The sequence below is a fragment of the Opisthocomus hoazin genome, chromosome 2, assembly GCF_030867145.1.
Source record: "Opisthocomus hoazin isolate bOpiHoa1 chromosome 2, bOpiHoa1.hap1, whole genome shotgun sequence".
NCBI classification, from domain to species: domain Eukaryota; kingdom Metazoa; phylum Chordata; class Aves; order Opisthocomiformes; family Opisthocomidae; genus Opisthocomus; species Opisthocomus hoazin.
The window spans coordinates 51663872-51735960 of NC_134415.1; positions in this window are offsets into that span (position 1 = coordinate 51663872).

Here is a 72089-nt window from a genome sequence, read left to right on the forward strand (position 1 = left end):
GTAGCTGCACTGCAATGGTGGCAGCCCTGGCATTGCTTTTGAAGCATCACACTGGGTTTTGCCACAGGGATGGGAGATCTGCTTCCAGCAACATAGAAAACAAAATGTAAATCCAGGTTTCAAAATGTACAAAAATGTAGATGCAGAATTCCTGCAGCACTCGCTGACATTGAGGAGGAGACAAAAGTGTGTCAAAAAATCTCATCCAACTTTGCTTGCATGTTAGCCTCTTCTGAAAATGGAGAGAAAAATATGACAAAGAATATTCAACCTTTAAGTAGTCTGACTTGAAATATTTTTTTAAATCTCTTGGGAGGAGTAGGAGAGTTTAAGACTAAAAAGGATTACCGTAGTAGTTGGCTGTTACCTGTATTTTGTAAATGCAGGCTTAATATTTATGTACTCTTACCATGTCCCAGATCTCAAAAATCTCCCTAACTTTATCACAATGTTATTTCTGGATTTGGCCCATACATGAAATCAAAAGTAGAAAAATTCCTCTAGAGAGTGAATGAAAACTCAGGCTGTGGGTGTGGATATATAATAAACTTAGCTATGACTGTGACATTAAATACTCACCAATGAAGCATTTGTGTGGTGGTGGATCTTTGAGCAAGATGTGCAAATGTAAGTGCTAGACTATACTGTTCCCGACAAACTATGACTGTCTGCTCAGCAAATGTTTATTGTCACGACAATAATCTGCAAAATAATTGAGGCTGATTTCCGTATAACTATGGGGGTTTCCGTGTCATCAGCTATATATGCTTGATGCCTAATGCTAACATATGCTAACATATAAATGTCTCATGCTTTGATCCTAAAAGGTTTTAAACCTTTTATTTTCTGTAACTGTTGCAGGGTGACAAAACACACCGTGGCAGCAACGGGAGAGTGTTTGGCACTGGTCTAAGGAGATGAAGAGGGGCTGGAGAAAGGTAAATGACTAGCAACCAGGAAATTCATGGCCCTTTATAGGACTAAGGGTTCATGTCCCTTTCTTTGTGAGGGCTATTAAATTGTAATGCCAAAACCTTTTTCAACAGTGGCCTAAAAGCAACGAATCTTCGAGTTTTGCAGATTATTTAGATAATGGCTTCCTAGTTCATAACTGCTCAAACACCAGCCACGAGGAAAATGCAAAGTTATGCTCATCCAGCTGGATATGTATCTGTGACTGGAGCATCTGATCAAAAAGTTTCTGTTTGAGATTTAGCATCTTGAATTTTAGTTGCTTTCTAAAGTAGTTGCAGGAATAAAGCAGAAGTGATTTCTAATGAGGAACAGCAATTAGTTCCTTGCTCCCTGGCAAACTGAAAAAGACACAAAATCAATCAAAACTCAGTGTAAATTATTCATCTGGATTTACTACGAGTTTAGCAGAAAACCCAACCTGGCAGCAATAAAAGGCTCTTTGTTCTGAGGGGCAGCAGAGCCCAGCTCGGGAGCCCAAAACCCAAATGTGGCTGTAGAAAGCACTGCTGAGCAGCCTCCTCCAGTTTGTGTCTCAGGTCCCTTTGCTCCAGCCACATTCCAGATGGACAGACCTTTGCACTTTTCCAGGCTCTGCAGGGAATACAGCGGTGCATTTAAATGCAGGGAAAAGAGCTAGTGCAGGTAACATCAACATTTCACACTCAGTCTTAAAATCCGAGGTACCGCTTCGATTTAAAAGAATAATGAACCTTTCAGATGCACACATGTTCAAATCTTGGAGCAACATGCTAGTGAGACGGAGATTTCATGGACTCTTTAGAGGTGGTTTTTCAGCTGGTGTAAATTGGCACAGCTCCAATGGAGCCCACAAAAAACCTACCCTTGGCTCTATATAAATATACAGTAATAATCTCTCCCTCTGCTGTTGGGAAGCTTTTATCCTCAAAAACTATGTTCCATGCGGATTATCTTGATCTTTTTTCCCCATTTTAAGATACAGGCTCTGACCTCTATATTTAACTGTAGCATTTTCTATCAGAAAATAAGGCAATACTTTCTAAGGGTAGCTCATGCACCGAACTCAGCTGTCAAAGCTACTCATCCTGCCTTGGGTAATTGGCTGCTCACAAATCTTTATCTAAAGTATAAAGGTAAATAACTATTAAAAACCCTAACCTACACTGAAGCAGTAAATTATCCCACAAATTTCTTTTACTGCTCTGTTTTGCTTGGATTTACTCAACCTATAAATCAGAGCTGAACAAGAAGTTTTCAGAATGATGGCCACAAGGATATTTATGAAGTCTATAGCCATAAATTTCAAAGCTGAAGAGGCTGAACCAGTAACTGTCTGAGCTCTCTCACTTCTGCCATCTTCCTCAGTGTTACATGAAAAGGAATTCTGTTTGAAAACTTGTATAATTGCTTTGGGTTTGTTTATTTAAATGTGTGAGGAGGTTGATGGGTGCCCAGCTTTCTCTGCAGCAATCAGTGGTTAGAGCAACCACTCAAACCACAGGAAGGCAGGATTTGGTTTCCTCTTGATCAGGTGTGATTTGGACTCACGTGCCCAGAAAGGTACTGGGAAGCAGGGATGTTAAAGAAATCCAGGTTTCATGGACCAGGAAGAGCAAAGGAAATGATGGCTGAAAGAAGAATTGTGGGGGAATTTCAAGAAGTAATCCTTGGATCAGAGACTGAAAGTCAGGAGAAGGGAGGAGGCCTTTCTGGACTGAGCCTCATGTCTCCTAATGAACATTTACAAGGATCATCCTATCCCCCAGATTGTTAAACCTAAGGAAAATAAACATTTAGGTTTTAAATAATTTGGCATAGCCAAGTTAGTGGTTCTGACTCTGAAAACTGCTGTTTTACTGTTCCACTCAGTAAGCTTGGTCCTCGCCCATCTGAATCTGATTAAAATCCATGTCCTGGAGACTCGCAAACCAAGTGATAAAATCCTGGGGCAGTAGGGATTGCCTTGTAAAGTTAACTCTGGCTCCTGGGTGCTGTTTCAACCTGCAAGGCAGAGGAAATCTATGAAATTAAGACTTGCTTATCTCTGTCTGGCTTCCTGACCTTAGTGCCATTGGCTAAATGTGTTGGTCTGCTCGTAGAGCTATGCTGCACCAGGAATGTCATGGGTTATGTTATTTATTTGCCTCTGGGTCCAATTCTCAAATCTGAAACAGTCCTATAAATGTGTGACGTGGCTTTTGTCTGAATAAAATGTATTGATTTCTTTATCTGAGTACTGTAGAAATGTACAATAGAACACCACCAAGATTTACAGCATCTAGCTCAATAGCTGGATTGAGGATAGCTGCAGGTAGGAGTAGGTCCTTGTAGGAATATTCCTGCATTTTTTAAGTACAGCATTGTGCCTGTTTTCACTGTTATGAAAGTAGGTCAAGGAGTTTGTTTTCTGGCATTTTCCTCTCTGTATCTATCTATTACATCTTTGCAGTCAAACTCTTCTTTAAAGTACATGCTAATTAAAAATTCAGGTCTTTTGTTCTTATACTACATCAACATTTGGAGAACAGGGTTTTGGGATTAAGTCCTGAATATAGGCTTCAATAACGTCACTTAAAGATGAACTTCAGAAAACTCATATTTTTCCAGACCTGGAGTGCTTTTTTCTTGACAGCTGCTATTCTGTAAATGCTGGGTTTTTGCTTGTGTCTTGCAGTTAGGCAAAACCTTACCATTTATACTAGTAACAGCAGATTCTTAGACAAATTCACCCAATTTAACCAACAAATATTTTGTAATAGCCACAGAGAAAACAAAATAACTGGAATTTCCCATTTATACACTAGGGCTGGATTTTGCCTCCCAGTATTCCACTTTCCTTAGAGGGAGGCTATATTCTAGATTTCCGTGCAGTTATGACACCAACTCTTTCAAACCTGCTTGACAACAGTTTATAGGCTTTCTTGTTGATAACTTGAAATGATCTAGATCATGGTTTATAATCTTGGCCATGGTCTCCAGATTCTTCTGTGATGTAAGAGTGTTTATTTGTTCATGTCTCTCCCATGCCAAAGATATGCAATATAATATGTAGCATTATATTAGTATTAAGCATAAATTATATCAGTTACTATAGCTAAAGCATGAGAAGGAGTAGCCAGTAATTATCTTTCTTGCATTCCCCTGTCCTGAAAGGAGAAAAGCTAAAATCTTTTCTACACATTTTTTCCCTGTCACTGTCAGGTACTTGTGCCTTAGGTTCTCCTTTTTTCCTTTTCTTTGGGTGTTAAATCTCCTTACACATCACAATCTCTACGATCTATTATTTCAATTAGTGGTACTCCCTAATATAGATTGCTCAGAAATTCTTGAGCAATCTGCTGTATAAAGCTGATACCCATCAACACCTGAAATGTGTTGCCCTTCTTTCTTGAGTTATAAATACTTTTTAAAGCCATCTTGCCATTTGTTTTCCCTGTGTGCTGCTTATACTACAGATCTGCTATTTGTTCTCTTCTCCAAGTCACCTCAGCTGGAGCCTTCGCTCTTGCAGCTCAAGTATCAGCAAGCCAGTCATATGCTGTGGTCTCAGTCTCCAGCTCTGTTACAAATTCTTCTGTGAACTTGGTCACATAGCTTTGTCTTTCAGTGTCCTGTCTGTAAGCTGTGAAATGGCATCTGACAAATGAAAGACTCCTTTTTATCATTGTGCTTTTTCCCTTTTCAAAATAGCATGTGTTACCTTTGCTAAATTATAAGCTAGAGTTAATCTGTTTAAAAACAGTAATCATGGCCTAAAATTGCGTCTGACCTTCAAATTCTACCGCAATACAGTGCAGTGGGATGGGTCAAAACTGCTCTTTAGGTAAGTAGAATTTCCTCTAAAAGTAAGTCTCACACTAACTTCTTTGGGTTGTTCTTTTCTTTGTTTTTCATGAATGATAGAACTAAAGCAAATGATATAGGGGCATTCTGTGGATCAGTGTTGTTGCCAAAGCCACCAAGCTGTAGCTTCACTGGACAGTGCTGTACGTCTCAGTTCCCTACCATTCAATTCAGAGTATTTACGGGTGTGCTGAACAGAGCATGGTGTTGTCAGAAAGGAAGGCGAGACATATTCCCATCTGCAAAGTAAGTATAAAATTGTTTCTTCCCGCCTATTCTTTGACAGTACAGCAAATGTTTGAAGCTGGTGGGATTTTTGGTTTTGTTTGTTTTGTTTTGTTTTGTTTTCTTGTGACAGTTTCACTGATCCTAAAAAAAGCTTGTGCCTGTGCAGGACTGTCAGAGAAGGACTCCTGTACTCTGTCCTAATGCAGTCCATCCACAATGGGTTGTTGAAAATCCCTCATTGCCTTATATCCGGTCTAAAACTAATATTATTTCTTTTTTAATTTAGCCCATTTATGGCAGCTGCTGGTGTTTGTGGATGTGCATTAACCTTCTAGCTCCTTCTCTCTTGGATTTAAATTGACTTCCCTTTTTTTGGCACAAGTATTTTTTTTCAGCAAGCCCTATTTACCTGTCGCCCCAGAGCACGTGCTGGAATGGACCGATTTCAGCTCCCTGAATGGGGAAGCAGCCATTTGATGGGCACAGGAAGTGGCAGATTGGCCTGGGAGCTCTCCAGGGAGACTTCAATGTTTACATCAAAGAGAGTCTATCCACTCTCACCTTCCTCAAAGGAATTAATTTAACATTTGCTACGTAGAAGATTTTGAACAACTTTTAAAGGCTGGTGAGAGTGGGGGTGTTGGTTTTTTTTTTTTGTTTCTGTGGAAGTATCAGGAATGCTGTTACATCCTTTTCCCGGTAAACACATACTGAGTGTTGGATGCTGATTTGTGTCACTTGATCCCTCAGCCTCTGCTGAGTTGTTTAAGCGAATGTCCATGTGGACACATCCAGTATAGAGGAGAAAATGTACTCTGGCTCCTCAGATTGAGGTAGAGACTGTCTCACAAGTAACCATGGCAACCAAGCTGTCACAGCGAGCATCAAGATATTTACATACCAAAAAATAAAAAAGCCCAAATACACTACAACATATATTAACACTCCAGCTCATCTGGATACCTGTCCCTTGGGTGTGTTCCTTATGGATGTTGACAGCTGTGACTATCACATGTAGGCAGGAATATTTTTCCCTGCTCTATCTGCTGCGTCAGCAGCAAAAATTGTTCCTGGTGGTAAATGTAATGGCTTACAATTAAAAGGGGATATATGAATTTCAGGTTGGAGAAACACTGAAGACAATTTTGTATTCACCTTAAAACGTTTCATCTATCACACACTTCTAAAAACAGTGTGCTCACATCAATATTTATAACATTCAGCCTTGTGTTTTCACAAAAAAAGCCATTAATACAACATATCAGCTCTGGTGACAAGTTACATTTTATTGCTGTCAACAAACAAAGATGTTCCTTCTTTCTCTGCAAACTCTGCTTTTTTCCTTTTTTTAGTCGACCGTCAGGTTTGAGTTTTGACGGATATGTACAGATGTGCTTTCCAGTATTTTCTAGAAGGCTGCTAGAGAGATGACAGAGTGAGCTCATAAAATCTGAGGGAACACGTTGGTTAATATTTTCCTGTGAGATTAAATAAAGGCTTTGGGCTAAGTTCTTTGCTTGGGATGGAATTAATCTAATTTCTAAAGAGGACCAGGGAACCACTACCCCCATACAGCAGGGGAAAGTCCCTGAAATAAATGGTTAGTTTTGAAAACACCTCAGAATATTGATCACTGCGCCCTTCTTCTGAATTAAATGAATTTGTACTTTTTACTGGTGTAAAGGAGGCAGGGAACAGATGTAATTCATAGTCCTTATTAATCTCCTCTCACCTTATCACATTACGTGGTTTAGGCACTTCGTACTTTCAGTTGTCACTGTCTTGCTCATGTGAGTGTCCTCGATGAGCTTTGCCTCCTGAGAGCAGGTCAGCTCTGCCACAACACCTTGCACCTCTTTTCACCTCTCACCTCTGCAAATTTATGCAAGATCTTACAGGAGTCCTCTGTCAAAAAAACTGGCAGCACCTTATTGACTTCAGAGTTTGGATCCACTGTATGAGCGATGTCACTGCTTATTTTTCATCCCATGCTAATTAGTCTCCTGAGAGGGTTATCGGTGTGTGTAGAAGTAAGAAATTTGATACGAGTGGCTTTATAAAATCAGTTTAAAAAAAGTTACTCATACAGGTTGGAACACCTTCAATCATTTTAGTTAGATGTAAACAGCAGTAGGAAAAATAGAAGTATAAGGGTATCTGTACTAAAAACTGTCAGATCTCCAGCTAATTAATTGAACTTATAGCTGTATAGTGATCATTTGCTAACATTCAATTTTTAAAACCACTCAAAATCAGATAAAATAGCACAGTTCCACAAAACTATCCACTTCAGTCAACTGTGCCTTATTGTTGCAGAATGCACTTTTTCAATCCTTGCTGTCACGGTTTAAAGCAGGGCAGCAATAAACAGAGTGGCAGACGGTCTCTATTAACCCACACCCTCCCACCAGGGGAACGGAAAAGGAGGAAAAGGGAGAGGGACTTAAAAATTGAATATAAAAAGTTTTACTAAGAACACTAATAACACTAATAATATGAATAATAAGAGAAATAATGCAAAATGTACAAAACTGATACTGAGTTTCCCTGAGTTAGGTGCCGGGCGCTGGCACCTCACCAGCAGATGCCAGCCAGCACCAGGCAATCCCAGACTAGCTTTGGCAGTGGACAGGAACTGGACCCAGGAATGCACAGATCGGAATCTGGATCAGGATCGCAGGCAGAACAACAAGCAGGGTCCTCTTCAGAAGCCGGCCATGGACAAAGAGAGCGAGACCCTCATGATCCCCCAGCTTTAAACTGAGTATGACATGCATGGCATGGAATAACTTGTTGGTCAATATTGGATCACCTGTTCTGTCCACCCCTCCCCGCAAGTGCAACGTTTTACAGCTCCTCACTTGCTGGACCCAAGAGATCTGTTGGTGACCTTGGCTGCTATAGTGATAATTATAAACAGGGGCCTTTTTCTGCATTCCTTTCCTACCGTTAGCTCAGAGTAACTATAAACATTAGGGGTTACCAGCTCTGGAGTGGACAGTGTCAGTAAAATATGCAGCCAGCTTCAGAAAAATGCAGTTAGTTAGAAGAACTTGGCTGTAAGGAAGATTCACTAAACGACAATCGGTTCTATTTTAACCAAAACCAGGACTTGGGTAGTTCTCCAGCTGCCAGAATAGTTACAGCATGTCAAATGGCCTGTATGCACCTAGCACTGTTCCTGAGTATGTACTCAGAGGCTCGGTGGGACTGTGGGAAATACATGTCCAGGACAGACTGTACCACCACGTGCAGTTGAGTTTTATTTTTTCTGCCAACAGTGTTTATTTCTGCATGCAAAACAAAGAGATGGTTCATTTGTTTCATCACTTGTGTTGCCAAAATTATCATGCTGTTTCTTTCCGGCTTTGTCTCTTGCGATCCCAAATGGGACAGCAGAATTCAAGCTACGCTGTATAATTTCACTTTTTGGTTGAGCCAATTTTGAACCTGGGAGGAATTGGAAGGGGGGGGTGAGAAATTCGGTTTTTTGCAGATCTGCCTCTGTGTGTGTGTATGCTAGTTTTGGAGGTGTTTGTGTTCCTCATGGACAGGCACGCTTTTTGTCTGGCTGCATGCTGTGCCAGCACGAGACTGGTTTTAAGCTCTTTCTTTATCTGAGTCTTCTCACTATTGATCATTATTTTCAGGTGGAAAATCTATGTTCAGCAGCAGATCCTTTGCTCCCCAGCAGCTTATCAGGAAAAAAATACTTTCCTTGTATCTGTTTTGTCCAGTTCCAGTAAAACCAGGGGGATTGTTGCCATTGGCTCTAGTCAGGTCCAGATGCAGACCTGCACTTTTAAGGACATGGGTAAGTATCTCCATATCTTTCAGCTTTAAAATACAAAGGAGGCCACAAATGCAACCAAGTTCTGTCAGCCCTGGCTCCCATGGCCTTTCATTTTGTGTCCTCTATCTTGCTGTACTTAAGCTTTTGAGTATATTTGGAGTACCTTTCAGATTTGTTGTCCTGGGAATATTTCTGAGCCTCTGTTGAATTTTTGAGGTGATTACACACCCATTTCTCTAAAAGAAGAATGTGTCTTCTTGACAGATTCTATTTAATTGTTCTTTATTAAGATCAGCTTCAGCCACAAGATAACCCTCAAAGAGGCTATGATGCATTTTCACCAAGACACATCATGTGGCTTGGAAGGAACCTGCTATAAAGTTCAGTCAGGTAAAACTCTCAAAGTTTGGAAGAACCAGCCTACAGTTCAGTTTCAACCAACATCATGAGATGCATGACAGGATGTGTGTCAAAATTCATCAGAAGGTTCAGGTTTGCTCAGATCCAAGGTATTTGTTTGGACATACCTCAAGTTTTTCAGGTAGATCAGATATCCAAGATTTTCTAGACTTCAATTTTTCCAAAGAAAGGTGGGGGGAGGCGCAGGGGAGGATTTCATATATTCAAAACACCGCAAGCAGCAGCTAAGATAAATGCAAGATGGTCTCCTTCTTGTGGTAAAACAGCTAATGCTTTTCATTTTCTATTAATTTAATTTCGTCCATCATTTTGTCATGTACATTTCTTGTATCATTTGGAAAGCAAATGGAGAATAGAAAACACACCCAGAGATCAACAAAACTATTCTGACAGCTACACTGATGGGAAAAATAATCACTCTCAGATGTGTTAGCTCATTTGACTACCTCATTCGAAGGTCATCGCTTTGAATCTCTCTCCAAATTATGCATACAGCTATGACCAAACTAAGAAACAAAAAAAGAGTCAGGAATAAGATGTAAATCTGGAATACTTTTCATAATACTCACCAAACCCCAAGATTCAGAAGCTGTCAATACATAAACTACGGAGTAGTTGTAATTTGCGTAGCCAGGGGACCCAGTCAAAACCACGAGCTGTCATTCAGGCTAGCGCAGACTGAAGGCACCTCAGCAGTTCAGCCACTCTGGCACAATGACTTTAAATAGAGAGTTGCTGACGTCCCTGAAATGCAGTTGAAATCCCAGCTTTACTGAGATCTACAATAAAAACTCCCACTGAATTTAAAGGAACTGCAATTTTGTAGCCAGTGCCCAAACAACAAGGGGAATTTCTTTCAAAATTTTTACTTGCATATTTTCAATTTTACAGAAAGAGCAGAGTTGAGGAATGTTGTATTTATGCACTTGAACTAGATCCACCATTGAATATTTTGGCTATCAGTGCGAAAAAAGGCAATTTGAAATAACCTGCCGACAACATAATTTTGAAGACTTTTTGATGTCTTGCTTTAAAAATGAGGGTGGCTCAAGGTCTGGTCCAGGTAGCAAATCCATTTCCATGTCCTGAATGGCAATGCCATCATGGTAATTAGACCATGAAGGACAACACTAATTTTAAGGTATATGTGGGTGGAGAAAAATAAGCAGATTGCAATAATCAACATGTAGCATCATAAATGAATCCAGTTTCTTTGGCAACTTCCAGTGTGTGGTCTGTGTTTCACTGAGCATTTTGCTTGTAAGCAAGTGGACAGTAGGTACTTGCTAGAGATTAAAATACTTTTGAGTGAGACCAGAGAGAAACTTTTGATCAAAACTCTTTTATGTGTATTTTTTTGTTCCTCCCGTTGAACTCTTTCTGTGTCATTGTTTTCACTGGCATGAGGTGGGTATAGCACAATTTATGCTATGGATGCCTTTGCTGCTGCTATTAAAGTAAATCATAACCATTTTATATGATCACAAGGCGCTGCTCACTGTGCCTTTGCCAGCAGCTGTGTTTCACACTCAGACTCTTCCTTCTTTGGGGAAAATGGAAGGACTGATGGCAGAGCAACAGTGCTGGTGGGTGGGACATGCAGAAAGGGAAGTCCAGCCCCAAATGCTCATGCTGCAGCGCCTACAGCCAGAATACATCATTGACTTGCTTTGTTTTCCTAGTGACCATTTTTTTTCCATTGGGAAACTCCTGTATATAGAATCACAGAATCACAGAATCACAGAATGGTAGGGGTTGGAAGGGACCTCTGTGGGTTATCTAGTCCAACCCTCCTGCTGAAGCAGGGTCACCTACAGCAAGCTGCACAGGACCTTGTCCAGGCGGGTCTTGAATATCTCCAGAGAAGGAGACTCCACAGCCTCCCTGGGCAGCCTGTTCCAGTGCTCCGTCACCCTCAGAGGGAAGAAGTTCTTCATGTTCAGACGGAACTTCCTGTGCTTCAATTTGTGCCCATTGCCCCTTGTCCTGTCGCTGGGCACTACTGAAAAGAGTCTGGCCCCATCCTCCTGATACCCACCCTTGAGACATTTGTAAGCATATATTAGGTCCCCTCGCAGCCTTCTCTTCTTCAGGCTGAACAAGCCCAACTCCCTCAGCCTCTCCTCGTAGGAGAGATGTTCCAGGCCCCTCACCATCCTCGTAGCCCTCCGCTGGACTCTCTCCAGTAGCTCCTCATCTTTCTTGAACTGGGGAGCCCAGAACTGGACACAGTACTCCAGATGAGGCCTCACTAGTGCAGTGTAGAGGGGAAGGAGAACCTCCCTTGACCTGCTGGCCACACTCTTCTTGATGCACCCCAGGATCCCATAGGCTTTCTTGGCAACCAGGGCACACTGCTGGCTCATGGTTAACCTGTTGTCCACCAGGACACCCAGGTGCCTCTCCGCAGAGCTACTCTGCAGCAGGTCCACCCCAAGCCTGTATTGATGCATGGGGTTGTTCCTCCCCAGGTGCAGGACCCTGCATTTGCCTTTGTTGAACCTCATCAGGTTCCTCTCTGCCCAACTCTCCAGCCTGTCCAGGTCTCGCTGAATGGCAGCACAGCCTTCCGGTGTATCCACCACACCTCCCAGTTTGGTGTCATCAGCAAACTTGCTGAGGGTACATTCTAACTCTTCATCCAGGTCGATGATGAAGAAGCTAAACAAGACTGGGCCCAGTACTGACCCCTGGGGGACACCACTAGTTACAGGCCTCCAACTAGACTCAGCGCTACTGATGACAACCCTCTGAGTTCTACCATTCAGCCAGTTCTCAATCCACCTCATCGACCACTCATCCAGCCCATACTTCCTGAGCTTCCCTAGAAGGATATTATGGGAGACTGTGTCGAAAGCCTTGCTGAAGTCTAGGTAGACAACATCCACGGCTCTCCCTTCATCTACCCAGCCACTCATGCCATCGTAGAAAGCTATCAGATTGGTCAGGCATGATTTCCCCTTGGTGAATCCATGCTGACTACTCCTGATAACCTTCTTTTCCTCCACTTGCTTGTTGATGACCTCCAGGATAAGCTGCTCCATCACCTTTCCCAGGATGGAGGTGAGGCTGACCGGCCTGTAGTTCCCTGGGTCCTCCTTCTTGCCCTTTTTGAAGACTGGAATGACATTGGCCCTTCTCCAGTCCTCGGGCACCTCTCCTGTCCTCCAGGACCTCTCAAAGATGATGGAGAGTGGCTCAGCAATGACATCCGCCAGCTCCCTGAGCACTCGTGGGTGCATTCCATGGGGGCCCATGGATTTGTGGACGTCCAGATTGCTAAAGTGATCCCTCACACAGTCCTCCTCGACCAAGGGAAAGTCGTCCTCTCTGTAGGCTTCTTCTCTTACCTCCGGGGCCTGGGATTCCTGAGGGCCAGTCTTAGCACGGAAGACTGAAGCAAAGAAGGCATTCAGTAGCTCTGCCTTCTCCTCATCCTCCATCACCAGGACACCCGCCTCATTCAGCAGCGGCCCCACATTGTCCCTAGCCTTCCTTTTGCCGCTGATGTAGTTGAAGAAGTCCTTCTTGTTGTTTTTGACATCCCTTGCCAGCTTCAATTCCAGGTGGGCTTTGGCCTTCCTTGTTGCATCCCTGCACGCTCTGACCACATTCCTGTACTCTTCCCAAGTGGCCTGCCCCTCTTTCCACATGCCATGGACCTTTCTCTTCCACCTGATCTCCGTCAGAAGCTCCTTGTTTAACCATGCAGGCCTCCTGCCTCCTTTGCTTGATTTCTTTCTCAGGGGGATGCACTGCTGCTGAGCATGGAGGAAGTGATGTTTAAAGAGCGACCAGCACTCTCAGACCCCCCCTGCCTTCGAGAGCCCTGACCCACGGGATTCCTCCCAGTAGCTCCTTGAAGAGGCCAAATTTAGCCTTCCTGAGGTCCAAGGTTTTGATCCTGCTTATCGCCCTGCTTCCTCCACGCAGGATCCTGAACTCGACCATTTCATGGTCACTGCAGCTGAGTCTACCTCCAACCTTCACATCCTCCACCAGTCCCTCTTCATTTGTTAATACAAGGTCCAGCAGAGCGCCTTTCCTTGTTGGTTCTTCCACCACTTGCATCAGAAAGTTATCTTCGATGCTCTGTAGGAACCTCCTGGATTGCGCCTGCCTAGCTGTATGGTCTTCCCAGCTGATGTCAGGGTGGTTGAAGTCCCCCATGAGAACCAGGGCCTGTGACTGTGAGGCTGCTTGCAGCTGCCTGTAGAAGGCCTCATCAATTTCCTCCTCCTGGTCAGGTGGCCTGTAGTACACACTCACTGTAATGTCACCAGTATGAGCCTGTCCCTTAATTCTAACCCACAAGCTCTCAACTTGTTCCTCATTTGCCCCCAGGCCAAGCTCAATGCATTCCAGTTGCTCCCTCACATATAGAGCAACTCCGCCACCTCTCCTTGTTGGCCTGTCTTTCCTAAAGAGTCTGTAGCCATCCATGACAGCATGCCAGTCATGAGAGTTGTCCCACCATGTTTCTGTGATGGTGACCAAGTCGTAGCCGTCCTGCTGTATAATGGCTTCCAGCTCCTCCTGTTTATTGCCCATGCTACGTGCATTGGTATAGACACACTTGAGCTGGGCTGTCAATCTCACACCTGACCCTGGCACGCCAAGCCTGGGCTCATCCCTAGCGAGCTGGGCAATGTCCCCATCCCCCTTCGAACCTAGTTTAAAGCCCTCTCAATGAGCCCCGTCAGCTCGTGGCCAAGAATCCTTTTTCCCCTTTGAGACAGCTAATAGAATGATTGTTAAATTCTGTTAGTTGAATAGTTACCCACAGCAGAAGAGGTTTTGGTTAAAAATATCTCCCCACCCCAATATAGACCAAAATCAGTTTAAAAACGAGGTAGAAAAGGTACTTCAGTGTTTTGGATATAGCAGTCCTTAGGACTAGGCTCTGGTCTGAGGTCTTCATCAGTCCCTCTACTTCCAAGCATTAAATCATCATGACTGAAGCATCAATAACTCATGCGTTTTAAAAAATAATAAGTGTTGGGATGTTCAGCTTTTCACATTCATCATTTCAATCTTTGCATGATATCTTCAAAGATTTTCTTTTTAATAAAAATGGAGTTGCTCTGCAGTCCCATGATGTGCAATCCCATGAGTGGTCCTTTCAGTGAGAAAGTAAAATTGCAAGAAATAGAAAATCACAAGGAATGACAACAATGAATTCAGGTCAGAGACATAAATGGCTTTAATTGGCAAATCATCTACTGGAAAAAAACAAACGTAGCTACATATACGGCCGGTCACATGAAGAGTGGCTAACAGTTATCATCAGGACTAGAACACAGGGGTGTTTAACCTATAAGAGTGCAAATATGTGTGAAATTGAACTTATAGGCTTTTTACATTTCCATGGACATGGATATAAATACAATTTTCCCATGTGAAGATATTTTCAGATTTCTCGTGCAAAGTTTGAAATATCTTTAGAACTTCTCCAGACTTTGGGGAGCACTGCCATGTTTTTCTTCACTGAAGTATGATATTTTTATGTGTAAAATTATGATTATGTTTGATTCAGTGTAAACTTCCACAGACAGCTGAAGGTTATAACAGCCACTGCTCTCTGGGCATGAGGTAGGGCAATCAGCAGGAATGTGCTGAAAACCATCTTTCTGGACATTTGTGTTTTCTTGGGTTTTTTTTGATTTAGGGGCTCATTCTTACTTTTTCAAATAACTGCACAGCAAAAAAGCAGAACTGAAATGAAGGTCATTACTGGGAGAAAAAAAAAGGTCAACAAAATACACAGTAACTCCTATATAAAATAGCATTACTGGAATAAAAATGTTTTAAAAAGTTCTTTAATGCTAGCATTTTCCTTGCCTCTTCTCTCTGTGGTACTTGAAATAAAAAAGGAGACAATTGTGTTTCATGTTTGGACACATTACATGCTGCTTTGCATTTTGATTTGACCCATTCGCAGAAATAGCCTAACTGTAAAATGTAGAGCAGAGACAGAAACAAGCTAACCAAAGTTCAAGGTTTAATTAGATTAAGAGTTTTGGATTTCAACACTCTATTTAAAGAGGAGAGAAACTGGGGGAACGCTGTGCCGGGGTGGAAAAATTTGGTTCACCTTTTGGTACTGAATAAACTTTAGCCTGAGTCAGTACTGCCATTTGCCAGGAGATAAACTGTTTTACCTGCTTAAACGCCTATGCAGAGGAAACCCCACAAAACTATTGCTAGAGGGACTTTTTTGAATCAGTATCTCAGTGTACTTCCAGGGGGTCAATTGCCCCCTCTCACACGATGCGGCACACTTCTCACTTCAGCGGGTCAGCTGGTTTCTGACAGCTGCAAACTTGGCACATGGTTTCAAAAGCACTTTTCTGTTGTGCTTGTTGACAAGTAGCAAAATCTCTGCAGGAACTGCGTGTCATTAAATTCACAATAAATTGCAATTATCGAGAACTATGGATCAGGACTTACAACTACAGTGCGTCTTTGACATAACCAAACACAAACGAGCAAATGTTAAATGAAGGAGCTTGTGGGGTATTTTTTAGTTTCTCCAAGGTACTAATACGGGATCCAATGCCAGCTGCTCATTTTAATATGAATATTTCATGGTGTATGGACTCCTAGACTAAACCACTGAAATAGCTAGTTACTTTTGTACTGCAATTTATACGTGACCTGTGTGATCAGAGTATCTGAGAACACACAAAGGTTAATGAATTCTGTCTTTTCTCACCAGTGTGAAGTATTGAATTAATAATCTCTTGTTACAGAAGTGAAAAGAGGGCACACGTCTTGACCGGTGTTTTGGCCTGTGGCTGAGCTGTGAACTAAACCCATTTCTCCAGAGCCAGGCTCAGTGCCGAAGCAGCTAGGTCATTCTTGCTCTCACTAGACCATCCATCAGATGAATTACAGTGTGCATTTAAAAAGCGTGTTCTGGTTGTTTAGGCCAGGATCCAAATTCTCCTTTGCAGAATTTGCCTTTATTGTTCTGACACCAGCTCTCATGGGTGGCTTTGACCTGTTACGATGATAGCAAAGTTCTGGTTTTGTTAGGAGAAAGTAATGCTTGTGACACAGATAGCAAATATTTTTTCTGGCTTATTCTCTCCTGAAACCATTTCTGGGTTTTGTCACACTATACAGAAGGAAATGCCTCCCATGTGACAGGTATGGTACTGATGAACCACTTTGCAAAACCTTCCGATTAACACTGTGTCTTTGTTAATTTGTGAGAACATTTGTGAACACAGCACAGAAGAAAGATGAGAAAAATTCAAATTATTCATCCTGCCTACTCGTAGCTCAGAGAACATGCTCCTCTGAGTTCAAGAACAAGAGCATCTCCCATTCTATCATCAGACTAGAGTGGTGCAGGACCTACAGAGCTGACAAACACACTGAACAACAGGTCTTCTTCTTTCCTTCTTTCATTCTTCTTTTCCTATTTCTGTTTTTCTTTCCTTGCTTCCCTACTTCCAACCATTCTTTCATTCTTCTGTCCTTCCTTCTGTTCTTCTCTCCATCTTTCCTTCCATCTGTGCTTCCTTCCTTCTGTCCTTACAACAGTTCTTCTGTCCTTCCATCTCTCTGTCCTTCCATCTGTCCTGCTGTACATCCATCCATCCTTCCACCTCTCCTACCATTTGGCCTTCCATTCATCTGTCATTTTTTCATGCTGTCCTTCCATCTGTCCTTCTTTCCATCCATCCTTCCCTTCTTCTATCCTTCTGCCCTTTCTTCCATCCTTCTGTCCTTCTGCCCTTTCTTCCATTCTCCTTTCCATCTGACCATCCTTCCTTCCTTCTGTGTTTCTGTGCATCCTTCACTCCTTCTGTCCTTTCTTCCATCCATTCTTCCTTCTGTCCATCTTCCTTTCTTCTTGACTACCTTCCTTCCATCCTTCCTCTTGTCTGTATTTCCTTCCTTTCTTGCAGCCATCAGTCCATCATTCTGTGCATATGTCCTTCCTTCCATCCATCCATCCATTCTTCCTTGCTTCTGTCCTTCTAACCATCCATCCATCCCTCCCTCTCTGCTTCCATCTGTCCTTCCTTCAGTCCTTCCATCCAGCTGTTTGTACTTCTTTCCTTCCTTACTTCTGTACGTCCTTCCCTGCTGCGGTCCTTTCCTCCTGTCATCCTTCCATTCATCTTCCTTCCTGTCTTCTTGCCTGCATTCCATCTAGCCTTCCTTCATCCTATCCTCCTGTACCTCTGTCCTTTGTTCCATCCTTCCATCTGTCTTTACGTCCTTTTTTCCAATCCATCCTTCCTTTCTTCCATTCTTTCATATTTTCTTCCATCCTTCCATCTGTCCCTCCTTCCTTCCTTCTGTCCCTCCTGCCCTTCCGTTCAGCTGTCCTTTCTTCTGTCCATCATTGTCTTTTATTCCATCTGTACTTCCTTCCATCCATCTGTACTTCAGCCTTCCCACCATCCATCATTCCATTCATCCTTCCATCCATCCTTCTGTTTTTCTTACCATCCATCTTTTAATCCTTCCTTTTGTCCTTCTGTCTGTACTTCCATCTTTATTTTCCATCCATCCGTCCGTCCATCCATCCATCCATCCATCCCTTCTTCTGTCCTGTCTTCTCTTCCATCCTTCTGTTACTCCTTCTGTCTGTTCTTCCATCTGTCCTATTGTCCTTCCTTCTGTTTCCTTCCTACTGTCAGTCATCCATCCTTCCATCCTTCTTTCCACCCATCCATCCATCCTTCCGTTCTTCCATCCTTCTGTGTCTCCTTCCTTCCTTCCTTCCTTCCTTCCTTCCTTCCTTCCTTCCTTCCTTCCTTCCTTCCTTCCTTCCTGCCTGCCTGCCTGTCTGCCTGCTTTCTGTTCTTCCTGCCTTCCTTCATCCAGCCTTCTGTGCATCTTTCCTTCTGTCCTTCCATCTGTCCATTCATCCTTCCTTTTGTCTGTCCATCCTTCCAGCTGTCCTTCCTTCCTTTTGTCCATCTTAACTTCCTTCTCTCCTGCCTTCCTTCCTTTTATCCACCTTTCTGTCATTTCTTCCTTGCTTCTGTCCTTACGTCTGTCCTACTTTCTTTCTGTCCTTCCATCCATCCCTCTGTTGTTCTTTCCATCCATCTGTCCATCCAGCATTCCTTCCTTCCATCCTTCCTTCCATCCAGCCTTCCTTCCTCCTGTCCTTCCAGCTGTCATTCTTTCCTTCTGTCCTTCTTTCCATCCAGCCTTCCCTCCTTCTGTCCTTTCAGCTATCATTCTTTCCTTTTGTCCTTCTTTCCATCTGTTCATCCTTCCATATATGCGTCCTTCCTTTCAGCCTTCCATCCATCCTCTATCCTTTCTTCCCTCCTTCCCTGCTTCATTCTGTCTGGCCTTCTGTCCATCCTTCCATCTTTCCTTCCTTTCTTCCATCCTGTGTTCCTTGCATCCTTCCTTTGGTCCATCCATACATCCGTACTTCTGTCTATCCTTCTTTGTCTCCATCCTTCCATCCATCCTTACATCTGTTCTGTCCTTGCATGCATGCTTACATTCCATCCATCTGCTCTTCTGTCAGTCATTCTGCCCTTCCTACCATCCTTCCTTGCTCTTTTCCCTCTGTCCTTCTCTCTGGCCTTCCTTCCATCAGTTCTCCCCTCCTTTTTCCCAGCCATCCTGCCCTTCTTCCACTTTCCATCCTCTCCTCCATCTCTCCCTCCTTCCACCCATCCTCTGTCTGTTCCTCCTTCTGTCCATCCTTCCTTCCTTCTGTCCATCATTCCCTTCTTTCTTACTTCCAGCTGTCCTTCCACTCTTCCATCCATTCTTCCTTTGTCCAGCCTTTTGTGCATCCTTCCCTCCATCCTTCCTTCCATCCTTCCTTCTGTCTGTCCATCCTTCTTGCCTTGCATCCGTTCTTCCATCATTCCGTGCACCTCTTCGTCCTTCTGTCCATCTGTCCTTGCTTCTGTGCTTGTTTTTCTGTCCATCCTTCCTTCTTTTTCTTTGTTTTTCTTCCATCCTTCCATTCCCAGCTGTCCTTCCTTCCAGCCTTCCTTCTTTCTGGCCATCCTTCCTGTCCTTCCTGCCATCCTTCCTTCTGTCCTTCCATCCATTATTCCTTCCTTTTGTCCATCCTTCCTTCTGTCCATCCTTCTGTACATCTGTCCTTCCATCCATCCTTCCACCCATCCTTCCATCTGTCCTTCTCTCCTTGCTTCCATCCATCCTTCCATCTGACCTGTCCTGACTTCTGTCCTTCCTTCTGTCCCACCTTCTATCTGTTCTTCCCTGCTTCCAGTTTTCCATCCATCCTCGCTTCCTTTCCTGCCCTTCCTTCCTTTGTTCCTTTCAGTTGTCCTTCCAGCTGGCTGTCCTTCCTTCCAGCTGGCTGTCCTTCCTTCTGTGCTTCCATCCATCCTCCCACCCTTCCTTTTGTCCATCTGTTCCTAGGTCTGTCCTTCCATCTGTCCTTCTGTTCCTCCATCCTTCCGTCCATCCTTCCTTCCCTCCCTCCTTTCCATCCAGCCTTCCATCTGTTCTTCCTTCATCCTTCATCCTTCTGTACAGTTGTCCTTTCATCTGTCCTTCCTTCTATCCATCCATCCTTCCATCTTCTGTCCTCCCATCCTTCCTACTATACTTCATTCCACACTTCATTACATCGTTTTGTCTATCCTTCCTTCTATCTGTCTGTCCATCCACTCTTCCTTCCATCCTTCTCTCCTTCCTTCTGTCCATCCTTCTTTCTGTCCTTCTGTCCATGCTTCCATCCCATCCTTTGTTCCAACCTTGTTTCAAACCTTCCTTCCTTCCTTCCCTCCCTCCATCCTTCTGTCCATCTATCCTACATTCCTTCTGCCCTTGCTTCCATCCCTCCATCAGATGCCTTCTATCCTTCAAACCTTCCTACCTTCTTTCATTCCGTCCTATCCATCTGTTCTACTGTTCATCCTACCTTCCTTCCATCCTTCAGTGCCTCCACCTGTCCTTCCTTCCCTTTATCACTTCTTTTTCCGTCAGTCCTTGTATTTATATATATAAAAATTATATATTAAAATAAGTAAAAACTAAGTTTTTCTGGAGAAAGCTGATAGCACAGGCCATCAGCAGAATATTACACCACTCATGCTGTTTGGGTCTCCATTTGGGGGATATTTAGTAGAGAGATTATGATCTCTATGGGAAATTAAATAGCCTTTTTCAAAATGCTATAAATAATATTAGCCATGCTGAATGAATAATACCACTTAGTGCTGTGCAAATTACCAACATACAAAGAGCAAATGGAATAAGAAGGACTCTATTTTCATGCAGAGACAAGTTTTGTGCTACAGTGAGATGGCCTTTTGCTCATTTCCCATTTAATTTCATATGCAACTCACTAATAGCATCCCAACATCCCTCTCCACATTTCTTTTCTTATGGTGTCTCTAATGCACCTTAAATGATGAGAGCACTACATCAATAGTCTCAATTTAGGCAATGTGTGCTTTTGGCAAAAACACAGCAAGTATTGCTAGCATAAACCTTCCATTACTGTAACGACACATTAAAATGGCACAGGGGTTTACAATCTGTGTTGAGAATTCTCCATCCACCTGCTCTCTGAAATCATATTATGTATGTTTGTCCTTCCTTTCACCCATCTTTGTACCAGACTGGCTTGTGAAGAAGGAAAAAAAACCCAAGCATTTATCAACACACCAATGTTTTGTGCAGCATTCCCAGTGATTCTGGAATGGATCTGTTTGGATTCTATTCGGATCAGATACTCAATATTGTTTGTGCGAGATAAACAAAGAGAAAAGAACATGGGTGACTAATCAGTGATAGTTAATTGCAACAGACACAGACACACACACACACCCCTCCTGCTTTTCCACAGCAATAAATTGAAAAGAACACTGACGGGAGGAATAGGATTTTATTCTAGATGAATCATTTTTGAATGCCTTTTCTGAATTACAGGACGTACATTGATCTGGCTGTCATTCTGTTCCATTTGGAGTGATACATCTGCAGAAAAACTCTTTTGTTTAATTAAGATAATATTGTATTTTTCCTAAGTCCTTTAGGATAGAACTGATTCATGAGGAATGTTCTACCTGAAATAGAGAGACACTGGCATATGAAGTCCTGACAGCAAACGTAATTTGAGAGATTGCTTAATGCCTTTGTCTAAACAAGTTTGCATTCATCTCTGCAAGCTAGAGATGCTGGTATCCCCACTGTGAGGCCCTAACAGACCGAGAGTAGTATTTTCTCCCAAAATGGAAGTATTTAGGTGAGCTGGGCACCCATCACGTACTCAGAGGCGATGTAGGCCCCAGTATAACTTACCTCACAGCTGAAGCAGTGTGAATGACACTGTCTCTTCTGGACTGCTTTCAAAATAAAGGTTTTTTCCCCTTCTGCTCATCCTAACTGATGACATGAAGCATTTATAGACAGTTTCTGCCCTTGCTTTAGGATACAGCTGTGCACTACCCAATTCGTACATTTGCCTTAGCAATGAAGATAGTTTCCTCTGCCGGGAAAGGGCAGCCAGTTAGTAGGAAACAGCTGGTGAGGACACTCCCAGCCCGTATGCTGTGATAGGCCTGAGGTTAATGCATTTTGCTCTAGATGCTGCATTAGCTCCCCAGTGCTTCAGATAACAGTTTGGGGCTAAGATATCCTGGGAAATTATGCTGCTCTGTCAACAACTGAATTTAGCACTTCCACAGAATGACACAAAATCAACTTGTGCCACCAAAAGGGGGAAGCATCCTGCATATGCCCTAAAAGACTGCACAGTAGGACAAGAAAGGACCACTTTTGGTTTGTGGGTATTGTTGGTGCGAACAATTTGGTTTTGTTTTGTGTTAGGCTGAAAAGGAATTTTTTGACATCTGCTCTTTGGTGCCAGTGGCAGTGCCTTCATTTGGTAGGAGCTTTGGGAAACTTTTATTATTGACCTGGACGGTGTTCACAGTTTGAAAGTGCTGTAAATCTTGTGCTGAATGTATCACAGAGCACTGGTGACATATATGCCTTGCCACTCTCCGCTTCCTTACCTGCACACCAAAATCTGCTTCATTTGAAATAGTAGCCTATTTCTTCAGGAAAATGCTGTCTCTCAATCTGCACAAAACCATTATTTAGATTTTTCAACAGTAATAGTGTCCTTTAAACAACTGGCTTTTATCAAGGGGTTTTTCTGAAAGAGCACATAATTCATACCCTCAGGAGAATGACCTTTTCTTGGAGAAAACTGACTTGGTGAGGCACTATACATTTATCTTATCAAAGACAAAAATTATTAAAAGGGAAGGGGGAACATCTTAAAAAAAGGTTTAATTTCTTGTTTTATTTGTGTATGCATCTCTTTTTCTGGTTGAGTATATGTGTGCAAACCATGGATTCGGACAGGAGACCTAACAAGAATCGGGTTTGGGTTCTGCGGAAAGCATGGCATAATTGCAGGTGATGTCGGGGGCCCAGGGGGTTTTGGCAGTCCATGATTGACCTGCCCAGTCGCACCACGGATGCTCCACCCCGTGTCCTGCCCTAAGCCATGCCATGGAGGGACGTCTCTATGTTTATGCCACATGATTACATCTGAGTTAGCCACAATAACTTGGTGTGAATTGGGTAGGTAATTTTTAAATATAAATTTTTCCAATAACTGATGCAAGACACAGCTCAAAGTATCCAAAGTATAGGACTTTAGAAGACATCTTTAATAAAAGCAAAAGAGAGTATGTAGGTTCATCTTTTCTTTTTCTGCTAAAAGAGACAATTTACTAGAAGAAGAAACAAATGTATGAGGAAACCCTATTCCAGTTACTGAGATTTGTACTTTCTGAGTCAGTACATGGATAAGTACACTAACCCTGTTTTCAAGGGCTTCGCAGGAGCCTTGGCGGCGGGGAGCTGCATGTTGCCTTTAGGGGCTGCTTCCTGTGGCACGTACCTGAGTGCGTTGCCTTTTCTGAGAAAATGCTTTTGGGAAGATGTGTATTCATCACTGAATTTTTCTCTTTTTTTGTCTGAACCTGGCTGTTGCACTTCTTCCAGGATGGCAGACAACATAATCCTATTCTGAGTATCATTAGAGCTATTTAAGCTCAGCAGTCGATTTCTCTAGAAAAAAAAAAAGGTTTTCCAGCACATTTCTTACTGCATAATTATTTGGTTTCACATGTGATTCTACAGAGGCTTTATGCTGCACTCGCTTTTATTCAGCGTTTGCACTGGCACGAAGAAGACCCCTGTGTTCAGCCAAAGTTAAATCCCAAGGTCCAAAAACCACAGTGTTTTGTTCAGCTATACCTGATTCCTTTTGCACATCCAGAGGTCAGCTGCTGCACTCCCTTTGCTACCGTCCTAGGGCACAGCTGACTTCTTAGGCTGTTAAAATAGCAGAATCAGGAAGAAGTAGCCTAAAAAACAAAAAAAAAAACACCAAAAAAACCCCACCCCACAAAAGCCAGTGAGCTTTTAGTTAATAACAGAGGCAGTGAATGACTGAGTTTCTGCATTGCCTTGATTTACTGTCAGGAGGGTTTCTGGCAGTGCCACTTTGTACTGATTAAAGCCCTCGGTGGCACAGGGAGGCCTGTAATCATTTATTCTGGTCATGGTTTAGCGTAGTTTTGTGAGGAGACCCTCCAGGAGGCAAACCAGTGTATTCATCCCTGTATCAAGGTAAGGCAAAAAGCAGTTGGTCAGTATTCACTACATGCACTCATTTGAGAGCAGGAGGGTACCAGTTCCACCCTGGCAGCTCAGCCTGGGGCACAGTTTGTCTTTGCTGAAGGTGTGAGAGGGGCCTGTTTGGAGAATTTGCCCTAGCAAGCAATGGATCCTGGGTAAAAAAGCATTACAGCATGCAGCTCCTTCAGTTTAAAGCTTGAGAGCAAGAAAGCAAGCAGCATGAAGGAACATACCCAAGAGCAGAGAGCACAAACCTGCTGCCTTTCACTGATTTTGCATAAGCATCTTCCACTTTTAGTGCCTGGTTGCACCAACACGGGCTTTTGACCCTTCTCCCATCCACAACTCTATTTTACACCCAAGGGACAGAGGCACAGTTTGAACAGGAATTCTCTTAGGGGTAAAACGAAAGTCCAGGTGTGAGTTTGGGGTTTTTATCTTCCTCACTTGGTTTTCCCCTTGGTGAGGAAACTGGAAAAAAATATGCATTTGCTGTGGCCGTATAGTGCTTAATGCAAAGGAGCTGCGACTGACCTCTAGCAGAGGCCTTTTGGAGCTACAGCAACAAAAATGAGAAACAGCAATAATGAGGAGATTTTTCTGTGATTTTTTACAGCAATGTGCTGAGCTTCCTTCAAGTAGCAGCTAATAGGAATGGGAGCTTTAATCTATATAACTGCCTTATGTAATGCTGGGTTTTTTTCAAAGTATTTTTGTTTTGAGGCAAAAATTTCCTACTTGTTTTTCGGCTGTGTTGAAGAGTTGAGGAAAGGGTGACTATCACTTCCTTTTATGTACTGTCACCTCATCCTATAACCACAAGTTTTAATGGTCAACTCTACACGCAGGAGACACTCTGCTAACAAATGGCATGGGAATCCACATTACTATTAGCTACCACATTACCAGGGAGATATTTTGACTTAAAGAAATCAATTGGACTGAAGGAGGAAAGTCAGTAAGAGTTACAGGTTTCTAGAAAGAAAAGATATCTGGATTATTTTGGTTTGTAAAATAAACAAACATTGATAAAAAGTGGTATCCCAAATTAGAGCAGGAATTTGGCTAGGAAGCAAGGGGTGCCCACGTTCTGTCCCAGGCATGAACAGCTTTTTCTGCCACATAGCTCACTGATACTAAATCAGGAGGTATCCATCACAATAAACCAACAATTCAAAAAAATTATTACAGCATAGTACAGCAGCAAAAATATTACAGCATTAGTTCCTTGGTGACCCTGTCATTTAGATGATAATCCCATGCCTGGGGTGGAGCACAGCTGGAGCACAGCTTGGTTTTGCCCTCCAATTTAGACTTGATAGGTTTCCTATACCTGGTCTTCAGACACAGCTCTTTTTTTTTTTTTATTAGGACATGCAGTATTAACAATGAATATCTGCCTTATGCAAGGCAGGGGGGCATATTTTATAAATACATAGATGAGATAGATAACAGATAGATAGATAGATAGACAGACAGACAGATAGATACTTCATATGTAACAGCCCACTCTGCTGATGAGGAACAGAGCTTCTGCTCCGGTGTCAGCACTTTCAGGCTCTTGACCATGCTGCCATTAACCTATGGCTGGGGGTGATATAAAATGCTGTATACTGTACTACACCCTCATCTACTGTGTCTTAGACAAGACAACTAACTGGTCAATAAAGATTCTGGAGAACACAGTGACAGCCCTCCAATCCCTTCCTCTCACTCAGAAAAGAGGCTGAAGAAAGAAAGAAAGTATTTTTTAATCCGTACCCTCCAATTCTGTTTTAAAAACAGCACATTGCTTCTAGTGGAATAATGATTTCTTGATGTGTTCTCATAAATGGACTGTTTCCCACATTATCTGAAATAATTGGTTCATAGCGACCACAAAATGAACAGCAGGTAGGAAATGAGTTTGCAGTTGCCAAAACATAATGGATCATTATGGATCATTTAGTTATTCTCTGAAGGTTTTAACACTTCTTTGGCTATCAGAAGGCCTTTGCCTAATTGCGCTATTCTTATCATAAATCTAGCTGTTGGAATCAGTTAATTTACATCACTGCCATACCAGAATAAGGCCCACAGAAAATAAACATTAAAAAATAGTCTTCAAAATGTGCTTACAACTCGCAGTCACTACATCCTTTGATTTAACTGATAGTTAACTGATAACATTATAGTCACGAATGTTCTTTTCCTCCTGTTTTTAGTGCTGTTTGATAATGTTATAGCTAAGGCTTATGCAAACAGAAAACACAACTACTAGCAACTGTGTGAGTGTGTGCTTTCTTTCATAAAGCCCAAGAGGAGCACAATCAATCTATCAGCAGAAATCAGTGAAGATTTCAGAGCAGCAGATTGCATGAGAACTTTAACTACTTTATCACCATTTTTATACATGTTTGGAGGTGAAACACTACCAAGGAAGAAGTTTCCGCTGTTTGAAAATCTCCTCTTCCAGACCTAATTTTTCTGTTTATGGTCTTAACATAAAAGCTGAGCTGTAATTGAACTAACAAGTCAAACACATATGTGTGTGCACATTCCCACCCACAGCGTTCTGGCCCCTTCTGACCAATCTTTTTTCTATAGAAACCTTTTTTATTTTTTTCTTCTTTTATTTGCATATTTTGTATCTTCTTTTCATGTCTCCTTTCTTTTTTTTATCTTTTTCCTTGAAGTCCTTCTTCCCTCAGCTAACAATGCTGACAAAAACCATTTAATATCCCAAAGCCTTGAAGAGGTTTCACCTCTTTGCCATCAAACCCTGTGTGAAGCACTGGCTCTATACATGTCCAGGGGAAAGCTGGTTTGAGCAGAACCAGGAGGACATCTGTGGCTTTCCATAGATAAGCTCATGGCTGCCCTGTCTGTCTGTGTTTAGCATTTATTCTGGAATTTCTTGGATCCTTTTTTCCCTTCTTTAAATAAAATAATCCTTTTTTGGGTGAGCTGCTTTATGAAAAGGAGCTGGTCAAGCCATGTAAATAATGTATATTTTTTTATGCTTTCAAAGAGACATTGCATTATACGTTTGAAACTAGTCTAATTTTTTGTGAGTGCTTTAGTATACTTGTACAGAAAGACATAATTAAGACTTAGAGAAAAAAATGTATTCCACTTACCTAAGTGGACTATGCCTTAACCTTAAATTGTTGTTTCCATCAGTTCAGGAAAATTGAATGGATCTAAAAACTTTCATTGTGTTGTGTCACTAAGCACATCCATCCCACAGCTACATCCCCACAGGTTTGGTCAGTGCTGTGCCACCTCCTCGCACCTGCAGCCAAATGGGGGCCTCCTGCAGTCACAGATAATCTTTTCCAAGGTCAAGTCTTCACATACAAAAGGCTCTGGTTCATTTTCAGTCTTTTTTTATTTTGTCTCAAGAGACAGTGTGCTGCTTCTCAGTTTCCTGCGCAAAGTCTCACCAAGGCAAGCTGCATCTGTGGATGCCATTCAAGATGTTTTCCACTGTGGCTCCATAATAAAAAAGGTTAGGAGGACTAGAAGATGCCATTTAGAAAGCATTTGGACTGATCTGTATATATAGTTACTATTCCTGTGAAGGCAGTCTGGATAATTATGCCCCTAAATAGCCAAACTGTTTGTGTAGTGCTTCCTCCACAACTGTAATTACACTTACATTTTGCACATGCAGTTAAGCCTGCATTGAAATGCTGCAGAAATTGTTTGCAACTTTTTACAATATAATGAAAATCCAGATCCTTTAATGAAACTAAGGCCACACTTCCTGAAGTGGGCTCCACAGAGTGCAACAGAATGCAATAAAATGTAATGAGGAGGTGTTGGATTCTGCCCATGAGAATAAGGGGGCTACAAAGAGGGAAGACTGCATGGACAGTGGCTCATTGGTGACAACTGAATCCACATCGCAAGTAATAGGAGAAAATTTTCCTTTTCAGCAAGGCAGTCACTACAATCAAGGACCTTCATCAGTTTAACAGGCATCATGCAGAAGAAGAATAACAGCAAAGGGAGTGGAAAATAGCGTAAGTTCAAAATTACATGCAAGGATTTCTAAGGAAAAACCCAAATGAGAATTTTTAGAATTGTCTTGGGTTGAGGCAGAGTTCACAATTTTTATTTTATATAAATAAATAAATCTAGATATGAATTTCCAAAGTAGTGTAGAAACAACAAACAGCTGATATTTGGGATCAGTTAAATTTGACTTCACTTACTTTGCATGTACTTCACTGCCACTCATCCCTGGGTAAAGGCACTAAGAAGGGACACATTCGTGCTGTTCAGATCTGTATTTCAGAGCTCAGGACACAGTGCATCTGTTCTCTGTCACAGTTTGCTAAACAAACGTGTTTTCCTTTCCTTTGGTAATAAAAATTGTCTGCACCAGGACCCCAGAGTAGGGGGCCTAAAACTCTCCTCAAGAGTTTCACCAGCTCAAACAAGACTGAGATAGATATGTAGGAAGCACAATGTTCTTCTAATTTTCAGACTGCGAGATGGAAGGACGGAAGCAACCAAAGTGTTTGATGTTAGAACATATCTAAAATACAACTGGCTTAATTTTTTTAATGATCTATGCCTGGGAGTTATGAATTCACTACCACAGCCAATGACTGGCTATTTTAAAAAAGAAAAAGAGAAAAAAACACTAGATTCATTCCCCTGATTTCTGTCATCCAGGCACAGTGTACTGACTCTGTGATACAGAAAACATTATTTGTGCATTTTAATGTTGCTAGTATTTAGTAAAACCTCGCACCTTGACTCTTCAATTCATCTGCTTCAAGTAGATCAATCACAGCAAATGGGAAAATACACAATTTTTAAGATTGTTAGTATGTTTTTCTGGGCTTACCTGATTTCGTGCAGTGTTGTTAGTCTGCAAGTAAACAGCCAATGCAACGTTTTGGGTAGCAACAACAATTTTCAAAAAAAATATGCAAAAAAGAAATGCTGAAAAATTAGATGGATTTATAAATAACCTAGGAAATATCCCTGCCAAGAATCTCACATGTCCTCGGTTCAGTCCTTCCAATACTGAGAACACCAAAGGATAGAATTCTGCTAACTTCATCCAACAAACACTTTGGAGAGTTGGTCAGTAAAAATTTTTGGTGAAAACTTGTAATATGTTTTTCCCCAAATCCTAGATATTTTGATTAGGAAATGCTTTTACAGTGTTTCATACTTGTTTGGCTGCTTCCTGCTCCTGTCCTGGCTAAACTCCTTGTAAAATGAGAACGATGTACGAATGTCTCCCTTTCTTTCCTAACTATGGTATGGGTTTTAGGTTTTTTTCCTACCTAGGTAAAGCTTTTCACTCCAGACATACCCATGGTGGGATGCTGCTCACTGGAGTACATTGTGCAACCTAGAATTGGTACTGTGAGGTCTTCCTACAGCGGAGAAAGGGAATCATTCAATCAGTTCACTCCTTTTTAAAAGAGTGTATCAAACTATAATCCTATAAAAATAAATTACTCTATCAAAGTACATGTGTTCCAGGAAGAAAAACCGAGTATTTACATTCTAGCTCCCCGCTTGTTGTTAAACCAGAGCAGTAGCTGTAAAACTGAAGATGAATTATAGAAAACACACTTTATAGTCACTATAATTTAGATTTGGATCTCAACTTGAAGTCCAGATGGGAAGCGGGGAATAAGGAGGGGAAAAAACGGATCTCACCAAAAGCCACTTGCTGGAAGACTCCAGCCAGCACCTTCCAGTGAAGAGTCACTGGTAGATGATGATAATTTTGTCTTCCCCATTGCTGCTGCTGCTGCCACAGCAGGTATCAGCACAGAATTAAATCTGGTCCTTCACAAGGCTGTGTGTCGAGTGAGATGAAGTTATGCAGAAGCTGTAAAATAAAAAAAATCACAAGGAAACTGGTGACTAAATTTTAACATTATTGCTTGTTTTTACCACTTATGGTCTTAATGCTCTGTATGATGATCCCTTTAGGTTGCTAACTTAGCTTTTTCAAGGGGGCTTTAATATGTGGAGACCGAAACAAAACACCAGATTAACAGATCTTGAGGCTTTAAACATTTTCATGTTATAAAAATAACCTGGAGTTATTGCAGCTTGATATGCATAGCTCAGAAAGCTTTCAAAATAATTCGCAACAACTGGGAGCAGCTATCTGTGATCAAAGGAGGTTTCTAGACTCATGTGAAATTGCGTAACTCTTTCTATTAAATATTTAGATGATAAATATGAATGCATCCTGGAGGTATCTGTATACAGGCATACATATACACATATATATATACATACACATGCACATCAGTCCAAAATATCTATAACTGTATCTCTACCTGTCTGCATGTACACACAAACATGTGTATGTATGTTCACACACACACAGAAAAGTCCTATCAATTTAGGATCAAATTCTACTCAGTAACCAATTAGATATTTTTCTCCCAAGCGATACTGTAAATATTAATGTAGTTTCTTTTTCCTAAAATTCAAGACTGTCAGCCACTTCTAAAAACTGCAAGCTAATTCAAAGGAAAAGAAATGTGTTTTCTTGAGTGTCAGTTACTTTCCCGAGATTGTCAAAAGATAGGTATTGTATAACACACTTATTTCCAAGTCATAAGCCATAATTTTCAGCGTATGTATGTTAATGTCACGTTTGTGAGACCAGAATATTGACGGCAGTGCACCAGTGCAGTCAGTGACTTATGACATGTGACAAAGTTTTATTGCAGATAGATTACGTTTCAGATACTTTATCACAGTGAAATATCCAGCAGAAATCATTACAAATAGCCATGTAAATCTAACCAAAATGGGTCTTAAATGCAGGTTTATATGCAACAGATACGAAAGCAAAGCTTTCTGATTATTCCGTATCCTGTTTTAATTAACGGTTACTCCTAGTCTGGCTTTATTTTTTCTTTTCATCTTCTGCCTGTCATTTATTTGACATCTCTAGTGTGGTGGGAGTGATATTTAAAACGAATGGGAAACATAGAAAAAGAAACTGCTTCCAATACTCTGTCTGGTTAAAGAGATTCCGCTGATTCATATTAGTATCTTTGTCATGTAACTTGTCAAAATACTTGTCAGGGTGTTAGCCAAGGAACAGATGGGTCATTAGTGTTAAGAGACAGATTCAAATCATCTAATTCATCTTTAAATTTGGTTCTCACTACTTCAATTTTATGTGTGGAGAGCTGTTGTTAACAGCCCTTGACACAATTTCATAAATTAATTTACTTCTGCTCCCCCTGGGTGGCACACTCCCACCAGCTGACTCTGACCCTGCGGTTTACCCCTGCCCTCAGCAGGGACAGGGCCACACCAGTATTCCCGCAAAATCCGCTTTCTGGAATCCCCAGCTTACACAAACCTTGCCATTAACCATAAGAGATGGTACCAGTATTCATGGGAGAAATTTTCAGCACCAAACTGTTTACGTAAGAAAAACAGGGAAAGAAGAGATGTACCAGAAAGGATGATTATTTCTCAAGAGTGTATTTTTTTTAAGTTCAAATCAGATAGCCTTAAATGAAGCTGAAAAAATAACACTCTTTTCCATATTTATTAATCTTTCCAAATGATTGTTAACCTATTTCTTTTCTACTTTGTCTCAGACTACTGAGATTCTAACAGAGATCATAACGTGGGACAGAATTTCAAGAGAACCAGTCAGCTTTTTCTCTCCCCAGCATATTTTCCTATCAAGCATAGTTCCTTGACTGCTAAATGTCTCAAAAATCAGCCTGATGCTAAGGCTTTAAAATTCTGATGAAACAGAAAAGTAGGGCAGACAGGGAGAGGAATTTTTTCAAATGCAGTCATGATTGCTGTAAGTCCTGATTCCACTGCAGTCAGTATTAAAATGTGCATTGCTCCCAGTGCTAGCAGGGATGGGTTGCCATCTTACAGTCAAAGCCCTGTCTGGGTTTTGAGTCTCCTACCAACGCAGAATGGGTCGGCTTGTGCAATGTGGAAAGATGTTACAGTCTTCTAAATAAAACATGCTAGCAGTAGATGTAGTTACGTTAATTTTCTTCATGTTTTCCTCACTTGGAGATTATTTTTCATTATGTAAAGCATATTGTTAAATGCTGAATTATAGGCTATCTGACCTTCATTCACTCAGTACAGTGCTACTTTTGGTAGTACAGTGTTACTTTGGGTCCACTTTGCAAGAGATAGAGTAAAATTCGCTCCCAGACTTCTAGCTGGCCAAGTATGCTCTATGGAATAGAACAGTCAGCTTCTGTTGCAAAATGGTAGATTTTTAATTTTGACTGAAATACAGAAGCAGATTCTAAGAACTCTTTTCTCTGAATTTACTCAACGTTTTTTTCTTTCAATGTGCTCGATGTCAGTAGACAGTTACATTGTCAAATCCCTATGCAAATAGATATGAAGTATGCAAAACCTGGACACTATAACAGCTGCTGTAAGTTTGCAGTCAAACTGTGCTAATCAGCCCTGGCAGTTGGAAATTACTTTTTGCCTGTTATTCAGAGGAGCTAAAAAATAGAATTTACATTGTTCCTATTGCTGTTCCAGATTTCTTTATAGTTAGACCTGCACAGACTTGAGAGAGCAGGAAAAATCAAAGAAAGACTGATAAGCCTCAGTCAGTTAGCTCATACAGCAATATTATTTCTTTCATTGTGTTAAGATGAAGATCTTCCAGCTGAAGAGCATGTAGGCCTTCCTGTAAAGAGACTGAAAGACTGCTGCTGACCTCCAGAATTTCTGATTTTGCAGATTTTTGTCACCGGATGGTGCTCTAGGAGATGGGTCCAGAACTCTTGAACAGGCAGCTCCAGGCAGCTCATCACTTTCAAGATGGATTTCCCAGAAATGCGGCCATAACAGCTTCTCCAAAGAATACAATGCCAGGGACAGACTAGGAGTGAATCCCAGCTTCTCTAACATCCTGGCAGAGAAGGAGGCCAAGGTCCTTCTCAAAAACAGCAGTCATTTCAGATAAAAATGTTGTTAACTTCAGGAGCAGTTGACACTCTCAAGTATGTGCTGACAGGTTCCACATGAGGCAGTGCATAACAACAGCTGTTCTGATATGCCATCAGTCTAGCTTATTACAGCATTGATTTTTGCTATGCCCGACATCACCAAACTTGCTGCTACAAGGGGCAGAGTCTTTCTATTTTTAGATACACTGTCAATGACTTTTTTCCAATGTAATTTCTGCCTGGTTTGATCCTAATTAAGCATCTAAGGTGCACTTTCCAGGTTATGCCAAGAGAAAAATTCCCTTTGATCAATATTTTCGCTGCCTATTTTATTCTTGTCTTCAACTGCCAGCTTTACTCAGAAATTTAAACAAGCCTGCAGCAACGTATCACAACTTGGCATAGTTAGTGCACAGCTACATCCTTTGTGGTCTTCAAGAAAGAGAAGACCGTCATGAATTAGGACTTACCTGGCTGTGGCACTGACAGCTGGCATCTGTGCTTTTATGAATTATTTAGATTGTTGCATTTACAAAAGAACTGCAAGGAGCTACATAATGACAAACAAAAAAAGCATATTTGACCTTTTAACATGTAATAAGTTAAAGTACATCTGCAGGGATGAAAGACACGTAAATTATCTCATGTTGTCAGAAGAAGCTATGACATTTACAGTAAGTGATACTCACTCTTGCAATGTTCACTAGTCCTTGTATTTAACTGTGCTGGAGCTTTCATTCTTCTTTGCAGAAAACAAGGAATTTCCTGGGATCATTTAAATAGCAGCCAACAGCTTCTCTTGCTTTAAATAATGCCTTTTCCCTAAGTGTATAACACACTTAAAAGCGTTTAAAGAATTTTACTCTACAATCTAGATGTGAATCTCACTGTCTTTATCGTATGCTGTAGTCAGGCTACCAAAATTTGAAGCCACAGCCACTCGAGCCTGCTAGGGAGTGGTCTGTAGGCATCAGCGCTTGTCAGCCCAGAGGCCAAAGAGTAATAGACTGAAACTGCAGAAAAGAAAATTCAAAGGAGGTATTAGGAAAGAACTTTGTAAGAACAGTAAATCACTGAGACAGAGAGCTGTAAAGCCTTTATGTGTCTTTAACAAGTTAGACAGATGTCTGTCAGGATGACACAAGTACTAAGCTTCCCTGGAACTTGGTAACACCCTGAGGTCACTTCACACCAGATCGTTCCAAGATTTTTGTCATAAAGACCAAGCTTACTCAACCTACATCCCAGTAGGAATTGGTACACAAATTTTGCAAACATTTGGCTAATTCCTGGTAGTGGATAAATTCTTCTTTAATGACTCTGAAGAGCAAGTTCCTGGGTCTGTTTGGTGTTTAGTAAAGCCGCAGCTACCAGATAAGTGCCTTCCTGTTTGCATTGGCGCTTTGCTTCGTTACTTTGGTTCCATTGCAGGGCTGGCAATCCTCTTCATGTGGAGCAATGATCAGTGGCAAGATCTCAGAGGTCTTCCCTTCACTGAACAACTGCAAACCAGGGTGAACCCCCAGTCTTGAGCTGGAGCGTCACTGACTGGTGTCCAGCGCTGCTTAAGCCCTGTTGTCATGCTCAGGAGCGGTGCATCCCCCTGAGAAAGAAATCGAGCAAAGGAGGCAGGAGACCTGCATGGGTAAACAAGGAGCTTCTGGCGGAGATCAGGTGGAAGAGAAAGGTCCATGGAATGCGGAAAGAGGGGCAGGCCACTTGGGAAGAGTACAGGAATGTGGCCAGAGTGTGCAGGGATGCGACGAGGAAGGCCAAGGCCCACCTGGAATTGAAGCTGGCAAGGGATGTCAAAAACGACAAGAAGCGCTTCTTCAACTACATCAGCAGCAATAGGAAGGCTAGGGACAATGTGGGGCCGCTGCTGAATGAGGCGGGTGTCCTGGTGACGTAGGATGCGGAGAAGGCAGAGCTACTGAATGCCTTCTTTGCATCAGTCTTCAGTGCTAAGACTGGCCCTCAGGAATCCCAGGCCCCGGAGGTAAGAGAAGAAGCATACAGAGAGGATGACTTTCCCTTGGTCGAGGAGGACTGTGTGAGGGATCACTTAAGTGATCTGGACGTCCACAAATCCATGGGCCCCGATGGAATGCACCCACGAGTGCTCAGGGAGCTGGCGGATGTCATTGCTGAGCCACTCTCCATCATCTTTGAGAGGTCCTGGAGGACAGCAGAGGTGCCCGAGGACTGGAGAAGGGCCAATGTCTTTCCAGTCTTCAAAAAGGGCAAGAAGGAGGACCCAGGGAACTACAGGCCGGTCAGCCTCACCTCCATCCCGGGAAAGGTGGTGGAGCAGCTTATCCTGGAGGTCATCAACAAGCAAGTGGAGGAAAAGAAGGTTATCAGGAGTAGTCAGCATGGATTCACCAAGGGGAAATCATGCCTGACCAATCTGATAGCTTTCTACGATGGCATGAGTGGCTGGGTAGATGAGGGGAGAGCCGTGGATGTTGTCTACCTCGACTTCAGCAAGGCTTTCGACACAGTCTCCCATAATATCCTTCTAGGGAAGCTCAGGAAGTATGGGCTGGATGAGTGGTCAGTGAGGTGGATTGAGAAATGTCTGAATGGCAGAGCTCAGAGGATTGTCATCAGTAGCGCTGAGTCTAGTTAGAGGCCTGTAACTAGTGATGTCCCCCAGGGGTCAGTACTGGGCCCAGTCTTGTTTAGCTTCTTCATCAATGACCTGGATGAAGAGTTGGAGTGTACCCTCAGCATGTTTGCTGATGACATCAAACTGGGAGGTGTGGTAGACACACCGGAAGGCTGTGCTGCCATTCAGCGAGACCTGGACAGGCTGGAGAGTTGGGCAGAGAGGAACCTGATGAGGTTCAACAAAGGCAAATGCAGGGTCCTGCACCTGGGGAGGAACAACCCCATGCATCAGTACAGGCTTGGGGTGGACCTGCTGGAGAGCAGCTCTGCGGAGAGGCACCTGGGTGTCCTGGTGGACAACAGGTTAACCATGAGCCAGCAGTGTGCCTTGGCTGCCAAGAAGGCCAATGTCATTCTGGGGTGCATTAGGAGGAGTGTGGCCAGCAGGTCGAGGGAGGTTCTCCTTCCCCTCTACACTGCCCTGGTGAGACCTCATCTGGAGTACTGTGTCCAGTTCTGGGCTCCCCAGTTCAAGAAAGATGAGGAGCTACTGGAGAGAGTCCAGCGGAGGGCTACGAGGATGGTGAGGGGCCTGGAACATCTCTCCTACGAGGAGAGGCTGAGGGAGTTGGGCTTGTTCAGCCTGAAGAAGAGAAGGCTGCGAGGGGTCCTAATATATGCTTGTAAATATCTGAAGGGTGGGTGTCAGGAGGATGGGGCCAGACTCTTTTCAGTAGTGCCCAGCGACAGAACAAGGGGCAATGGGCACAAATTGAAGCACAGGAAGTTCCGTCTGAACACAAGGAAGAATTTCTTCTCTCTGAGGGTGACGGAGCACTGGAACAGGCTGCCCAGGGAGGTTGTGGAGTCTCCTTCTCTGGAGATATTCAAGACCCGCCTGGACAAGGTCCTCTACAGCCTACTGTAGGTGACCCTGCTTCGGCAGGAGGGTTGGACTAGATGACTCACAGAGGTCCCTTCCAACCCCTACCATTCTGTGATTCTATGTTCTCCCTGGGGGAAATGGCATGCACCCTCAATTGTGCTTTTTAAGGCCTGGGGCAATGTTGGCCCTAAACTAAGGGTGGTTTAGATGCATGTGTTATTAAACCAAGTGGTTTGATAGAAAAAAATATTTTTAATTAATTTCAATTGCTTCTTTATCCAACATTGTTGTGGGTATTCATAATAAATTATGGTCGACATCATTGTGATGAAGACAAAACGAAAAAACATGCCATATTATCACAAATGAATAATATTACAATAGTCTAAATGATGGCAACCATTATTATCTCCCATCGCTTTTTATCATAGAATCATAGAATCATAGGTTGGAAAAGACCTCTAAGCTCATCAAGTCCAACTGTCCACCCAGCTCTACCATGCCTACTAAATCATGTCCCAAAGTGCCATATCTACACATCTTTTTGAACACCCCCAGGGATGGGGACTCAACCACCTCCCTGGGCAGCCTGTTCCAATGCCTGACCACTCTTTCAGGAAAGAAATTTTTTCTAATATCCAATCTAAACCTCCCCTGATGCAACTTGAAGCCATTGCCTCTCATCCTATAGCTAGTTACCTGGGAGAAGAGACCAACGCTTGCCTCACTACAACCTCCTTTCAGGTAGTTGTAGAGAACAATAAGGTCTCCCCTCAGCCTCCTCTTCTCCAGACTAAACAGTCCCACTTTCTTCAGCTGCTCCTCACAAGACTTGCTCTCTAGACCCCTCACCAGCCTCATTGCCCTTCTCTGGACACACTCCAGCAACTCCATGTCTTTCTTGTAGTGAGGGGCCCAAAGCTGAACACAGTACTCTAGGTGCAGCCTCACCAGTGCTGAGTACAGAGGCACAATCACCTTGTGGAATTATTAGTAAAATTAAGGTTTTACATCTGAAAATTAAGGTTTATATGAAAAACATAGCAGTGTTCACCCATTGAGGAAAAGCATGAAATCAAAAGGAGCTCTGAGGATGGGACACAGCTGCAGCAGGCATGTGAGGAATCCACTAACACAGCAACTCCCTGCAATGTACCATAGAGGATGGAACGGAATGGAGACTCCGTGGCCCTGCTCCGTGATGATAAAGCGGGAAGAAATGGTCCTCTAGAACTGATAAGCAGCTCATCTGGCCCCCTGAGCCAACAGGTTTTCGAAACCTTGCCAAAGTGCTACCCTCTCATGAACTTTTCTCGTTTTAATATCATTTTAATACCAAAACACACATCCATCCTGAAGGCTACCCGCCTCTGAGGTGCGACCACCCCTCTTTGAGTCTGCACTCTCGATTTTTCGTAAACTATACCTTTAAACATGAAGCGAGAAAATTTTACACCAATCATGATAAAAAGTATGTATGACTACAGTCACTCAAACTCCACCTTAAAGGTAGAAAGGATATAAAAATAGCCAGGGAAATGGGGGATTTTCGGAGAAGAAGATAACACCGTAAATTTTCGGAGAAGAAGATCTTCGGAGGAAAAGAAGATAACACCATGAGCAAGTCAAGGGAAACTCCACCTCAAACTGCCTCTGACAGCCGGGACTGGCCGACGGGTTGAGCCTTGCTTCTCCCCCCCTTGGGATGCCTGGGGTGAGACTTAAACTAAGCGCTTTTCTCGGGAATAGTTACTCCCTAATGTTTATAGCCAGGCTGTATTATTTATAATCTTTTCACAGGTTTTATATTTGCACGTGCTTTCTTGCAGACAGTCACTATCACCGGCAATTCAAAAAACCTCTATACCTGTTGCACAAATAAAACTGCACTGTTTAAGTAGCCAGTTGTCACAGTTTCTCACTGAACGCGACCAAATGCGGCCGTGCTAGTTCATGAGCACGACTGGACTGAAGGTGCAGACTGCTATTAGTGTATCCAGAATCGTGGTAGTTTAATGTACATATTAAACCCGACTGGACTGGTAGTGGCAAATTGGACATCACTCAGCATTTAAACCTAGCCGCACCTCGCCTCTCACTCCGGTGAAGAGCGTTAGAAAGCAAGGGGGTTTATTTTCTGCCAAATTAACGCGACACACCTCCCTACTCCTGCTGGCCACACTGTTCCTGATACAAGCCAGGGTGCCGTTGGGCACCTGGGCACACTGCTGGCTCATGTTCAGCCGGCTGTTGACCAACACCCCAAGGTCCTTTTCCGCTGGGCAGCTTTCCAGACACTCCTCCCCAAGCCTGTAGTGTTGCATGGAGTTGTTGTGACCCAAGTGCAGGACCCAGCATTTGGCCTTGAACCTCATAGAGTTGGCCTCGGCCCATTGATCCAGCCTGTCCAGATTCCTCTGTAGAGCCTTCCTACCCTCAAGCAGATCAACACTCTTGCCCAGCTTGGTGTCATCTGCAAACTTACTGAGGGAGGACTAAATCCCCTCATCCAGATCATTGATAAAGATGTCAAACAAGACCAGACCCAAAACTGAGCCCTGGGGAACACCACTTGTGACCAGCCGCCAGCTGGATTTAGCTCCATTCACCACCATTCTCTGCACACGGCCATTCAGCCAGTTCTTTATCCAGTGAAGCGTACACCCGTCCAAACCACGGGCAGCTAGTTTCTCCAGGAGGATGCTGTGGGGAACAGTGTCAAGGGCCTTACTGAAATCCAGGTTGACAACATTCACAGCCTTTCCCTCATCCACTAGGCAGATCACCTGGTCATAGAAGGAGATCAGGTTGGTCAAGCAGGACCTGCCTTTCACGAACCCATGCTGGCTGGGCCTGATCCCCTGGTTGTCCTTCACATGCTTGGTGAGTGCACTCAGGATGAATGGCTCCATAATCTTCCCCAGCATCAAGGTCAGGCTGACAGGCCTGTAGTTCCCAGGATCCTCCTGCTGGCCCTTCTTGTAGATGGGTGCTACACTGGTGATCCTCCAGTCATCTGAGACCTCCCCTGTCAGCCAGGACTGCTGATAGATGATGGAGAGTGGCTTTGCAAGCTGCTCTGCCAGTTCCCTCAGCACTCTTGAGTTGGTCCCATCCAGCCCCACAGACTTGTAAGCATCCAGGTGGCACAGCAGGTCATTAACTGCTTCCTTCTGGATTATGGGAGGTTTATTCCACACTCCTACCCTATCTTCCAGCACTGGGGGCTGACTATCCTGGGAATAACTAGTCTGACTATTAAAGACTGAGGCAAAGAAGGCATTAAGTACCTCAGCCTTTTCCTTATCCTTGTTGACAATATTCCCCCCCGCATCCAATAAGGGATGGAGACTCTCATTGATCCTCTCTTTGTTGTTAATGTATTTGTAAAAACATTTTTTCCTGTCCCCTTACAACAGTGGCCAGCTGAGTTTTTGCCTTTCTAATTTCCTCTCTGCATGACCTAACAAGATCCCTGTCCTCCTCTTGAGTCACCTGCCTTTTCTTCCATAGGTGGTAGACCCTCCTTTTTTTCTTAAGTCCCAGCAAGAGCTCCCTGTTCAGCCAGGCGGGTCGTCTTCCCTGACGGTTCGTCTTGCGGCACATGGGGACAGCCTGCTCCTGTGCCTGTAAGACTTCCTCCTTGAAGAATGTCTAGCCTGCCTGGACCCCTTTGCCCTTCAGGACTCTCTCCTATGGGACTCTCTCAATCCCCGTCCGGAACAGGCCAATGTCTGCCCTTTGAAAGTCCATGGTAGTGGGTTTGCTGGCCCCCCTCTTAACTTCACCTCGAACCGAGAACTCTGTCATTTCATGGTTGCTAAGACCAAGACGTCCCTCCGACCGCCACATGTCCCACCAGTCCTTCTCTGTTAGTAAACAGCAGGTCTAGCAAGGCACCTCCCCTGATAGGCTCACTTACCAGCGACATCAAGAAGTTATCTTCCACACACTCCATGAATCTCCTAGACTGTTTCCTCTCTGCTGTGCTGTATTTCCAGCAGACGTCCAGTAAGCTGAAGTCCCCCACCAGAACAAGGGGTAGCAATTGTGAGACTTCTGCCAGCCTCTTACAGAAAACTTCATCTGCCTCTTCATCCTGATTTGGTGGTCTATAACAGACGCCCAACAGAATGTCTGCCATTGTCATCAAAATTGTCAAGCTCTACACAATCGAAGCAGGCCGTAACACAGAACCACCCCACTGCCTCTCTTTCCTCGCCTATTCCTTCTAAAGAGTTTATAGCCATCTAGTTTTAACTAGTTCCAGGTAACTTTTGTTGTGTTGCTTGTGTTATAGTTTCCAATTTGTATTTTAGTCAGCATGATGCACATTAAATTTGCTGACAGGAAACAGGAAATCACTGGACTACGATGACATGGCCGGTTAATAATAGATATTCCAGGTGCCTAAATTAATTCCTAATCCATATTCACAGGGAATAAAAAATGCCTTCTGAGTGGTGGCATTGTTCAGTAACTTACTGTGCCAAAGACACATGACCATTTGATGCAGCTACCAAGGAAACAGTCTTTTCCTGATGGCTGCTTTGTGTGGCTCCTGTGATTCCTGGTAGTTTTGTAATGGAAGAAATAATTATAAAATTCATAATGTAAGACAAGTAGCAAAAATATTGAGGGCATATGTTTCTGTGTGGAGATACATATAGCAGGAGATCATCCACCAGATCCAGCACTGCAGACTGTTTCTCATCACGTACTCCGATATAATAAAGATCTGAGAGCCCCTGTTGTGAGCAAGTATTTAAACATTAATATTAAAGGAAGAATAAACCTTTCCAATCAATTGTGAAAGTAAAATCAGCAGCAAAGCAACAACAGAAATTGAAGCACAGCTAGAAGAAAATTAAAAACAACTACCCCAGAATACCTATTTTAATTAAACATGAGCTGGGAATATGCAAATGAAAATAGGAATGACACTTGAATAAATAAAAGAGCAGCAAAATTATTCAGGATTGTTTTTTCTTTGAAAGATGGTATAATTTACTGAGATTCAAGGCATGTTTGCTGTCTAGATAGATCAGCTTTACATGGACAATTTGTGAGAACCGCTTGCTCTGTAGCTACAGTTAACGCAGCACCTTTTGTGAGCTGACTGACTTCGTCGATTCAGAGTGTCTAACCAGTCACCTATATAGTTTGAGCTGTAAAATAAGAATGCATGGATATTTTTTTTTAAGCTGTAAACAAATGTACAAAGTGAATTGCAAGAATGTCTCAATATCTGAAAGGGCAAAAGAAGATGCTGAGGCGTGTACGGTAGTCAGGAGAGAAAGAGGACCTTGAAATGTGTCCAAAACATGTCTGTGCTGGGGAATTTTTTCCAACACTCCCTTCAGTTCCAAATGTGCACAAACTGAGTAACACCACAAAGCCCCACAAAACAGCAAGATACAGCAAGATTAAATCATGTAAGTGTTACTTAAAATTATTAGAAAAGCTAAAATTAAAGATGCGGCCTTAAAATCACAGAATTAAGTTCATGCCAACCATACCTTTCCAGAGTTTTAAGGCCATTTTTCTATGACCAACACATTTTGCTAGAGAAGCATTGTAAAGTACTAAACTGGACCACAAGTACTATATCTCACATATGCTGCTGTTGGGCTGAATTTGTTTATATTGCTGTAGCACCTGAGATCTTTGGCTACAAGGTGATAAACATAGACTTCATATTTTTAATAAACACAGACTTAATATTTTTGTCCACATATTTGTTAATGCATTGTTAAGTGCCATTCACTGATATGTCAAGTAAGAATAATGTGTCCCTTCTGGAACCACTTACCAGTTAATATTTCTACCTCTGCCGCCGTGACCCCTTCACAAAGCTTTGAAACTACGGGCCCCTCTAAGAAGGAAGCTCCAGCTCACGAGCTCCAGCACACACACACAGTGTTCAGTTTTGAATGCCTAATTTTCCTGTGCTGCATCATTGCCCAGCTCCTTTAGTCTGTTTTCAGAGTACACAGCAGGGTTTTTAAGCACCAGTTTTTTCTTTCTTCTGTACTTTGTTCCACTGGTACCACAAACATTTTTCTAAATGGATGTATTGGCTCCTGAGTGCCCCCCTGGGCAAGATCATGTTTTAGCAGCACTGCAAGAAAAGAAATGCAGCCTCATGCTCATTAAAAGTCTGTTGATGGTCTCAGACCTTTCTGGTATTGAAGATTCATCAGTTTCTCTTTCCGTGAGAATGTATTTGAATGCAGTATTTTGAAAGTAGAGCAATAGGTACCAATTATATCCTAGTAAAGTCTGTGTCTGCATACATAATTTCTGCTGTGGTGGGATGGTATTAAATTTACTGGTATATTGCCAGAATTCACAGATATTAACTATAAATCCTGACACAGTGACAAAAACATCTTTTTGTGGTGTGTTGGAGCCTCAGAGGAGGATGTTTGCACACTCTCTTCTCCTTCACCATGCGCAAGGAAACATACCCTGCTCCACAGAGCTCCATTGATGCAGGAGAGCTTGTGAATCAGCATTTGAAAAAAGCCCCAAACCACAAAATATCAAGGCATTTATTTGTAGGGCTGCCAACCACTAGTGCAATATGTCACACCAAAAAAAATGCTGTCCAGCTTGGATACCCTCTGCTCTGTCTGTTAAGATGCTTGTAGCTGCAGCTTTGTCTGCGCTTCCTCATTTTCTGTGCTGATGATGTGAAAAAGTGGTAATGGTAAAACTAGGGAACATTTTCAGGATTACATCAGCTCCTTCAAATGTGGATCATAAGCCTCTGATCTTGTCTAATTTTTAAGAATATTGAAGCAACAAAACCACATAAAAGATATAAACAGTTGAAAGTCAGGAGACTTGAGGCTTCAAAATACTTTTGAACATAGATGTGAGCGGTTATATTAAGTCACGCAGTCAGTTTAAAAAAGCTCATTAGTCATCCAGTTCTTGTACAAAGATGCCCTTGGTGTTCTGCTGGCTTAACATCAACAACCAATATCCTATTGCTTTCCGTGAGGCATGGTTTCCCCTGAGCTTGCAGCACAGCCACCACCCGGAGAGGAGTGCTGTAAAACAGCGAAGAGAAAGCTCAGAGAGGTAATAAACCCGTACGAGAAAGTACCTGGGGTGGGTATGCAATACACCAAAACACGTCTATCAAAATAACAGGACACAACAAGTCAATAAATAAGAGCTGATCTGTAATACAGTTCCCAACTTCCAAATGTAAAGATGTGTGAAATTAATTGCCTAGAGGAGCAGGTTATGGGGAGTGAGGAAATGGCTATTCATACCATATAATGAGAGACAACCTTCATTTATTCACTATACAAGGCAGCTGGAGCCTGCAGCCAGCAGATTTGAACTCAAAAAGGAGGACATGAAACTTAGAAAATAGCAGTGTAATGGAAGGTGTTGAATGAAATACAATTACTCTGTTAGAAAACAACTGAAGAAAAAAATAGTTAAGGATTAATATTAAATGAAGGCTAGAGAAGTGGGAGAGGGTAAATTCAGGCAAAAAGTTTGTAAGGAAGGGGAAGTATGTGGTCTGGTGGAAAGCAAGGAGAACAAGTCCATGCTGGTGCTGCTTCTACATTCTTCATACAGGAAAATAATGGAAGCAAGCCTGAAGCAAAGCAAGGAAAACACTATATGCAAGAAATAAAGCAAAAAACTCCACATTTAGTTCATTTCAACATCACAGACAATTTGCCCTAAAGAGCAACACACCTGTGCCTGTTAAAGAAACACCAGAGGATAAAGCAAGTAGTAACAGCAGAAAACAAAAAAAACCTTGTACTAAAGAAACAGTAGAGACAGTTCATCCTCAGCCAAAGGAGAAGGAGATCCACTTTCCTTGTGTTACCATCTCTGCAGCTCCACAGGTTCAAGTGGATTATTTTCAATTTAGAGCAGCGCTGATGAGGGCAGATTTGCAAGGACAGCAAGGTCGGACAAAAAGGAGGAGATTACAGCAGAGAAGGAGGCCACTTGGTTTTCCCCTCTGACCACTGTTGTCTTCAGTGGTCTCTCTGGCACACATCCTTCACACATTTAACGTTGCATGTCCATCCCTTTCAGTATCTGCCACTCATTTTCTGATCACTAACTTTGTGTAATGGGAACTTCTTCATCAAACATAGCAGTTCCACCTGACATCCATGAGCTGGACAACCTGCCCTTGGCTATTTTACTAGGCAACTTTTAGAAGAAGGTCATAACTGGAGAGCCAAGTACCTTGCCCGGAGAAAAAATGAGGTTAGCTATGGCATCTCAAAGAGAAATAGTTAAAGCTCCTGCATATGAAAAATTAATAAGATGACCAAACATTTGAAAGCTGAATAAATAACATTTCCCTAGCAAAAATAAAGCTGAATGATCTGAAACAAAGTAATGGCATCCATCCAGCAAGGAGAAGGAAAATATAAGCTGTTTTCCTCTCTAAACTTCCCCAGCTTTCATTAGAGGTCACACAGTTCAAAGAAGATTGAGTTCAAAAAGCACTTCAGCATTTGAATCCAACCTTGATCACAGCACATTTTCCTGGGAAACAGAAAGCAGGAAGTTATCAGCTAAATTTCAACATTAGACGATGCATTAGAAAGCACGGGCCTCATCCTGCACCCTGGCGCACGAGCTTTGTATTATTTCCCTGTACCCTCTGGGCAGCCCCACTCTCCACCCACTGCAGCCACAGAGGCATCTTGTCCTTTCCAGCTACCTCCCTAATATTCTAAGTGGCAACAAATATATACATGATTCTCACCTGTCAATGGGAAATTTCACCCATCCTTTATGAAACCAGCTCTGTTGCTACCTGCACCTTTCAGCAATCTCCCATTTTCTTGTTCACTCTTGAGCAAGTCCCATAACCCTCCAAGGGTCAGAGGTCTCCTCTCCTGCCATAAGGTCCTGCCTGACCTCTGCTTTAACATAGAGCAAACCAACTTAACCGATACTCTCTGCCAGTTATGTTAACTGTCAAGTGGTTTTCCACATAAGAAGGAAGTAAAATGCTCAGAGGAGGTGGAAAGACACATCCCACAGAGAGAGATTCAGACAGCTGTAGGTCCTGCCTTGGTGCTTGATTGGGCGGCAACTTTGGAGTCATTTATTCAAATTATTCTTTTAATTTGAATTACAATTGAATCTTTCAAATAACTGAGTTCATCCTGTGCTTTTAAGACTTGAACGTTCATTCTGAGTCAGGCCTATCTATAAAAGCAGTGAATTGAATATTCTTATTAGGTTCTTGAGATGCTTTTTTCTCCTGAGTTCAAACAGTGGCAATTTACTATGCAGCAGTTTCTCTCCTGAGCCGCTGGAAAAATCAGTCTTTTGTCAGTACATGGTACTGCCGGCATGCTTGTTTTCCCCACAAAACTCCCTCATTTCAAAATATCAGCTTGACTCAAAACTGCATGCTAGATCTGGAAACTGCTTGTGTGGTAAGGGTAATGAATGTACAATGTATGCACAATAACAAACAGCTGATGAGTCATTCCCAAATTTGTCATACATTAGCTTCACAGCCAGTCTCCACTGGGGAACAGAAAGGTGGTGCTTTAAAAAAGCTTTAGAAAAACTCAGGGGACACGCTGAACTTTCCACTTGTTCACCAAAAGGTATAATTTGGCAATATCAGCAATGTTCAGAAAACGTCAGGTCAATGCATTTAATTTCTCAAGGTTTCTTTGCTATAGTCAGAAAATATACAGTCCTACCCAGCCTTGCAAATAAAATAGTAACTCAGCTACGCTTATATAAAGCTGCCTGCAAAATTACCACAAAAATTGAATAAGCCTACATAAGATACTTTCTTGGGTTTACTGTGATGTCTAATAGCAATAGCACAGACTAATTATCTTATTCTACATTTAAAAAACCTCTTCTGCCTCAGCAAGCTGGCAAGTTGAAACCACTAAGACCAAAATACAGCCTGACAGGCTGAATTCCCATACAAGCACTGGTCTTTGACAAAAATCAGAATATGCCTATAATTTTGGGCGACAGTATTTTCGTTTAATCCTCACTTCCTCCATGGCCCGTGTGTCTGAGCGTGCATGCACACAAGGGATAATGACAGTATATTACCATCGCTTCACTTTCAGTCCCCTATCTAAAGAAATAATGTTAATGTAAATACATTGCATAGAAAACTGACCCATTTATTTTCCTCACCAAATATTGAGCTCAGTGCTCAGCTTCAACAAAATCTGTCCAAACAGTGGCATTCTTCAAGGTATCAGTTGCCAGACATGTGGCAAGAGGGAGCTGGCCCCTCCGTGGGGCTGCAGGGAGCTCATAAATGCACTGGAAATCAGAAATCCTGTTATTTACCCCACCATTTGTCAGGTTAGTTTGTTTGGGGATGATTGCAACTATTTCTGCTTTCCACTAAAAACATTTTTTAACAAAGTAACAGCAGCATTTGGCCCATGTTTCCAGGGTGAAAATACAAAATCTGAAAGGAAAGCTTTCCCTTACCACAAACATGGAGAAATGATAATGGCAATTAGTTAAAATTAGAGTTAATGTGTTGATTGTTGCTGCATAATTTTGCACGGAAACTCACCCATTGCAACTGGGCCTGATGTTTACCTACAGGTGCACAGGCCATCAGTGTGTTCAAACCCACAAAAGCTTCCTAGCGATGTGACTGAGCTCATGCAGCGTATCTCACAGATGGCGTGCCGAACACCTCACTCATGCCTTCCAGCACGGTGTTTTCACCTTGCACGTTGGTGTCGGACAACATGATACAGACCGTTCTTCCCCAAATCTTGCCCATAGCACGTGGCTTCTACCAGTGAAAGACCGTTGCTCCCCACTGCATGAGGAAACGGGTCAGGCACTGCCTCCTGGACTGCGCTTTGAGGCACCAGAACAGGTCTTCATCCTGCTTCTGCAGGTCCATTTTGACCCAGCGGAGCTGGTGTTATCGCTCCCTCACAGGCTTTGTTTATACTGAGCCCTAGGATTAAAACAGATTTATAGAAATAAAGGCTTTTCTTCTGGAACAATTCAAATTAAGATCTATGTTGGAGCATGTAATTATCCTACATGTGTCTGAAATCAAGGAGAGCCAGTCAGATGACTATTTGTAACAGTATGTTATTTTCACAGCATATCATTTTCAGATCACACACATCAATATTATAATTGGGTTATGGAAGCATAGGGCATCTTTATTTGCATACATTTCTTATAATCCAGAGAAGTGCTATAATTTCCCTTCTCAGTAAATATTTTTCTTTCAAAACCTGCATCATGTTATGATGTCTGTATGGCTGCATTTTGTGTTTGAGATGGATGGCCCATGGCTGTGAAAGCCTTGCTTGCTACAGAGGTGATTGCATTTGGTAAATTAATTATAATTGCAGGCATATTTCCTGCGAAGCTTGTTGCATGGAAAACTTGGTAGATTGAAAACATTTTGTGATTTTAATTAGAAAACGTTCCAATTCCTAGAAATTCCTAGAAACATAATGAGATCACCTACTTTAAAAAAAAAGAGGTAAAGGAAAAAATACAAGACTTGCAAAACAGTAATACATACCATTTTCGGGACCACACAGTTTCAAGACCCAATAAAGTTTTGTTTCATATTGATTTGTATCTTGTGGTGGATTGACAGGGATCTCAGTGGAGCCTTTTCCCCCAGCTACATGGATCAAGCTTGCCAAAATAGAATTTTTGGTGTCTAATGAAAATCCTTACTGGAGTCTTGTATTTGGTTTGGACTTTTCTAGTGGTTTACTTACTTCCGTCTGCTTAGTTTAATGAAATATTTATCAACATAATCATTTGTGAGACTTGTGCTCTTCTTCCTTGTAAACTTTGGTTGGAACTGGCCAATGAGTTTAAAAGTTATAAACCTGTGGAGGAGCAGGAGAGAGGCAAAAAGAGTTTTCTTTAGAGAAAAGGTGACAAAGATAAATGCACACTATGACTTCTTTGTCCTCCGGTTTCAGAGTCATTAGAAAGCACTCGGGTCATATTATCAATTTGTTTTCAACATGAAGACTTCTTTGTGTTTTTTTTCTCTTGTGAAAAATGCCATCTTAGATTCAGAAGCCTCTAGAGCATGATTTCAAGGAAAACACACAAGAAAACCACAAAATGTTTGAGCTCATTATTAACACTACAATAGGTGTTACTTTGGTAGTACTTGTGCATACCTAATATAGTAGTCACAAGCTTGTTCATCTAAGAGCTAAGTTTTATTCCTGTTTTTGTTCATACCTTAGTGCTGTGGAGTCTGAGATTGTTAATGTCAGCGTCAGCTGAAACCACGTGCAGTTTTGGTAAAATGAATAGTCATTTATTGGGAACTAGTTTAAAAAAAACACCACTGCCCAAAAAAGCAAAACAATGCAAAAAAGGACAAAAACTAAAGATGAGCAGGACATGATTTTTCTTCTTGGCAAACCAGCTATACTGGTGTTTCCATGTGATTAACTTTAAGTATAGAGGAGTTTGTAGGCTTATCTTCACTTTTTCATTCCAGCACGTATGAAAATCACATGTGCAAAGGAAAATATAAAAAATGTGAAGCTGGGGTTTCTTCCACTTAGTACTAGTACGATGCATTAGTTGCAGTTACAGATGAATCCATTATGGAAGATTTCCTAACCATTTTCTGGTTTTTCAACTGTTCTGTTGATATTTTCATTGCAGTTTGCCCCTGACTTTTCTGCAAGATGTTCCTTGCCTAAGGAGCTTTCGGTTTACAGAGTTTTCTACACTGACCTTACTGCTGCCCTTGCCACAATGCGCGTCTCTCACAGAGGAGCCCATTGCTCTGATATTGCCATTAGGTAGATCTCTGGGCTCAGCAAATGCATGTCCCTTTTACAGGGGGGTAACTCTGTGGAAATTTTGTCTAAACAAAGTCTTCAAGATACAACCTATGCAGAGCATCTGTTCACAAACACAAATGTTTCCTTTCAAGAAACAGTGACTAATAATAATGAAGTGAATCAGTGATCTCTGCTGGACTTCAGGAAACAATATATTTTGGCAAGTTGTTTGGTTTTTGACAAATAAAGGTACTGCAAATCTTGTCACAGAAGTGTGCGTATAGTGCCAAGTTGCATGTTGAAAATAAACGCAAAAAACTCTTGAGTAGTCTAAACACCTCTACCAATGTTCTTAAATAAAGACTTGGATTTGTCTTTCATGTGTCTTTTCACTTAGAAATGTCCATTTTCTTTTATTTTTTCAAAAATGTTCTTGCAATCAAAGTGAGACCTTCCATATTAGTTTGACTTGAAGCTATTTTTGAAAAATTTTGAAATTATTATTACGACATTCATAACTGCCAGTGAGCTGAAAAATAACTTTCCAAACAGCTCTGATTCACTTATTGTTATTCTGCAAGTCTGGCTATTACAGATGTTTCAGAATTTTCTGCTGGGAATCTCTGATCACCAGAATGAAATTATCAATTGCTTTAATTTAGCTTTTAAACAGAACTGACTCAGATTCTCTATGATGTCCTTGTTCGTGGGTTTTCAAAACCCAGCCTCTTAGAAGAGAGGGGGGGAAGGTTCTTATAATAAGAGGTGGCCGCAACACAGCAGGCCAATTTCCTACCATTTAACATCACAATAGTGGAGTCACTGCTAATAACAAATTCAATTTATAAATCCATTAAAACAACAAAACAGACCAATTTGCTATATAAAGAGTAATGGTTGTGTCCTAGAAGAAAAGATGTTTGTTTCAACAAGACAGGGAAGAGAGTTGTTCTTGTGATTACTGTCCTTTTTGCCCTCTGCTTCTGCAATACACAAGATTTGTAAATGTTCATACTTCCAGCAACTTTCTGGGGCCAGTTTCTGCCCCTAGCTGTTCTCATGAAAACCTGCTTAAAGCAAGAAATGAACCAACATCTAATTGAGGGCAGAAGCTGACCCAGATGTGTTCAAGCAAAAAGACTCAGGGGCTTGGCAGGAATTCAAGCAAAAATGGGAATGAGAATTAGCAAAGGGGGGACCCCATGCTGCCACGGGCTTTGCGCTGCCTGCTTGCCTTGCTCAAACCCAGAGGGGTTTTGCCCCATCTGAGGTGCCAATGCCATAGGCTTCAACCAGCGCTGGATGCATGCAGCTGCTGCAGGTATTTTGTCACTAGATTTTATTTATGGTGCGTAATATAGTAGTCCCCACAGGTAGGGCATGTACATGTTTCTGTAATGCCAATAGTTGTAATAATAGTACAACTCTTCAGAGTCCATTGCAGTTATAGATTTTGACTGAAGAGATTCTGTATTCAAAACATCACAGTAAAGATTTTGAAGACAAATATAAAAAATCTAGATCATTTTACATGTCTTTCAGCAGAAATCTTTGAGCCTTGCAAACTAAATTACAGGAATGAATGATGCAGACATTTGATAGCGTAATTATTCTTAATTAGATTTTGACACAGGCATTTGAGTCCTATGTAGAGATGTTCTTGTACCAAAATTCACAAAAATGACAAGTTACTCTGTTGCAAAGTCAAATACAGCAGTGCAGTGCTAATAGGGGTGATTCCACATAAGAAATAGGTAAGGAGTCCTGAAGCCACCTCAGCTCTTTCCACCCCCGGAAAGCCTCTTCTGGCCCTCAAGGGGTGGGTGCCCAGTGCAGCAGTAGTGCTGTCTGCCTCCTTCCATCCCCTCTGCTAAACATCCGATGGATATTTCAGAATCACAGTCCCACTTTTCTCACAGTCCTGTTTCCTGCTATATGTCCTCATCACCATGGTTTTTGTGTCAGTCTGGACCTTGTTCCACCTTAAAAATCGCCATATTTCCTGACACCTGCAATAAACCAAGCACTCAATACCAAGGATGAAAAGAAGAAGCGAGCTCTCTAGTTATTCCAGGTGGGTGCCATGTCCTGTGCTGCTGGTCCCACAGAGTGTAAGCTTCTCCAAGAAGGGCCTTTTCCACGTTTTCTTATAAACAGTAGACAAAGCACCATTATCATATAACAAAACAACAGCAGGTACTCATTTCTTAGACCTGGATTGGCCAGAGACATGGAAAAACAGAGGAGGAAAAGGTAGATTTTAGTCAGAAAATGAAAAGAGAAAAAAGTTCAAGCTTTCCTTCATCCCTGCATGATGGTGAGGAGAAGTTCTCCATGTTTACTTCTACTAAATAGAACCATAATTTTGTGGAAACCAAAAACAGATTTGTCCTGTTCTTTGCTCTTTATGACTGCATATACTGATTTCCAGTTTCCTTGCTTTATGCCTTTTGTTTGAATAAACTGCACAAAGTGGTTGGTTTAATGTGTAGTATAGAGATCTTTTCCCTTTTCGTGAAGATCTCTCCCCAGGGAATGCAGCCTCCTCACCTATTGCTTTTTTGGCTTTGAATAGCTGAGAGCCACATTAGCGTCCCCTTGACTGGGGCCTCCCTCCGCAGGTTCTCAGTTTCTTTCATCTGCCTCCTGAACAGCCTTTAGTAATCCTTCTATTTGAAACTTCCTTTTCAAGTGGGAGAATTTCCCTTGAACTCATTTACACTATCTGAGGAAGAATAGTGCTGAGGAATCAGCCACATTTGCTCTTTCTCTTTTCTCCTGTCTCCCTTTAGCACTGCTGAGTCTTAAACACGTCACCGGTTTTTGACTTCTTAGTACCCCAGTGGTGTCCATCAGCTTCCTCTCACTTTCTGCACTAAGGAGCTGATGGGTACCTCTTAAAACTTTCTGTGAAAACAGCACTCGTACCTTGCTTTTATTGCAATAAATGTGTTTGGTGCAGCTCTAACTGAAAGGCTCCTCCATGTTGGAGGAGACATGCAGGCAAAGCATGCATCCAAAGCTGGGTTTCCCCTAGACGTGAAAGCAATACAGCTGCAGGTTTAGAAGCCATTTAAGTCAATAATGTGTGATTTCTTAGTCCTTCTTCATTGAAGAGGAATATTTCTCTAAAGGCATATATATACATGTATTTTTTTACCTAATAATTCTCTAGTAACTCCTCTGAGAAGAAAGGGCACAAAACACACAGAAATAGGGAAGAAAAAAGCAAGCACCTGCAATCTGCACTTGGTATATAACAGAGCAAGAAAAACTGAAATATTTGGAAATGTAGACCTTCACCAAACCAGCTCCTACAAGGACTCCTCTTGTTTCAGGCTGGACATGGCTGCTTCCCTGAACCATCTTCAGGCCTCTACCATGCAGCAGGTGCAAATATCCTGCTTGTAGGAAGCATGTGCAAAATAATAATCTGTGCCCATGCACTTAAAACCTGAAATAAATGAGTCAGTAGTCTTTCCATGTCCTGCAGTGAAAGAGGAGAAATTTTATCTCCTGTGATTAAATTAGTGGTTGGCCTACAAAAAAGTTGTAGCATATGATTTCCCTGGGTTACTTCTGTGCATAATACTTCTCTTATTTTCTCTCTAATCCCTCAGTGGCAGCTAGACTCCCATTTTGGGACACAACCATTTACTCTTACAAATTTCGCTTTACAGATTACATCACCCCCAAGAGTTTTTAGTTCATAGCAGCTCTTACATGTATTTTTGTTTTCTAATGCATTTTGCTGCTGCTACACTAACACATTAGGAACCAAATTATCAAAGTTAAGTAGCAATGGGAACAGATTCAGCTGTGTGCATTTGCTCAGATTTCCTCATTTCACAGTAGGAGTTCCTATAGGTACACACATACATTTTTCAAGAGATCCATAATCCTATTTTTGTTTGCTTCCATCTTATTCCCATAGCATACAAAAGGCTCAATTCTTATTCAGGTACCATCGAGCAACAGGTGAATGTTTATGCACAGGCTTCAAGGAGGTTTAAAATAAGACAAAACAAACTCTTCTCTGACAGGAAACATGGAAACAATAAATTGTCTTAACACAGGCCAGCGATCATGGCCAGTGGAAAATAGCCAGCATGCCTGTCTGGTTTTGAGGGATTGCCTAGTGACGCTATATAACCAGCAAAGGCTTTTTTTGTCTAAGCAAGAAAAATCAAGCTGCAGCCCTGTCAGCCTTTCTTGTAGAATAAATGAGTAAGAAATACTGAAATGGCAATTATCAGTAGACCCACAAATTATTTAAAAAGCTGAATGTTGGCAGGTCCCCCCATTCACTGAAGTGGACTGTTTTGAATGCACTAACTACCACAGCTGCTCCTGCATGTAACACATCAGATGAGCATTGTGATAGAGTCAGCCTAAACTGCACCCTACACTGCTGCAAATGCAACCTATTCCCTGAAACACATATACCTGAAGGCTGTAGCTGAAAATCTGGCCCATCAGATTTAATGAGATTACACATCTGTGACTAAGAAATCTCCCTGCTATGTCCCAGTGCTCACCAGGAAAAATAACAGATTCAATGGAGAGCTAGAAAAATTGAGACTAATTATTGGGTCTGATCTTTGAAACTCTAAAATGAAATTGCCCAGTTTAGCACCAGACTGCCAGAAAGTGGCACAAGTTAGCTCTTTCTGACCCATGGGTAAATCTACTGAAGTCATAGCAAGTTTATTAGAAGGGAGCAGCTTCAGAGCAGAGCAATATCTTGAGTGAATGGGGCTTGGAAGGAGCTTCATGCTACCCATTTGCAAAGACCATTACAGAGCGAGTCCCTTTAACTGAGAGCTGCGCTGTGCTACAGAACCAGGGGCAATGCGAGTCTCAACATGGTATGTGGCAGCACAAGCCTGCACCAGAGAAAACACACTCTTCTCACAAAGCTTCATCACTGCTTTAGTCTAATGAGTTTCAGACAAAAAAATCCCCCAAACAAACAGAAAAAAAAAAACCCAAACCCACAATGTTTTCCACCTTTGTCATCATGAAAAAGGAGATTCTGGGTGCAACGGGTTCAGAATTGATAAATTGTTACAGGGCTTTCAACGTGGTACTGCATGAGCGTGGCTGCAACAATACCCTTAGGCAGGAGCTTTGCCTCATTTCTACATTCCAAAACTTAGCACTATGTCCTCCTGATGCTGGCAAAGCCCTGGCATGGCACACGATGCCAGTGTCTGCTTTTTGCTGTATGATTGGAAGTTCAAAGTTGTAAAGCACTATTTCTGCACTAACCTGATTTGGGGCTTGGATGAATTATATATCATTTGCAAATAGTCAGTCATCAGTGCAGGCTGACAACATTTGATCTTGCACAGTTCTATAGCAGAAACTAATGAGAAATTTAGGAAAGAAGATGAAAAAGAAGAAAGGGGATGAGATAAAAGAGAGAAAGGTATTGTTTCTAAAAAATCCCCAAACCAAGAAACAATAAGCAGAAGAACTAGAACGTAAAAGAACGAACACTTTTCTGAAACCCGTTGGCTCTTTTGTTCCTGAGGTGTATGTGCTAGTGTTTGTGTCTCCCCTGAGTTTTCTTACCCTTCTCTCTAACACCACATTATCAATTCCTCTGACTGCAAAGAGCAAAAAAACAGAGTACCTTAGATCTGGTTTCTCCTTTTAGTCCATTTTCCCAGTATACCTTCGCAGACTGTATTATTTACCATTAAACAATTTTATATTCAGCACTTCAGGAGACCTTTTTTTCAGTAACAGTTTTGTTTGTCACTCTAAGATGAAGATGCTGACTTTAAAGCAGAGGGGATTTTAACAGCAGTCAGCAGAAATGTCACTAGGTGTAAGCAACTCTTCCATAATAAATACAGAAAAGTCTATTTAACTGGCATAGCTCTGGTAGAATCGGAGAGGTGGCAGCTAAGGTCTGTCCTCTCCATGTAATACAAGGACAGGGGAACATGTGGCAGCCAACAGGAAACAAAGGGAGGCAGTAAAGTACATGTCACATTGTTAACATTACGCTACCGCACCTGTTACAGAGACAGGGAATAAAGGGTTTTGTTGAGTTATTTTTCTTCTATGTCCTGAAGCCATTGTTGCCCAGGGAAGCGAAAGAGGCCATGAAGTTATTCAGGTACATTTCTTATAGTTAAAAGCTCAAGTTAATGATGTCAGATAATAATACATCAATAACTTCTGCAAACATGTCTAATGCTCTTGGCTGAGCCTGTTTTGCCTTTAGTAGCCTTCTCCTAGGCTGACTTTGAGACGTAAAATGCTGCGCAGTTTTGGGTCCCAGAGGACCAGAATGGTGACATTATCGTAGAAAGGAGAGCAGGAGAAGATTTTACTAGGTCAATTACTCCCTTCCCTTCCCCAGGGCATGATCAGCTCTGCTAAATCAATGCTGACATTATTTGTCTAAAGTGTTCTGAAAAACCAAACAGCAGACCTCAAATTTGCAATGCCAGATTCTGATCTTTAATACCTCTCCTGTGAATAACTCTTTCCCTACCACTCACTGTGTGAAGCCTTAGTGTTAGCCGAGCAGGACAGCAGTGGACCCCCTTTCAGCAGTAATTTTCACGTGTTTGAGACTTTAAAGCAGGATAACCACACAGTTCCTCTAAATACAGGCTCCCAGACGAGGCTAGACATTTAGAACTTATAATCTGCATTCTGTAGTTTTCTTTCTGTACGCTCACAATTATTTTATCATTTCTCTCCTAAGCAAGGAAATGCTTAATCCTTGTGTTAACCTTCCTTTGATATTCCAGCATTCTCATTTATTTCGGTCCCTCACAGCTTAAAGGCAACAGCAAATAAAGCCCCATGGAATACCCTCAATGAAAGCTAATGAATTTAAACCAGCCTCCATTGTACAAATGCAATATAAATCACAGGATTCATGTAAAATACCACCAGGCATTTTCATATCACCAAATGATTTTGCTTTGTGCAACATTTTCACAGTACAACAAAATGTGCTCACATTGCAAAGCTGAAGGCAGAGCTGATGAGCTGGATCTGGAAAGTGAGAAAGCATGTGCCAACCTCTCCCCTTCCTCTCTTCTTGTTTTTTCCCATCACAGCTACTAATTCGATTTGGAAAGAACTGAAAAACTCATTTTTCCACCACACCAAAGCAACGGCGGAGTGCACCCACAGAAGGTTCTCAGAGATCCTTAAAATCCAAGAAGACATAAAGTGATAGCTGTTGGGGTTGATGTAGCTTGAGAGTTAGCATGACTAGGCCGCTTAAGCAAAACTGAACAGGCCGCTAGAAAGGACAGCTAAGACTAGCAATTGAGAAAGTTCTGATAGTGTACATGATGTGGGTTAGCAAAAACAAGATGTGTTCAAGGACGTGGAGGCGGCCTGTTGCTATTGGCGTTAGTGCATAGTTACCAGTCATAAGGGAATATGGGGTGCGTGAACAGAGCGTGATTTATCTGTAGCCTATCTGAATAAGCGTGATCGCATGTACAGATATGAAAAATGTATATAACCACACAAGCGGAGCAACAAAGTGAACCAACTGTGCATTGCATCAATGTGTGAGAGTCATTCCTGTCCCTGCACAGATGCTGAAACTCGGCAGATAGCAAAAACAAACAGAGAGAAGGGTTCAAGTGAAGTCATATTTTTCCATTGTTGTGTTATGGCAGTAAAAACTGTATGTCTTCAAGGCTGCTAAAATAACAGCACTGCTTTTTCTTTAAAAAGAGTGGTGTTGAAATAGCACTTAAAATCACCCAAAACACACTCAGTTGGAAGTGATAAAAAGTTTAAAAGTTGGAAAAAAGCTTATGAAAAATGGAAAATTTGACAGGATGTTAATAAACCAAATCAGCCATGGTATAGCCATGGACTGAGGAAAAATCCTTAGTAATTTTGGCAAGCAGCTCTGTGGAGAGGGACCTGGATGTCCTGGTGGACAACAGGTTGACCATGAGCCAGCAGTGTGCCCTGGTTGCCAAGAAGGCCAATGGCATCCTGGGGAGCATTAAGAAGAGTGTGGCCAGCAGGTTGAGGGAGGTTCTCCTCCCCCTCTACTCTGCCCTCGTGAAGCCCCATCTGGAGTACTGTGTCCAGTTCTGGGCTCCCCAGTTCAAGAAAGATGAGGAACTACTAGAGACAGTCCAGCAGAGGGCTACGAACATGGTTAGGGGACTGGAGCATCTCTCCTATGAGGAAAGGCTGAGGGACCTAGGCTTGTTTAGCCTGAAGAAGAGAAGGCCGAGAGGGGACCTTATAAATGCCTGTAAGTCTCTTCAGGGTGAGTGTCAGGAGGATGGGGTCAGACTCTTTTCAGTGGTGCCCAGCGACAGGACAAGGGGCAACGGGCACAAATTGAAGCATAGAAAGTTCCATCTGAACATGAGGAAGAACTTCTTTACTTTGAGGGTGAGAGAGCACTGGAACCGGCTGCCCAGAGGGGTTGTGGAGTCTCCTTCTCTGGAGATATTAAAAACCCATCTGGACAAGGTCCTGTGCAGCCTGCTGTAGGGACCCTGCTTTGGCAGGGGGGTTGGATTAGATGATCCCCAAAAGTCCCTTCCAACCTCTGCCATTCTGTGATTTCGAGAGAATTCATAATGTTCAAACATTTGTGAACCATTTCAATACTTTCCATTGCCCCTTTTCAAAGCGACTTTGAACCGATGCCTGCCACAGAACAGGGTTAAATATGTTCCTTTGCTCAATAGGAGGAAAAAGCAAGTACCAAACAGGTTTTTGCTCTCAAGTGCTTACACATTAAGCTCTTCAGTCACCTGGACATTCATGAATATATTATCCCACTCGTCTGTAAGAATATCTGCTAAATTATCCTGCCTGTCCCTGTAAGGGAGAGAGCTTGGACAGAGGCCACTCACCAGCAGAGAGCTCTCCTTGCCAAATCTGTCAAGTAAATTGATTTTCCTCCAAGACCTTTGGGTCTCTTTGAGCAAAAAGAAACTACATTTCATCTCCATTTTGCTAAAATGTCTTGGAGCACAAATCTCAGATCTGGACTAGAGGACACAAAGTGCCACCCGAGGATGATTGGTCACCTACAAAACTTCTGGATGTGGCCTAAGTTTGGGCCATCTTGACAGCACAAGCCACTCACCCAGACAGTTGCACTGTCCTCTGCAGATATGCTGGGCTGTGGTAAGTTGTCTGGTCACTCAGGGGACCAGAGATGTCAATCAAAGTCTAGAACCCCCCCCCATTCCTCAAAAAATATAGTAAAAATCCAAAGGAAGTCATATTGCATGGTAGCAAGTCAGGAGTGAGGTGACTCCCTGCGTATATGTCTCCACATGCTGAAGCTGAACTTTGCTATACAGCCCCCAGGTCTGTTGTCCCAGCTGCTATCAAGCCCACCATAAGCAGCATTTTGGGAATGTCTAGGGCACATCTCTGCTCCTGGAGCTGAAAACTTGTGTAGTCCAATACCAGTGGCAGCTGATGAAGGATCAGCTGTGAAGGATCCTGCTCACTCACTACTGAGGTGCAAATGCATTGGTCTGTCTGCTTGTTCAGTGCAGCTATTTTTAAGGTACCATGCTTGGGGGGGGCAGTATTTTCCTTTCCATCATACTGTTCCTCAGTTCATAAACAGTTCTGGAAATCCATAAATATTAGTAGACTTAGACTTGTAAAAAACTAAATTGAAGATATTTGTTGCACCAGGGTAAGCTATAACATATCACTCTGGTGTATTGTTGCCTCAAGTGAAAATATCTAAGGAAGATTTATTGTGTACCCTCAAGAGTGGAGGAAATAAAATCTGAAGCCAAAGATTTTCCACTGAAAATACTCATATTTCTGCTTTTGTACAGGCAGCTCTTATGACTTCTTCTGAGTTTTGCAAGAAGTGAAGCATAATTAAGACAACAGCTTTCAGAACCCTAGAGATGTCCCATTTCTGGCTTAAAGACATATTATACACCAGTGCTTCCATACAAGCTGTGGGGAGCTAATTAATGTAATTTCTTTCATGCAATGGCCATCAGTCCCATGTTTGCATTCACTCCTCGCCCTGGCCAGGGAGTGATTCCATTCCATCCAGATCTTCAGCAAAATCCTCATCCCAGCACAGCCCTTTGCTCGGCTGCACCAAATAGGTAAATAAGAAAACAAGAAGCAGACTTGTAGTGATCCTGTTATTTTTACTATTTCAAAAGGTGCTGTGTGCCCAGTCCCAGCACTGCTCAAACTTTGGAAAAACCTTTTTAGTCCCAATATTTCACATACAGCTCTTCTTAACAATTGATTGCTGTGAAAAAAGGCTTCCTATAGTCTTAATGTCTTTTTAATGGAAGTCAATGTTAAACAACCAACGTTTTAGCAGAAACATATCTGCAGTGCAAGAAAGGAAGAAAACTATCCTCTGCAAACTGTGGTCAAACTAAATGGTTTTGTTTAAATCCTAAATGGTTTTGTTCAAATTACAATTGTTGCCAATTTCATTAGGACAATACCTCTGCCTTCCCAGACTTCCATCTAGATTTCCAGAAATGGAAGAAATAAATATATATTCCAGCGAACTGCAGCATTTCTGTGGAGCTTTCTTCACTTTATGCTGAGTTCTGTCTGACAACTTCACTCTACCTCATTTACACCAGAAAGAAGAATAAGCTATGGTATAATTTACTGTACCTTGAACACTGCCAAGCTTTGGATCCAAGATTTTGGTTTAGCCTATGCTAAAAACCAGCTGTGAAATGTAGGTTTGTGTCTGGGCTTAAATGTAAATCATCTATAGGGAGAGAAAGGGGAAGGTCATTTCATCTCAGCACTTTACCTTCAATTTCCTACCCCCTCAGCTGGAACAGCAACCTGCTAGGTGTGATCAAAATCTTGTTTGGAAGCACTGAGATATGAACAACCCATCACTGTTTATGTTACAGACTTAAAATATGATAAAGTATATTGGAGCTTAACTCTCTATGGCTTAGTATAAGCTCTAATATTTCCCTTACTGATTGTAAATCCAATCCCTCTGATTTTGCCTTGCCAGAGATAGTTCAGAGTGCTCCAGGTCAAACAGTGTAATCAAACTCAGTAACACAGTTGCTCCTGAACTCCAGCAAGACCCTCAAAAGTAGCACTGACAGTGGTCAGGGAGGATTAGGGACCCATGCCTGGGCTCTGCCCTAGCATGAGTACTAGGGAGAGATGGTCATGCTTTGCTCACCTGTAATTTAGTGCATCAGCTCTCCAGAATGCACCAAGTCCAGTCTCATACAGACACAATATTTTCAGCTTTTTTATATAAGAGCCAAGCTGATTCTTCACCTCTTCAAATTTACATGTCTGTCCATGGTGGGCACTGGGGAGAGGACTAATTGGGAACAGTGAGGAACAAAGACCCTTTTCTCAACCACAGAAAGGAAAAATTCCACTGTAAAGGATGGGTATAACTTTTCTCACAGCCAGTGAGCAAAAGCTCATGCAAATAGCCCTGCTCGTCCTTTCTATATAGGCAGAGAGCTCCACCCAGAAATTCACCACTGGCCTTGCATGGGGAATGCATTGAACTTCTTCAAAGCCGTGTTCTCCTTCCTGGCCCAGCACAGACCTTGGCAGTGAGTGGAACAGCTTGCAAACAGCACCACTGAATCTATCCTCTGCAATGTTGTAATTTCTTGTTTTCTCTCTTCTGTTTTCAAAAGCCTTCATCAGAAAGGCTTGCTAGCAATTAATACAAAAATACAAGCATGAAGGCAAGCAGATCATAGGTGCAGAGTAACATTGCCTGCTGCCTGCAGAAGCTCTCTGTAGGAGAAGATGCAGCGGGAGATGGATTTGTGGTGCTCGACCACTGCATAGAGGCTAAGCTCAACTACCAAAGTGTACAATTATGTAAACAAAATTGCATCATGACCACTTTGTGGACAAAAGTGACTCCAACCCTTCCTCCCACACTTTTACACTGCTGCCACTGCTCCCAGTCATCAGCAGACCCCCAGATCAATTTAAGACAGTTTAAACTTATTGCAACCACTCAGCTATTAACAAGATACTTCCATATGGCATGGTAACAAAGATTGGATATTACTGATTGTCCTGGGTTCGGCCAGGACAGGGTTAATTTTCACCGGACTCCAGGAAGGGGCACAGCCGGGCGGGCTGACCCCACCTGGCCAAACAGAGCCGAGTATTCCATACCATGTGCCGTCATGCTGAGTTCCGGTGGGGGGGAGCTGAGCAGAGGGAACTCACTCGAGGCTCGGGAGCATGGGCGGCGGGAGCGGCTCTCTGGGTCGTGCGGTTTGTGTTGTGCATTCTCTTTATCTGTATCATTTTTGTTCCTGTTCCCTTTGTTTGCTGTTCTGCTAAACTGCCCTTATCCCTGCTGTGTGGCGCTTTTGTTGCCGGCCAACCCATAACACTGATACAGCACATCTCCAGTCTTTTTCCTTGGAAAAAAGGCTGCTAATAAAAGCAGCAAAGTGCCGTGTATTTTGTCTGTCTGAGAGCAAGAGGCACTACAAGTCTAGTGCATCCAAGAGGGATAAGAAGAAGAAAAACTTGGCACCAATATTCAAAATCCAAGATCTGCAGTTAGCAGATGTGGACAAGTTTGTTTCTGCCTGCATATTTCAATGCATTATTACCACCTCAACAAGAGATGGGATGCACATGGGGTTGGTCTCCGTTTCAGGAAACTAGTTGTGGACATACAGAAAAAACAGCATAGATGGAGTTTGGCCATGACCAAGTTCTGCAAAAGCGCCTTTGGGTAGGATTCATTGTGGCTTTCTGTAAACCAAGTGGGCAAGGACTGCATGTAGGGGTTGTGGCTGCTGCTGGCCCTATGTGATGAGGGTGTCACCTACATGATGAGCTGGCTGGTGTCCTTCTCACCAAGGCAGCCCTATGGAGCAATAATGCAGGTCTCACATCATACTACAGCCTCCTGGTTTGCATTTTCTGGCCAGTCTGCTCTGCTGCTGAATCCAGCCAGAGCGCTGCCTCCAATGTGTGTTGCCAAGTGTATGGAGATCAAATGGTTTTGTGGTATGGTCTCTAAAATTAGGCTACATCGTCGGGTGCATTTGATCATCTCTCACTTGAAAAGAGCCACAGCTTTCATAGACTGTGATCTATTCCTTGACCTGGAAATCAACAGCTTTCTGTGCTTTTCTTGGGTGGAAGTGCTATTTCCATAATCACAGGACTGACAAAGCAGCAGAAAAAGCAGAGCACTTACATCTAAAATACTATCACCTGCAGTAAGAGCAAGTATAAATGGGTGTATTGAGTGATTTCAGCCACAAAGATGATGCTCTTTGCTTCCCGGCATGACCCTTCTCTCATGGCAGCAACTGTCTAGTCCCCTGCAAGACTGTTACTTCAAGGCCACACATCTTATTCAAGCACCACATCACTTCTTAAAACCCACCATACTGCCTGCCAGCAGCTCCAGAGGGTTAAAATTCATTTACAAAATGTCTTTTTTTGTAAGTAGTGCCCTAAAGAACTTATCAGGTCAGATACTCTCCTCACTTGTATGTGGGGGGAGTTGACCCTCACACCTGAAGGTTGGAAAAATCCCCAAATCACCTCTAACGTTAATTTCCTATTGCATTGGTTGTATCTACCTGAGCATACGCAATCATTTAAATGCAAGGCTGATTGCACTCATTTGCCTTAAAAAAGAGAAGCGCTATAAGAAGTCATAAAAAACAATAAACTGAACTCTGAGAAAAAATTGGCAGAGATGTGGGAAACTTCGCAGAGCCGATTTGCACTCCTCACAGCTGAAAACTGGGTGTGCTTATAGCCCCAAATACACTGGGAGTACAGGTCAGAGCACTGCAAATGGATTTCCTTGAGACGTCCTCTCTTCACTTGCACAGGGAGAACAGTCAGGAATAAGCAGCATCCTTCTCCCACTGCCCCTTGCAGTCACAGATCCAAGCAGAAAACTGATGCTCCCTTTCATCAAAGATCACTTCCTTGACACAGCAACACAAGCACAGTATATGACCCTGGTCCAGAGATGCCCCTTATGTATACATTGCCTTGGTATCTGCTGTTTTGCAGTGCCCAAATCCTGCAAGAGCTCTGATAATAGCAAGAGTCACAGCAGGGCAAATAGTGAGAAAGCAGAAGGAGAGAATGATCCAAAGCCCCTGAAATCCATGGGAAAATCTCTGCTTCCAGTGCACGTTGGGTACTTCAAAGTAGGGTGTGCAGGTAACACATTGGCATAATCCAACCGGTCCCTCCACAGCACCTTCGCTCTAAAAATGCAACTTCTAATTGACAAAAATGTGTCTGACGTTTCAACAAGCAATCCATAATAACAGGAAAGATTGAGGCAAACAAACCTATTTTATGCTTGCATTTGAACAAACATGCACAATTTAAAAAGCATCCCTGTGCTGTTCTTCAGTGCTAATGTTATTTAGCAATTTGGTGGAATAGCATACAAATTTCCTTTGCTCCTCCTCTTAAGAAGCACCTTATAGTATTCAAAGAAGGAGGTAAAATATTTATAAATCACCATTGATTTAACACTATCCAACAAAACGTCCATGTTTGATTTGATGCGGTTTATAGTTTGCCTCATGCTTATTGAATATGAATAAGAATAAATGTTCTTTATTTTCTGTTAGATAACAGCATCTCTAGAGATAATCTTCGTAAGTCAAGGTGCAGTTTACCACATCTGACATCTCAGTAAAGAGTGAGGTTTTATGGTTGTTCAAGCTGATAGCTGTGTATTTGCTGTTGAGAGAGCAGGAGGCCGCCCTGACCCACTCCCACCAGCCAACACCACGCCACTGACAATCACAACAGACCCAAGTCTGCCTGGTGCTGGTTGTGGCAAGATTCCATCCAAGTTTGCCAGCATGAAACACCAACTCACAGAGAATTCAAACCAGACAAAAGAAAACTTTTCTTTCACTGTAGAACTTCATTGACCTCTGAAAATCAACTCTACAAGATCGCAGAGGTCAGCAGATGGTACAAAGAAGAAGTCATTTCATCTGATAGGGACATCACATGTGGACAGAAGCTGCTGCCTTATGGCATGCCACTTCTCCGCTGGAGATAAATAAAGCATGTATTTAACAACTGGCCTCACTGACTGGGGTTCAAAGTGCCTGCTCAGTGCCATCCAGGGAGGCTGCAAGCAGCTGTTTCACAGCTATTTGGAGCCAAAAGACATATAAGGGAATCGGCCTTGGAGGTGCAGAGTGGCGTACAATTGTTTACGTTGTTGCACTGTTTGCTTGCCTAGCTGCTGCGAAGCTGTGCATTGGCCTCATATCACACAGGCAAGTCCAGCTTGACGTCTTTTCTTACCTTTTGGAAATGACGCAGTCCCGTCAGGCAATACAAGGTACAGAAAAGGATTAAAGTCCAGAGCCAGGCAGCTGCTACCTGTCTGCACTGATAGCATTTCTCATGCTGGCAAGATGCAACATGAGTGTGTACATCCAAGTTTTATGGAGCTTTCTCTGAAGCTCCAGGTATGTCTGGTTTTGGAGGGACACACCAGTCTGGGACCTGAGGAGAAGGAGGTGCAAGTGGGGAAGCATCCCAGAGCAACTGCCATCAGGATCACAGTCCCTTCTTCTCAACCAGGCTCAAAAACCAGCCCATCTTTTAGGTCACCCATTTCTCTAGCCATCCCAGCTGCAAGCAGCATTGCTTCCAACATGCGTCATTCAACGGACAATGCAGAGGGCAATAGTCCAAACCCAAATGCTCTCTGCCCAGCACCTGTTAACAGAAGGATACTCAGGTTGAGGTAAAACAAGGCAATTCCTGGGCCTCCCAGGTAATGACAAATCTCACACGTAAAATTCACATGTAAAAATAGGAGGGGAATGGAAATTGCTGACAGAAACATGGTGCCCAGACACTGCAGATATGTTTGTGGAAAAAAAATCACTGTACGGTATTTTTCTTTTTTGCCTCTCAAAAATGTCAAGACCTTTTATCCTGAAAGTATTCTCCCAGAGATTTTTGTTTCCATAAAAAAAGAAAAAAAGGTTTCCACAGACAATTCTCTAGAAAGCTCATCACTGTCTTGTCCACAGAACTGATTGCATAAGTAATGAGTATTTTTCCCTTCTTTAGTGACTCCAAGGTGACTTTCTTACAAGCTTCATGCCATATCAATAGCTGTGGTGCAGGAAAGGCTTTGCTGAAGCCCATGATCAAATATGAGGTATAAATCCACAAGCAATCAGGCTTCATTATTTCCCAGCTCAGGTAACCACTTCTCTTCTAGCTGCCTTTGCAAAGCTGAGCTGAATCCAGCGCAGCTGAAGCTGTCTTTCGAACATCCCAAAGCTTCGCTGATCTGCCATCCTGACAGCCTGGCATAGTGCTCCCACTGTGGTGCTCAACAGTGTAGTTTCTACCATAGACTGTCAGCACAAGAGAAAAAGTCAGAAACTCAACTAGTTTTTAAGAGATAGATATTTGTCTCAAAATTATTGATTGTTTTATTAATGCACTTAGTTTTGCATATCTGTGCGTGCCTAATGCATGTAACCTTTTGCTTTGAACAGTGAGAAAATAAGGAGCATAGTATCCCAAGCTTTGAGAACACCCTAAAAAAAGAGTCAGCTGTCAAAACTCTACTCTTAGAGAAAGGTTGATTTTCATTGTCACCATAATCAGATCAGTGTCTTCATCTCACTGCACTATCCCTACATTTTGCCTTGACAGTAACAGTAGTCATAACAACAACACAAGTCAGAAAGACATCAAAGACAATTCAGAGGTACAGCACAGAGTCCATCCCCAGTGTACAGCTGTGCTCTTCTGCTGCGACTTCTAACAAACTTCCCCAGCAACTCTCTGCGGAGGAGCATCTGCGCTACCGAGGCACTCAGATGCTGTTTAAAAACCTGAGCTTCATCCTGAAGTCAAAAATCCCTGGCTTTTGTGGGTTTAGACCACTGACATTACCTTAATGCACTTTCCGGTCTTGAAAATGTGTGAGAACCTTCTGAGAGTGTGGTGCAACTGATTTATTCTCCTTCAGGTGGGCTGTGCCCAGACTATTCACCTTCTCTTTGGAATATATTGGCTTTCAATGGTTGCTAATATGCCAGTTGCTGCCAAGCCTAAAGTACCACAATGCAAGAAAACCAGCACAAATAAAGCCAACACACTGCTTACTGTTTCCATTAATGGCACTTCAGTGAGGATTGCAAGGGAAGGCAATGCAAGGAAACAGGGCGCTCATTCCAGCTAAGGCCCCAAAGTGATGGCTGAGGGCAGGTTTTAGGGTGTTTCTGTAACCTCATTGCTCTCAGAGGATGACATTAAATCCCCCTGAGGAGCAAAAAAATAAAAAATGTTACTTGCCCTAAAATGACTGATCTCCAACAAGGGTACCAGAAATAAATACATCAAAATTAGTCCCTCAGAAGTGGTGAGCTGCAGCTCCTCTTCCCTGCCAAAAGCTTTGCCAAGGAAATTGGCTTCCCGGGACCAACACAAAATCACTCTGCTGAAAAGACCTGTGCCAAAACACTCTTCAAATCTTGTCCCAGATAAACTTTAGCAGATAGGCTGCAAATATCGTAGGCAAAATGTGGGCAAAGCTCCATCAGACTCCTAGTAGTGACAGATCTGCCTTTGGTCTTCAGCGTTCATCAGTTGCAGCAGTGCAAAACAGGTGAGATCAGAATCAGATCCCATCTAACAAATAGCAAATATCCTTGAAAAAGGGGAAGAAAAGAGGCCAATTCTTTGTTCAGTATTTGGTTTTTCTTAGGGGAGACTCTTAAAAAGAGCAATTTCTGTGCACTTCCCTCATACATTGATTGTTTTTTGCCCTCCAGGACAGCAAGGGCACACAGCATCTGCTTATAAACGCTGGGGCAGCTGCAGCATGTGAGTCAAGAGCAGCCTGTAAATTTATTTTCTTGTTTCCATGAGGGCTTTCCAAGAGAAAAAACTCATCCACTTGGTTCTCTTCTCAACCCCCCACCATTATAGTAGCTGCTGGCATCCAGCCAGTCTCGCAGTGTGCCTCCGAGAGGTGAAATCCCTATGGGCAAGTCTGGAGCCAAGCTGGGGTCCAGTCCAGAGACAGAGCGAATTCCCCCAGCACAGGATCACCCTGCCTGCCAGCTGTAGGAACCCATGTATTTCAGCAAGGTCTGTCCGCATTTTTCAAAGCGCAATAGAAGAATTAGGCCTATTGTTCACACTTTATTGCTATTTTTTGGCGCTCTGTGAGATCCATCTTTCTCTAGGAAGCCTATTCTTTTAACAAAGACTATTTTTTAGCAGAGCTTCCCTCCAATTCGTCATTTTCGGCACCACTTGTGAGCTTATAAAACTCATATTGGCCTTCAAACAATCCTTTTGCCATGAGATCTTGAGAGTCTCCATCACTATTCCTCTCAATCCCTTAAAACTTCTCTTTTTTTTTTTTCTCAAGAGTAGACCTCCAGAAAAGATATTAGCTTAATGCCAGAATGACTTGAACTTTCCTCCAGCCTGGAGGCAGCTGATTTCCAGTGGCACCTGGAGAAAGCTGGGAAGGAGATCAGTTACTCCTGCACTGAAATGAAGTTAACAGAGGCAGAGGTGCAACTCTCATTTAATCTGGCCTCCTTTCATCAGGGGTGTTAAGGATTCTTCTTCAAGTACTTATGCTCTTTTATATAATCTTCCTATATCTCCCAAGCGGTGCTAGAGCAGCTTTTTTGTATTAATAGAGCTCAGTGCTAATAAGCTCGGGAATAACTCTGGAGCACACTGTTTTGGAAAGGCCATGCAAGATGCTCCTCAGCCCTCTCCCAAAGCACCTAATGCAATTGCTTCCCTTTGCAATGCAATATCCACAGATTCATCTGCTATGCACTTACCAATCACACTCAGATAATCAGCTGAAAGCAGAGGACAAACCAGCTTTCAGTGGGTGCAAGTGAGGGGACACTGGTCCCACATCTAGCCACTGCACTGGATGGGAGTGAGGGCAGCACAGTCCAGTGCTGGCGGAGGTGAGGCTGATTTTTTTTTTTTTTTTAATCTCTGTGCTTTCGTTAGGCTGCAAGGCTGCAATGTTTCTCTGCACTCTCACTGGGGCTCAGGAGATTTCCTGGAGACAAAGCTCTAGTTAAACCAGTGAATCTATTGTGCTGGTTTCTTGCCTCTATTATTACAAGCTGCCTCTCTTACAGCTTGAGTGGGAGATCCTTTCGGTATTACTAACGCAATCCAGAGTTGGAAGAGAAAGATGAGAAAGTACAATGCAGATTTATGCAAGGGGAGAGAGCAGGAAGGCAGTGCTGTCCTGGCAGTGCAATGAGACATTGGAGAGTATCAGCAGCGCCACAGAGAGACATTTCTGGTATGTTCTCACCGGCTGTGAGCCAGGTTTTACCCCAGTTCTTCTCACATCCACCCGGACACTTCTTACTGTGGTTCTGGAAGTGCCTCATTAATGTATAAAGTTTAGAGCTGGGTCTGAAACTCTCCTTTTTCTCAGGAGGGGGGAACTCATCTCTTTTCTGCAAGTTAATGCAGTGGAGTCAGGGAAGGTCCCGGATCCTTCCCGAGTGAGACATCATTGTGCCCTCCACCAATGCAGCTCACCGAAAAAAATCATAGATCACAAACACTCACAATATATACCCCAAAGACTCTCAGATGGCTGCAGAAATAGCAAGGACATGATAATTTAGGAATGGCGTTATTACGTCTACACTTAAACTGAGGCTACCTTCAGCAGCTGATCAGAGCGCATCATGGATAACTGGAAAGGAGCCCTACCCACAAGCAGTAAAATGTATTTATTCTTGGTTTTTGTTTCCACAAAACCTAGCACAAGAGAGTTGTGTTTCATGGTGAGAACTATTCTGTACTATTGCAAAAGAAATACTTTAAAATAGATTTAAGACTCACTACCTACATATCAAAGGCAAGCCAAAGGTGTGCAGAGCTGAGCTTCCCAAGCAACATGGCCTTGTGCTCTTAGAAAGCCTCATTCTTCCACTGAATGTAAATGATACAGACATAACATGGAAAGGAATGAAAAAATCCCTTCACAACACACAAAAGCTTCCAGTGACTTACTGGCAGGCTCAAGAGATAAGAAAAAGAAGATAAGTAAAGGCAAGCACCAATGTAGTGTTTTCAAGTGTCAAATGCTATGCCCAGACTAAAAGAAGAAAATCTTTTACTCTTCTTAGGAAAAAGAGTCACAGGCTCTCTATTCTCTCCAAGCGTGAAAAAAATGAACAATATCTCAAGAGTTCACACTGCTTAGGAGACAGATGGGAGAGATGTTTTGTCATTTTTTTGTTGAACCTTTCTCAGCAAAATTGTTATTTTACCAATAATTCACTTTTTTCCTAGCATTGTGTTCTGACCTAATATAGAAAAAAGATTTGTAGAAAATGTGAGAACACAGATACCCTTCAAAAGTAATCACACACCATTTGACTGGGCATTGCCTCTCTGTGAAGACTGCAGTAACAATAAAAATGAACATACCCAATGCTTTCTTCAGTGTCTTCCAAATATGTTCCTACACATCTTCATGCTACATCAATATCCCATTTAAGACAAACTATAACTGTTCTAGTAAGGAAAGGTGCTAGTAGTTGTCTGAATTTACTGTTAACCTGAATCATCCAGAAACAGGGCTGTTAACAAGCCAGTTCAACAGGAAAAGGACAGAAATAGCCATCCAACTCTTCTTTTCTGGGCAAAAGCAATAAATCATGTGGCAGAAATCCACGGGCTAGGATGGAGTGGCCTCTGCACATGCAAAAAAAATACAATTTAACTAAACCAAACCTTCTTCAGAAATATGTCCTACTCCATGTCATGTTGATTTTCTTAAGCAGAAATGGAAATAAACAGTTGACTAACCCCAGATTTTGTACCGCTTTAGTGAAGCTTCTCAGCCAAATTCCAAGGAAGAGGATGCTGAATCAAATGCCTGAAAAAGCAATGGAAAAAAATCCTGTTACATTGAAAGGGCTTTAGATATGGGCCATCTACTGTGCGCTCTTGGCAGAGCTATTCATATTTACACCAGTAAAAACAACCACAGTTTGGGAAATAGGCTCTTTGTGCCTGTCATCCAGTCAACCTTATCCCAGATACACTCTAGAAATAGCCCATATTGACCATGAAGCATGTCACTGAAATTGTAGTCATTTAGGCAAGTTATGCCATCAGCAGGGCGTCTGGAGTCCAGAATAACTTCCTTTATCAGCTTCTCATCTACTTAATGAAATAATTCACTCTTCAGCAAGTACTTTATCACCTGCATTTCCACATACACTCCTGGGCATTTGAATAGAAACCAATGTCATTCTGTAATTCATTAATCTACAGTGCAGCTCATAAATTGACTGTTTATTTTACAAGTATTCAAAATAGAATCACCTAAAGAATATTATAGCCAATGAAAAATGAGCTGTACTGTCTCCACACAAAACTCTGAAAGTTGACTCCTTCAGTTGTTCCTGTAATTTTTGATGACTTGATTTTATTACCAAGCAGTTGAAATCATCCTCACTGATATTCACCTCCAAAGTGGAGCCACCAGTTCAGCCCATGGCCAGCTTGTAACACTTGGGGCTGTACCTGGGGCTAGGAGTAAAGGCTGGTCTCGCACTGGTAAATATAAGCAAGGTCTTCAGCTTTGGGAATAAGTATTTTCAAATCTGATTAGACTGAGATACTTCCAAATGAGAGAAGCAGTGGAACAGGGCCAAAAATACATGATGGTACTGAAATAGGAATTCAAGCAGAGGATTATGAAGAACTTAATTTTCAATCAACAAAAGGGAATTTCTTTCACAAGCTACTTGCTAGTTATGGCCAAATCAGCACTTCAAACATTGAAGACATGGCAGGAGGGGAGATGGAGCAACAAACACATTTGATTTTTATGACATTTTACCCTCATTTTTTGTTAAGTTTCAAAATATTGATGAAAATGTCTATACATTTAATTTTAAGTATGGGAGTAGCCCAGTATAATTTGATCTTATGTGAAGTTAAGCGCATATATGCAGGATCACTTTATCATTATTTAGGACCAATGTAATTGTTCATTTTTCAACCCAACTTTAGATCTTCTTAGAAGATGTTCTCCTTAATGTTCACCACTAGAAAGCATAATATATCTTTTTTTTCCTTTTCCCTAAAGAGATTAAATGCAATTATTTCTGGGATTTGTCCTACTCCTCTACCGAGCTGTTACAGGAGACAAATCACATTTTCACTAGACTTAATCAAAATTCATGTTAATAAGCTAAAGTGTACCGAACCAAATATAGCCAATACTTCACTGTAAGAAAAGATATGTTGCATATTTTACTATATTAGCTATATGATGTATTCACTATATATATTTTTATATTTAATATAAATAACAGCCTGTGGTTATTAAATATAAATGTTAAGTGTATCTATACATATACATATTTTATATATATGTTTAAATGTTCGCAAAGTGAACTAACATCAATACTTTCCAAGTTACATTGCTTTCCCTTATGGTAGGTAAACAAGTTACTTACTGATTTATCATATGGCTAAAACCAATGTGTCAAGGTTCTGAGCTTGCAAATACATATTTCTCCAGTCCCTGTGCTATCACCGGGTGCCCACTACAGGCTGTGCTGTGCTCTGCCCAACCGCTGATTATTACTTGCAGCACTTTGAAGGCAATTAAGTCAGATGTATTTGAACCCCCTGAAATGTAAGGCCATACTGAAGTACCATAAACTATTAAAAATACAAATTACTACTAAAAGTACAGCAAATTTTTCTTGCTGAGTGATATACCTGGTTTGATCGGGAGAGGTACAGGCTCACTCCCTTCTCATGATTTGGCCCAGTTTTCACCATGTGGACAACAAACACATTGACAGCTGGCAAAACTCTGCCTCGGTTGCAAACACATTTGCCTTTGAAGTCAGTTCCTCATAGAGATACCATCTGTTCTGCAGCGAGGAGTAAGCAGCACACAATAAACAGGTCTGGGG